Here is a 72,089-nt window from a genome sequence, read left to right as displayed (position 1 = left end):
ATCCATCCACAGATCTCTTTTCATCCTGCAAAAGTGAAACTCTGTACCCATTAAACAATAATTCCCCTAATCCCTTTCTCCTCAGTCCCTGGAAACCACCATTCTACTTTCTGTCCCTATAATTAGACTATTCTAGGAACCTCATATAAGTGGAATCATACAGTATTTGTTCTTTAGTGACTGGCTTATTTCACTTAGCATAACGTCCTCAGAGTTCCACACATGTTGCATCATGTGTCAGAATTCCCTTCCTTTTTTAAGGCAGAATAATATTCCACTGTTTGTATATGCCACATTTTATTTATTCTTTCATCCATTCATTGTACACATGGGTTGCTTCCACCTCTTGGCTATTGTGAATAATGCTGCTATGAACATGGACTTACAAATATCTCCTTGAGTCCCTGATTTCAGTTCTTTTGGGTATATATTTATAAGAGGGATTGCTGGATCATATAGCAATTGTATGTTTGATTTTTCGAGGAGCTGCCACACTGTTTTTCACAGCAGCTGTACCACTTTCCATTCCCATCAACAGTGCACAAAAGTTCTAATTTCTTCACATCTTTACCAACACTTGTTCTTTTCTTTCTTTTTTTTTTTTATAGTAGCCATCTTAATGGATGTGAGGTGGCACATTTTTTTCCTTTCTGAAACATTTTCCAATGTTTCTTTAGACATAGAACCAGTTCTATTCCCTTGGTTACAAAAAAAGTAAATTTGCCATCCCAGCAGAAGCCAAGATTTCGAGTGAGTGAGGCGACTGTGTGCTGAGAATTTGAAGACCTACTGCAAATGTCCCACTGCAAATGTCCCTCAGCACTTCTCTCTCAGGAAGTCCAAACTAGAACTCAGTGTTTTACTCAGAAAGCTGCTCCTGTCCCCCGTGTTCTCCAGACTGATGAACTTCATTGCCATTCACGCAGTTGCTCCAGCCAGAAACCTGGAGAGTTCTCTTACCTCTTCCTCAGCCCCAAATACACATTCTTCATCAAATCCTGCCTCTTTCACTTCTTAAATATTTTCTTCCAAGACCTTGTTCTAGGCAGCAGCTTCCTTAGTTCAGTATACTTGCATCTTTAGCTAAAGTGGCTTCAATAACCATCTATTTGCCCCCTAGCCCCAACTCTCTACCCCCATCTTCTCCAGTCTCCACACTATAGCCAGGTGATCTTTGTAAAATAAAAACATTTGATCTTGTCACATCCCACCCCAGTAAAAACCCATCAATGCCATTTCCTTGCCCTCAGAATGAAACTGAACATCCATAAGAAGGCCTTTTATCATCTGGTCTCCACCTATGTGTCTTATTTATCTTCATGTATCTCCTCCTGCCCAGGAAGAAAGTGGGTGGAAAAGGAATTTTCGATTTACTGAATGACAGAGACAGCATTTTTTCCCTATTCATTATACAAATGCTCAGCACTTCCTGGCCTAGGTCTGACCCTGAGAGAGTCAGAATTGAAGACCTGTACCAGGATGCTGCTACATGATGGATGAAGGATGTGAAGTGCTGCCCTAATCCAGAAAAGCACCAGCATACCTGATGTACAAATTGGCTAATTCATTAGTGTCTCTAAGATTTTCCGAAGACACTAAAATTTGGATATTCAGCTTTTAATGCTCGTGGGAAGCATATAAATAACAGCCCCTTTACAGATATAAGAGATGTGCTCTTTGCAGGTGTAGTAACTGTGGTAGGTTATCATACAGCAAAGTCAGGTTCAGTTAGACAGCAGTTCTCAGTCCAAGTTGTACATTGGAATCAGTTAGGAATCTTGTCAACGTGAGACCTCCATCCTAGAACAAGAGCTCTGTGAATGGGGCTGGGAGTCAGGATTTTGAAAAAAAAGCTTCTCAGGTGATTATAATACACAGCCAAGGCTAAAACCCACTGACTTAGCTCAATAGAGAAATGAATTCATCAGATATCCTTTTATGGAGAAAACTGATCTGACAGCTAACTGGACAGTGGATTTCTTTAAACTGGATGTGGAGCACATCTGGAATTAGAGATTTTTAGCTAAATAACAGGTAACTTGAATTTGGGATAGCTTATTTCATTTTTGTCTATGACCTGGGAAGGGAAAAACATGAAAAATTATCTTATCCCATGTCTAGACACTGGTTACAATCATTGCCTAGAGTATCCAAATTTTGAGGAAGCCAGATTAGCATACAATGCTTAACTGAGATGCCACATGTCTATTGAGAGAACTTCCAAGTATGCAGCCCCTCAGGGAATTTCATCCCAGGCAGACACTGGGGAAGGCTGTCTTGGGATGTGAGGACAAGGAGGAAAAGTTGGATTCAGGCTTCAGAAAGCAGCCAGGGGTTAGCCTCCAAAACTCCCACCTCTTCTGAATCAAAAGGAGAAATAGTGGATGGGAGGCAATGACCTTGGCTGCTGGATGTGCGCACCTTGTTGTGTTCTGACTCAGTGGTGAACTCTTTTGATGGACATTGTCAGTGAAAACCTCCGTGGGACATCAGTAGACCTGACTTGGTGCCGTGGACTGCCATCGAGGAGGTGGTACTTCAGGGCTTTGCTGTGGGATGAGGTGACTCACTGCCCTGTAACTGGATACAAAAGGGGAACCATAGGCAAAAGCTGATCAAAACAGCACAAAGAAGGTCTTTACTTGCTAAAGAGGGAACTCAAATTTTCCTAGCCATTCAGACACCATAGATTTTAAAAAATACCTGTTGGATCTGAGAATTCTTATTGGTTTTTTTGTCCCTGGTTTCAGACTTAACATGATTATTATTGGGTATGTTGGGAACTGGACTTGTTTCATTATTTTAAGGAATCAACTGACCTATAACAAAGGGACATGGCCAAGGAAGTGTTGTTCAATAAAGGAAAGGGTCATATTTCTGTTAAAACCTGAGCCTGTGTTTCTGTGATCTTGTATATATGGCTGGGGTTCTGCCTTTCCCAGGCCTACCTGAATGGGTTAGTTCAAACTCCTTGTTGAACTGATAAGCCTGTTGAGACTTGGTAGGAGTTTCCAAAGAGCTATCAAATAATGCTGAAATTGAGCCTTTTCCCTGGAGGCTTCTTTGCAGGGAAGACAAATGAAGGCAGAAGCTTGCTGCTAAGGAGTACCTCCCTGAGGATGTATGATGGTGGCTGTCTGCAGGATGACAGCGGAAGGGTTGTCACTGTCCTTTCTCCCTCCCACGGTTCCTGAGATCTCAGCTCTGTAGCCAGATCCTCCATGCTACTGCCTCCTGCCCTTCATGCTGTGTCTCTCTGTGCAGGTGGATGAGGTGACAGAAGGCAGATGCATGGAGCATGCAAGAGGTCATGAAGGTGGGGACCAGAAAGTATCCAGAATGATGTCTACTAGTGGCTTAATGGCCTGTGTGTATTTGGATGGAAGCCAGAGAGCCGTCCAAAGTGCTCTCCAAGGGGGAAGACTTTCTGGGCTCAAATCTCTGTTCTGCCACTATGTAATCTTGACTTTTAGTTTACCCATCTGTATAATGGGGTGATGATAAGAATGCTCGACCTCATAGGGTTATTTTGAGAATGAAACACAGTATTATTTAAAAGTACTTAGAGTAGTTTCAGCCATATAATTAGTGCTCAATATAAGCTATATTTGGGCTTTTGGAAGATTAATAGGGAAATTCAACACTTAAGACTTCCTAAGATGGATGGCCATTCATTCATTTATTCATTCATTCAACAAATATTTGTGAGTATTACTGTATGTGGAACTCTCATGCCAGGTACTCAGAAATGAATTACAGATGGTTTCTCTTTCAGGGAGCTGAGAGGGCTGCTCTGTTGTTTATGTCCCAAGAACAGACAATCAAAAAGAAAAAATAGAACTGCTACTAGTCCAAGTACACATGGAGACTTCTCATATTTAGGAAGAATCAAGCCATGGGGGCCAGAGCTTCTCTGGGATCTGGTATCATCATGGTCACATGACTAGGATGCAGCCCACGTTGGGTGGGGAGGATGGAAGAACAAGACTCAAGGCTTTTCTTTTTCCTTCAGTTTAGATGTGAGGCTATAAAGTCATTTCCAAAAAAAGAAAACCCCAAAACCAAAAGAACAAACAAAAAAAACCCCAATCCATTGAACTCAAGTTCCCCATCTCAGTCTCAGATAAGTGGGAAATAGGGGTCAGTTGCCTCCTTTCACAGACCTTCAGGGCAAGAAATTGCCCAACTCTCATGCAACAAGCAACCAGCTTCTTCAGGCCCCATAGAAGCTTCAACTGTTGAGTGATGCTGGTCTTGAATGGAAGGTCTCCTGGGGCTTGGGCCAAGGGCTCTGAACAGCAATTACCTTCCTGGGGGCAGGACTGCTGTTTTCTCAGTCTGCTTTAGATTATAATTAATTATAGAATCTCTGCTCAGCAGAAGTGGGCTGAATCTTGGAGAAAATGTAATTCAATCCTATCATTTTGCAAAGAAAATCCCTTAAAACCAAAGAGGACCCAGTTCTCCTTACTCTCTATCTGGTTCTGTTCCTCTCTCAGCAAAAATCTCTTCTCTCTACTAATAGCCCATAGATCCTCTCCACTAATAGCCCATAGGGGTTCTGCCTGATCCATTTACAGATGATTCATGCCCTAAGAACTTTGTACCAAATGTAAAGTGCAACCTATTTGAACTATATTAGAAGATTTCAACAATAGTTGCCAGGCTATCACATGAGGCATACTAAAATGTTTTTTTTTTTCAAATTATGTAAATTTGTAAATTTGTAAAACAAGTTTACATATTACTTTATTATTTATGTAAAGTTGGAGTCCCTTGTAGCAGTCATGATCATGATCGAGATCGTCATCATCATTGCAATGGACAACACTTTACTAGACCAGTGGTTCTCAAAGTGAGGTCCCAGACCAACAACATCAGCATCACCTGGGAACTTGTTAGAAGTGCAGACTCTCAGAGCCCATCTTAAACTTAATAAACCAGAAACTCTGGGGGTCAGACCCAGAAATGTGTGTTTTAAGAAGCCCTACGGGTGATTCTGATGTAGGTCAAAGCTTAAGAACCACTGTGTTAGACTGTGCCAAGGGCTTTTAATGCATTATCTCATTTATTCTTCATAGTAACCTTCAGTGAAAAATGGCATTGTTAACTTCACTTTGAGAAGACTGAGACAGAGCAAGGTTAAGTAACTTGCCCAAGGTCACACAGCTTGTCAGGGGTATAGCTAGATCCCAGTCCTCATTTATTTGGTGGCATCAGATCACATTTTCAATGAAGTCAGTATCTGGGTCTCTGCTTATCCTAACAAATCCTCTGAACTACAACAGAAAAGCATAGTAACTTCTTTAACAACCACCTCCCACCTACGTCATGGAATTGCCATGGATTTTTACTCAGCTTCATCTCCTTTAGTCCAGAACTAGCCTGTGGGGCTTGAGGTGGTGGCATGACTTCAAATCCTGCCTCATCTTCCCTTGAAGTGAAGCCAGAGATGACTTCCTGGGCTGGGTCTGTGGCCAGTGAGGTCTGTGGTTGAGAAAGGAGTGGGTTGAGGAGGATAAGGCTGGGACCAGCTGCAAAATACTTGCTGAGTAGGGGAAAGGGGGATGGAGAAGAAAGGCCAAAAGAGAAAAGTAAGTAAGTAAGCAGGGACTGCTACTCTATCAAATAAATACAGTGATGTCTATTTTACTAATGAGCAAACAAAAACCTAAGGAGGTCACGTGACATGCGTGATACCACTAATAGGGCAATAGAGGTCCTGGGTGTGAATTTGGTGGTTTTGACTCTAAGTCCAGTGTTTATTCCATTATAATGCCATTGGAGCAACTGCCTATGGAAGCCAGCAATATCAGGCTATGAGGAAACACCATGTCTTAGGGTTCGTATTGACATTCAGGGGATTGATGGACCCACTGAAACACCAGGTTATGGTGTTGTGGTGTGTGTGTATGTGTTTATGAGATATATATATATATATGCACTCATGCATATACATGTGTATGTATATGTGTGTATATACATATCTGTAAACACATATACATGTGTATGTATGTGATGTTTGTGTGTGTGTGTGTATATATATATATATATATATATAAATATATAAATCTGTATTAGTTGGGGTTCTCCAGAGACATAAAACCAATAGGAGATTTCTTTGTCTCTCTCTCTCTCTCTTTATTACAAGGAATTGTCTCATATGATTATGGAGGCTGAGAAGACCCATGATCTGTCATCCACAAGCTGGGGACCCAGGAGAGCTGGTGGTATGAGTTCCAGTCTGTGTGCATTAGAAGACTGATGTCCCAACTTGAAGACAGTCAGGCAGACAAAGTGAATTTTCCCTTATCCTGCCTTTTGTTCCATTTAGTCCTCCAATAGATTAGCTGGGGCCCACCCACATTGGGGAGGGCAAATCTACAAATTCAAATGTTTATCTAATCCAGAAAGACTCATAGATGCAACCAGAATAATAAAATAATAATATTTAACCAAATCAAATATCTGGGCACTTGGTGACCCAGTCAAGTTAACACATAAAATTAACTGTATACGCCCAAACTCATGTCTAAACAATAACACACTTGGCTATAAAGAAGTTTCACAGGTTTACAGCAAAAAAAAAAAAAAAGTGAAAAAGTAAGAGTATAATTGGCTAGGCTTTCTTTCTTAAGGGTAAATCTCTTAAGTTTTTAGAAGTGGACCTCTCTGCCGTTTTTTTTTTTTTTTCTTAAAATTTATATCCTTCCTCCTTTTTGGTCCTTTTTAAATGGAATAATGAGAGTAGGTTATTTTGTTGTTTCTGCTGCTGTTGTTTTTTGTGTTGTTAAATTCCTTACTAGGCAAAATAAAAAGTTGGTTACTGAATGCTAGTCTCTAATTCTTTAAGAAAAAAATTCTGTTACTTGAAATAAAAGTCTGGGAACCACTGACCCACATAACAAAATCCAAGCCACTTAGCATGGCATTAAACACTGGATGCTGTATTGGATGAATCCTATTCTAATTGTATGATAATTGGACCCACCCCCAATGTGATTCAACACTGTGTCTCTGAGGTAAGTTATGAACTTCTGAAAAAATTAGAAGCTTGGTAGAGCATTATTTCTTTGGGAAAACGTGTTTTAAGACACAAGCTATTGACTTAGGTTAAATTTTAAAACACAACCAAGTTGAAGTGAGACATTGCTAGTTCACAAATAATTAATACAAAACATTTATCCACTTAGATATACATGGGGCACATGTTCAGCTTCCACGTGGAGTCAGTCATTCTCACAGTCACAGGAATGTCACACCCCCCACCAAAGGGCAGATGCATACACCCACGGACACACAGACACACACGGCGGCTGAAACCATGTAGAACTCAAACAAGTGATCCAGCAAGGCCGCTAAGCTGAGCTGTGCTTCCCAGCTGTGCGATGTTCCATCAATCTCTGCATATCTGCTTCCAGGAGCTCTTTTCCCCAAAGTCCTTGGAATAAATTCATGGCCTGATATTTGAGAAAGGACCAATATGGGCCCTGCTCACATAACTCATCCATCCTCTTGACATCTTCCCCTTAGATTTGTCCATGAACAGCTGCCCATCCCCAGGACCAGGGTGGGAATCAGGACCTCTGGTGGAGGAAGACTTTGCCTTTTCTCCTGGATGTGAGGCCACCTGGATTTGCTTCCATTAATCAGTTGCCTGCCACCTAGCCCGGGATAATAGTTCATTTTGGGTTTGTTGACCCCTGTCTCTTCCATTTGCCTGGTGTTTGGTGATTCAAAGAATGATAAATAAACATAGGATGCATAATCACAGCACGCATGATTAGGAGGACTTTCTGAACATTTCATTTCAATTTGCATTTAGGTCTGGTTAACCTGAGGGGCAGGCATGTTAATCTTCACACAATACAGATTGATTACTGACTTCTCTAATTATTCTTCCTTCAGATGACAAGCGCCGGCAGCCTGGAATTTGTCAATTTAGGATAGGACTGAAGGAGTACAACTCACCAACTTTGGGGAAAAAAAATAACTTGGAATAAATACATTACATCTGCACAGAGCAGGAACATAAAATTATACCACAAGGAAAGACTAGCCTATAACCTACTGCACTCCTGAGATATCTTGGTGCTGCTATTAAATTTATAAATGAGGGTTGGAAGGTCTTAGCAGCAATGCTGGTCCATAACTTCCACCCAGCCCTATTGTTTAATAGGATCAGTGGACACTCACCAGCACAGATGATTAATTAGAGAGAGGCTTTATCGGTGTAAGGGCTGGGACTGGGGAAGCAGGTGGAGATGTTTTCCCTTGACCTCATAATCCTTCATCTGTCTTCTTTGCAGTGAGGTTTTATTACTCAAAGTACACAAGGATCTGATGCTTACCCTTGGAAATGTCTAGGAATCCAGGGACATCTCTGTGATCTCCGTGGAAGACCTTAGGAATTCCATCCAGGTGTGCAGATTTCTCTGCACTGGCCCATGCTTAACAGTGAAACTACAAAAGGCAAATCTTAGAGGTGTTTGCTGTTAAGTTACTTGTATTTTTCAAGGGCAGAACTCAAGCCTTATGTCTCTCCAATATCTTATTAACTGGCATGTGCTATGATGTATAACATGCTTAGGAAATGCTTATTAAATGAATGGGCTTTTGGACTGTTTGCTGAGTTTCCGTGCCATTGGTTGAGTAAAAGTGGTAGAGGATATTTTATGGCAGAAAGAGTAACCTGGGTAGCCTCTGTAATATTTATTTCCTCACTGCTCTTCCCCATCTCATCATACTCAACATCTTTCATCTACTCTGTAAGACCAGACTCTTGACTACTCTCCCCACGCACTGGAGCTCATTTCCCTCCTCAACTTCTTGATTTTTACAAAATGATGTTAACAGTCTCCTGAGTGTGAATATCTATGGCACTTGGGGCCATCCTCAAAGGTCAACAAAGGATAACTTTGTCACAAGCATTTACTAATGAGTATGATCTAGTGATCACAGCCCTCAGTCTCTTTCACGGTCTCTGGAGAGAAGTAATATTCAAAAAGGATTGCTTGCTTGGAGGGTCTACAATCCACCTCTTTTCCCAAATATTTTTAAATGTTTTCTTGGGATAAACTAGGCCAAGAGAAAGCTGGGCCCCTGGATGTTCTACTGGTTCCCTGTACATCTGCTGCCACTGAATGTTCTTTGAGAGTCTATATTGAGGTTCTGATAAGAAAACAGATCTGTAAAGCTTATAGTTATATCCATTTTAATGATGCTGTAGAATGGTGTTTATTATATCATACGTTGTCTTCTTTATGAAGACCCCTGGGAGAAATTTTCATCTGGTCCCAGAACTGTGAAGGGTTGGATGATTAGCAAACAGTAGAGCCTTTACCTTTATGAGCTACATAAACTTTCATCTGTGTTCAGTTGGGGTGTGTGTGTTTGTGTGAGTGCGTGTGTGCTTCTTTCAGTAAATTCCTCAAGCAATGCAAAGACAAGAATCTCGTGGGAAAGGAACTCCTATTTATCCTTTAAGACCTATGTTAAACAAATGTCCATTGAGGAGTTAGAAACTCCTGCCTCTGGTGCCCCAGATCACTTCATTCGTTCTTCAGATTCATTGATTGTGTGGTTTTGGGATTTGTGTGTCCATGACTGTCATCCCCACTTACCTGAGAACTTACAACAAGGCCTTATTTGTAGCTTCCAGAACTTAGCACATACCTAAGGACATTGTTACTCAGAAGTTTTACCTAAGCCTCTTGGTTTGAGTCGACTGGCACACTCTCAAGTGTGCTTCATCTATGTGCAATTTTATAGTAGAGTGTTTGAAGAGGGATGGGTCTTTTGGGACAGAGATGGGTCCATCTCTTATTAAAGACCTTGTCATTCTATTTCCTTTTCTTGCCACCCAGAATTCAGAAATGTCTTCTCTAGTGTTGTGCGTGTGTGTTTGTGTGTGTGTGTGAGACAGAGAGTTTGATAGATTAATTGAGACCTACCTCAGTAAATGAATGGGAAGAGGACCAAGTGTCTTTTGACTCCTGACTTAGATCTGACCCACAAAATCACAATGCTTCTGCTCTGTAGCACAAGGTACTCTTTTCTATACTTTTTAAAATAAATCTATGACCGGGTCATTCAGATTTTTGGATTTTGGAACAGGTCTATTGAAGATAAAAACCATGCTTCTGAGGTTTGCTTTATAAAACACAGCTGTTTCAGATTTTTTTTTCCTTTTTGCTGATTTGTGTTGAATTCCATCCTTTCTTCAACCACTTCCTTTTTCCTTTCTAAGAGCAATACAAAGTTCAGATGTGTTCTGAGTTTGAGTGACTTTAGCAGAAAGTCAGCAGAAAGCTTACATTTCCCTCCCTTCAGGCTGGTGATAGAGGGTGATGACGCCCATGGTTTCCAGTCCTCCCTCTGGACCTGTGATACACCACCATAGAGTGGGTCCTCAGCATCCTGGGAATGTGGGTGCTCATCCAGCTTTCAATATCATCACTGAGTGGCAATAAAAAGAAAGGGACATCATGGACTGACCTCATGCCAAGGGGCTCCCCATTCAGTTGTGCTCTGCTTTGGACAGCTTGAGCTTCTGGGGTTTAAAAAATTGGAAAAGAGGAAAGTAAATAGCCCCAAGAGGCAAATACTGGATTTCTTACCAACTTATTAAGGGGAGAACAAGACTTGAATTTGAGTTAAAAAATTTTATAAAAGGTGTGCCTTTTGAGCTTCTAAAAATGGAACAAATCATTCTGGTTACTCATTTTTTTTTTGACCTGGGTAATTGCTACAAACTGAATGTTTTGTCCTCCTCCTGTCCCTGGTGCCCAATTCATATACTGAACTCTTAACCTCACTGTGGCTGTATTTGGAGATGAGGACTTCACAAAACTAATTAAGGTTAAATGAGGTCATAAGGGTTGAGCCCTGGTCCCATGTGATTAGTGTCCTTTTTTTTTTTTTTAACATCTTTATTGAAGTATAATTGCTTTACAATGGTGTGCTAGCTTCTGCTTTACAACAAAGTGAATCAGTTACACATATACATATGTTGCCATATCTCTTCCCTCTTGCATCTCCCTCCCTCCCACCCTCCCTATCCCACCCCTCTAGGTGGTCACAAAGCACCGAGCTGATCTCCCTGTGCTATGCGGCTGCTTCCCACTAGTTATCTATTTTACATTTGGTAGTGTATATATGTCTATGACACTCTCTCACCCTGTCACATCTCACCCCTCCCCCTCCCCATATCCTCAAGTCCATTCTCTAGTAGGTCTGTGTCTTTATTCCCATCTTGCCACTAGGTTCTTCATGACCTCTTTTTTTTTTTTTTTTTTTTTCCCTTAGATTCCATATATATGTGTTAGCATACTGTATTTGTTTTTCTCTTTCTGACTTACTTCACTCTGTATGACAGACTCTAACTCCATCCACCTCATTACAAACACCTCCATTTCATTTCTTTTTATGGCTGAGTAATATTCCATTGTATATATGTGCCACATCTTCTTTATCCATTCATCCGATGATGGACACCTAGGTTGCTTCCATGTCCTGGCTATTGTAAACAGAGCTGCAATGAATATTTTGGTACATGACTCTTTCTGAATTATGGTTTTCTCAGGGTATATGCCCAGTAGTGGGATTGCTGGGTCATATGGTAGTTCTATTTTTAGTTTTTTAAGGAACCTCCATACTGTTCTCCATAGTGGCTGTATCAATTTACATTCCCACCAACAGTGCAAGAGTGTTCCCTTTTCTCCACACCCTCTCCAGCATTTATTGTTTCTAGATTTTTTGATGATGGCCATTCTGACCGGTGTGAGATGATACCTCATTGTAGTTTTGATTTGCATTTCTCTAATGATTAATGATGTTGAGCATTCTTTCATGTGTCTGTTGGCAATCTGTATATCTTCTTTGGAGAAATGTCTATTTAGGTCTTCTGCCCATTTTTGGATTGGGTTGTTTGTTTTTTTGTTATTGAGCTGCATGAGCTGCTTGTAAATCTTGGAGATTAATCCTTTGTCCGTTGCTTCATTTGCAAATATTTTCTCCCATTCTGAGGGTTGTCTTTTGGTCTTGTTTATGGTTTCCTTTGCTGTGCAAAAGCTTTTAAGTTTCATTAGGTCCCATTTGTTTATTTGTGTTTTTATTTCCATTTCTCTAGGACCTGGGTCAAAAAGGATCTTGCTGTGACTTATGTCATACAGTGTTCTGCCTATGTTTTCCTCTAAGAGTTTGATAGTGTCTGGCCTTACACTTAGGTCTTTAATCCATTTTGAGTTTATTTTTGTGTATGGTGTTAGGGAGTGTTCTAATTTCATACTTTTACATGTACCTGTCCAATTTTCCCAGCACCACTTATTGAAGAGGCTGTCTTTTCTCCACTGTATATGCTTGCCTCCTTTATCAAAGATAAGGTGACCATATGTGCGTGGGCTTATCTCTGGGCTTTCTATCCTGTTCCATTGATCTATATTTCTGTTTTTGTGCCAGTACCAAACTGTCTTGATTACTGTAGCTTTGTAATATAGTCTGAAGTCAGGGAGCCTGATTCCTCCAGCTCCATTTTTCGTTCTCAAGATTGCTTTGGCTATTCGGGGTCTTTTGTGTTTCCATACAAATTGTGAAATTTTTTGTTCTAGTTCTGTGAAAAATGCCAGTGGTAGTTTGATAGGGATTGCATTGAATCTGTAGATTGCTTTGGGTAGCAGAGTCATTTTCACAATGTTTATTCTTCCAATCCAAGAACATGGTATATCTCTCCATCTATTTATATCATCTTTAATTTCTTTCATCAGTGTCCTATAATTTTCTGCATACAGGTCTTTTGTCTCCTTAGGTAGGTTTATTCCTAGGTATTTTATTCTTTTTGTTGCAATGGTAAACGGGAGTGTTTTCTTAATTTCACTTTCAGATTTTTCATCATTAGTATACAGGAATGCAAGAGATTTCTGTGCATTAATTTTGTATCCTGCTACTTTACCAAATTCATTGATTAGCTCTAGTAGTTTTCTGGTAGCATCTTTTGGATTCTCTATGTATAGTATCATGTCATCTGCAAACAGTGACAGCTTTACTTCTTCTTTTCCGATTTGGATTCCTTTTATTTCTTTTTCGTCTCTGATTGCTGTGGCTAACACTTCCAAAACTATGTTGAATAATAGTGGTGAGAGTGGGCAACCTTGTCTTGTTCCTGATCTTAGTGGAAATGGTTTCAGTTTTTCACCATTGAGGACAATGTTGGCTGTGGGTTTGTCATATACGGCCTTTATTATGTTGAGGAAAGTTCCCTCTATGCCTACTTTCTGCAGGACTTTTATCATAAATGGGTGTTGAATTTTGTCGAAAGCTTTCTCTGCATCTATTGAGATGATCATATGGTTTTTCTCCTTCAATTTGTTAATATGATGTATCACGTTGATTGATTTGCGTATATTGAAGAATCTTTGCATTCCTGGAATAAACCCCACTTGATCATGGTGTATGATCCTTTTAATGTGCTGTTGGATTCTGTTTGCTAGTATTTTGTTGAGGATTTTTGCATCTATGTTCATCAGTGATATTGGCCTGTAGTTTTCTTTCTTTGTGACATCTTTGCCTGGTTTTGGTATCAGGGTGATGGTGGCCTCGTAGAATGAGTTGGGGAGTGTTCCTCCCTCTGCAATATTTTGGAAGAGTTTGAGAAGGATAGGTGTTAGCTCTTCTCTAAATGTTTGATAGAATTCGCCTGTGAAGCCATCTGGTCCTGGGCTTTTGTGTGTTGGAAGATTTTTAATCACAGTTTCAATTTCAGTGCTTGTGATTGGTCTGTTCATATTTTCTATTTCTTCCTGGTTCAGTCTCTGCAGGTTGTGCATTTCTAAGAATCTGTCCATTTCTTCCAGGTTGTCCATTTTATTAGCATAGAGTTGCTTGTAGTAATCTCTTATGATCGTTTGTATTTCTGCAGTGTCAGTGGTTACTTCTCCTTTTTCATTTCTAATTCTATTAATTTGAGTCTTCTCCTTTTTTCTCTTGATGAGTCTGGCTAACGGTTTATCAATTTTGTTTATCTTCTCAAAGAACCAGCTTTTAGTTTCATTGATTTTTGCTATTGTTTCCTTCATTTCTTTTTCATTTATTTCTGATCTGATCTTTATGATTTCTTTCCTTCTGCTAGCTTTGGGTTTTTTTTGTTCTTCTTTCTCTAATTGCTTTAGGTGCAAGGTTAGGTTGTTTATTCGAGATGTTTCCTGTTTCTTGATGTAGGCTTGTATTGCTATAAACTTCCCTCTTAGAACTGCTTTTGCTGCATCCCATAGGTTTTGGATCGTCGTGTCTCCATTGTCATTTGTTTCTAGGTATTTTTTGATTTCCCCTTTGATTTCTTCAGTGATCACTTCGTTATTAAGTAGTGTATTGTGTAGCCTCCATGTGTTTGTATTTTTTACAGATCTTTTCCTGTAATTGATATCTAGTCTCATAGCGTTGTGGTCGGAAAAGATACTTGATACGATTTCAATTTTTTAAAATTTACCAAGGCTTGATTTGTGACCCAAGATATGATCTATCCTGGAGAATGTTCCATGAGCACTTGAGAAAAATGTGTATTCTGTTGTTTTTGGGTGGAATGTCCTATAAATATCAATTAAGTCCATCTTGTTTAATGTATCATTTAAAGCTTGTGTTTCCTTATTTATTTTCATTTTGGATGATCTGTCCATTGGTGAAAGTGGGGTGTTAAAGTCCCCTACTATGATTGTGTTACTGTCGATTTCCCCTTTTATGGCTGTTAGTATTTGCCTTATGTATTGAGGTGCTCCTATGTTGGGTGCATAAATATTTACAATTGTTATACCTTCCTCTTGGATCGATCCCTTGATCATTATATAGTGTCCATCTTTGTCTCTTGTAATTGTCTTTATTTTAAAGTCTATTTTGTCTGATATGAGAATTGCTACTCCAGCTTTCTTTTGATTTCCATTTGCATGGAATATCTTTTTCCATCCCCTCACTTTCAGTCTGTATGTGTCTCTAGGTCTGAAGTGGGTCTCTTGTAGACAGCATATATATGGGTCTTGTTTTTGTATCCATTCAGCCAGTCTGTGTCTTTTGGTGGGAGCATTTAATCCATTTACATTTAAGGTAATTATCGATATGTATGTTCCTATTCCCATTTTCTTAAATGTTTTGGGTTTGTTATTGTAGGTGTTTTCCTTCTCTTGTGTTTCTTGCCTAGAGAAGTTCCTTTAGCATTTGTTGTAAAGCTGGTTTGGTGGTGCTGAACTCTCTCAGCTTTTGCTTGTCTGTAAAGGTTTTAATTTCTCCATCAAATCTGAATGAGATCCTTGCTGGGTAGAGTAATCTTGGTTGTAGGTTTTTCTCCTTCATCACTTTAAGTATATCCTGCCACTCCCTTCTGGCTTGCAGCGTTTCTGCTGAAAGATCAGCTGTTAACCTTATGGGGATGCCCTTGTGTGTTATCTGTTGTTTTTCCCTTGCTGCTTTTAATATGTTTTCTTTATATTTAATTTTTGATAGTTTGATTAATATGTGTCTTGGTGTGTTTCTCCTTGGATTTATCCTGTATGGGACTCTCTGTGCTTCCAGGACTTGATTAACTATTTCCTTTCCCATATTAGGGAAGTTTTCAACTATAATCTCTTCAAATATTTTCTCAGTCCCTTTCTTTTTCTCTTCTTCTTCTGGGACCCCTATAATTCGAATGTTGGTGCGTTTAATGTTGTCCCAGAGGTCTCTGAGACTGTCCTCAGTTCTTTTCATTCTTTTTTCTTTATTCTGGTCTGCAGTAGTTATTTCCACCATTTTATCTTCCAGGTCACTTATCCGTTCTTCTGCCTCAGTTATTCTGCTATTGATCCCATCTAGAGTATTTTTAATTTCATTTATTGTGCTTGTCATCGTTTCTTGGTTCCTCTTTAGTTCTTCTACGTCCTTGTTAAATGTTTCTTGCATTTTGTCTATTCTATTTCCAAGACTTTGGATCATCCTTACTATCATTATTCTGAATTCTTTTTCAGGTAGACTACCTATTTCCTCTTCATTTGTTAGGTCTGGTGTGTTTTGACCCTGCTCCTTCATCTGCTGTGTGTTTTTCTGTCTTCTCATTTTGCTTATCTTACTGTGTTTGGGGTCTCCTTTTCACAGGCTGCAGGTTCGTAGTTCCCGTTGTTTTTGGTATCTGTCCCCAGTGGCTAAGGTTGGTTCAGTGGGTTGTGTAGGTTTCCTGGTGGAGGGAACTAGTGCCTGTGTTCTGGTGGATGAGGCTGGATGTTGTCTTTCTGGTGGGTTCGTCCACGTCTGGTGGTGTGTTTTGGGGTGTCTGTGGCCTTATTATGATTTTAGGCAGCCTCTCTGTTAATGGATGGGGCTGTGTTCCTCTCTTGCTAGTTGTTTGGCATAGGGTGTCCAGCACTGTAGCTTGCTGGTCGTTGAGTGAAGCTGGGTCTTGATGTTGAGATGGAGATCTGTGAGAGATTTTCGCCGTTTGGTATTACGTGGAGCTGGGAGGTCTCTTGTGGACCAGTGTCCTGAAGTTGGCTCTCCCACCTCAGAGGCACAGCCCTGATGCCTGGCTGGAGCACCAAGAGCCTTTCATCCACACGGCTCAGAATAAAAGGGAGAAAAAATGGAAAGAAAGAAAAAAAGAGGATAAAATAAAATAAAATAAAGCAATTATAATAAAAAATAAGAAAAAAAAATTATTAAGAGTAAATTTATTAAGAAAAAAAATTTTTTTTAATTTTTAAAAATAGATTTATTAATTTTTTATACTAAAAATAAGAAAAAAATTATTTAGAAAAAATTTATTAAGAAAAAAAATTTTTTAATTTTTTAAAATAAAAAATATGAAAAAACTTATTAAAAAATTTTTTAAAAATAGAAAATAAGGAAAAAATTATTAAGAAAACATTTATTAGGGAAAAAAAAAATTTTTAAGCCAAAAAAAAAAAAAAAAAAAAAAAAAAAAAAACGGATGGACCTAACCCTAGGACTAACGGTGAGAGCAAAGCTATACAGACAAAATCTCACCCAGAAGCATACACATCTACACTCACAAAAAAAAGGAAAAGGGGAAAAGTTAATATATCCTGCTCCCAAAGTCCATCTCCTAAATTTGGGATGATTCGTTGTCTATTCAGGTATTCAACAGATGCAGGCACATCAAGTTGTTTGTGGAGCTTTAATCCGCTGCTTCTGAGGCTGCTGGGAGAGATTTCCCTTTCTCTTCTTTGTTCGTACAGCTCCCGGGGTTCAGCTTTGGATTTGGACCCGCCTCTGCATGTAGGTCCCCTGAGGGCGTCTGTTCCCCGCCCAGACAGAACGGGGTTAAAGGAGCAGCTGATTCGGGGGCTCTGGCTCACTCAGGCCGGGGGGAGGGAGCGGTACGGAGGAGGCGGGGCGAGCCTGCGGCGGCAGAAGCCGGCGTGACGTTGCAGCAGCCTGAGGCGCGCCGTGCGCTCTCCCGGGGATGTTGTCCCCGGATTACGGGAGCCTGGCCGTGGCGGGCTGCACAGGCTCCCGGGAGGGGCGGTGTGGAGAATGACCTGTGCTCGCCCACAGGCTGTTTGGTGGCGGCAGCAGCAGCCTTAGCGTCTCATGCCCGTCTCTGGGGTCCGCGCTGATAGCCGCGGCTCGCGCCCGTCTCTGGAGTTCGTTTAAGTGGCGCTCTGAATCCCCTCTCCTTGCACGCCGCGAAACAAAGAGGCAAGAAAAAGTCTCCTGCCTCTTCGGCAGCTGCAGACTTTTTCTCGTGCATCCTCCCGGCTAGTTGTGGTGCGCTAGACCCTTCAGGCTGTGTTCACGCAGCCAACCCCAGTCCTCTCCCTGGGATCCGACCGAAGCCCGCGCCTCAGCTCCCAGCCCCCGCCCGCCCCGGCGGGTGAGCAGACAAGCCTCTCGGGCTGGTGGGTGCTGCTCGGCGCCGAGCCTCTGTGCGGGAATCTCTCCGTTTTTCCCTCTGCGTCCCTGTTGCTGTGGGATCCGCGCTGATAGCCGCGGCTCGCGCCCGTCTCTGGAGCTCGTTTAGGCGGCGCTCTGAATCCCCTCTCCTTGCGCGCCGCGAAACAAAGAGGCAAGAAAAATTCTCTTGCCTCTTTGGCAGCTGCAGTCTTTTTCCCGGACTCCCTCCCGGCTAGCACCGAAGCCCGAGCCCCAGCTCCCAGCCCCCGCCTGCCCCGGCGGCTGAGCAGACAAGCCTCTCGGGCTGGTGAGTGCTGCTCGGCGCCGAGCCTCTGTGCGGGAATCTCTCCATTTTTCCCTCTGCGTCCCTGTTGCTGTGGGATCCGCGCTGATAGCCGCGGCTCGCGCCCGTCTCTGGAGCTCGTTTAGGCGGCGCTCTGAATCCCCTCTCCTTGCGCGCCGCGAAACAAAGAGGCAAGAAAAATTCTCTTGCCTCTTTGGCAGCTGCAGTCTTTTTCCCGGACTCCCTCCCGGCTAGCACCGAAGCCCGAGCCCCAGCTCCCAGGCCCCGCCCGCCCCGGCGGCTGAGCAGACAAGCCTCTCGGGCTGGTGAGTGCTGGTCGGCACCGCTCCTCTGTGCGGGAATCTCCGCTTTGCCCTCCGCACCAATGTGGCTGCGCTCTCCTCCGTGGCTCCGAAGCTTCCCCCCTCAGCTACCCGCAGTCTCTGCCCACGAAGGGGCTTCCTAGTGTGTGGAAACCTTTCCTCCTTCACAGCTCCCTCCCACTGGTGCAGGTCCCGTCCCTATTCTTTTGTCTCTGTTATTTCTTTTTTCTTTTGCCCTACCCAAGTACGTGGGGATTTTCTTGCCTTTTGGGAGGTCTGACGTCTTCTGCCAGTGTTCAGTGGGTGTTCTGTAGGAGCAGTTCCACGTGTAGATGTATTTCTCATGTATCTGTGGGGAGGAAGGTGATCTCCGCGTCTTACTCTTCCGCCATCTTGCCCCTCCCTCTCGTGTCCTTTTAAGAAGAGACAGGAGAGAGCTTGCTTTTCCTGCATACAAAGAGGTCACGTGACTACATAGTGAGATGGTGGTCACCTGCAAGCCAAGAAAAGAGGCCTCAGAATGAAACCTATCTTGCTGGCACCTTGATCTTGGACTTTCCCACCTCCAGAACTATGAGAAATAACTTTCTGTGCTTTAATCTGTGGTGTTTTGTTATGGCAGCCCACGCAGATGAATACAGTAATCTTAGTGAATCTGCTGTTTACAGGGAAGTAAAAGTTGTACAGGTTTGGTAGTCAGAAGGACCAGGGTGTGAGTCCTGTCTCCACCATTTGTTTGCTGTGAATTTCAGGTAAGTTTCCTTGCCTCTAAACTTGTATTCTGTGATATGCAAAATGGAGATTATAATGTTATCCTAAGTGTAAAGATTATATGAGATAATAGATAAAAATGCAAACCTAAGTGTGGGACTAGCATAATGGATTGTCTAACAGATATTTATTTATCAAATTTCTGCTTGACAACAGTAGGGCCACCCAATTTATTTTGATGTGATCACCTCCCCAACCCTCAGCTCCACCCCAGAATTGGTGGCAGGAGGATTGGGGGTGGGAAGCCTGCCTCTTATTCCCTTCTGTCTACACTGGAACCAAAAAGGATTTAAGAAAATTTCCCCTAAAAAAAAAAAAAAGAAAAGAAAATTTCCCCTAAGTGGTTATCCTACTACCATAGGGCAACAAGTTTTATGGTCCAGCTGGATTAGTGCAGAAGAGATAGTTTATTTTTTAAGGTCCCTGAATGAAAGAGATGACCTTCAAAAAGGTAAGAGAAGTTTGGGGAGAGTTTAAAAAAGGGACTAGATCCAGAGGTATGGATTTAAGGAAATAACAAGGCATAGCGCAGCATCCTGGGGCTAGCAACAGTGGGGAGCTGGTACCACCACTGGGTCTAAAGGGGCAAGTGGAGGGACCAGTCACTGGAAGTAGATAGGTTAACTGTCTAGAGAGGGAGGTCTGGCAGAAGATATGTCTGGTGATGTAGGAACACAGTGAACTCAGGATGCCTTGGCAGCGAGGAAGCTAAGGGAACAAACATCTAGCCTCACTCTCCCGTCTTCTGCTCTCCTGCTGTCCTCCAATTGGCTGAACCCAACTAGAAGTCAAGGACAAGGGGATTGGTTGATGGATCCCATGTGAGTTAGTCTCCTGGGGCACAGAGCAGAGTGGGGAAGGTGGGAAGTGAATTTGGGAGGGTAAATGGAAATTATCCAGGACCAGAATCTCCTCAACACTTCTTAACTTCTCAATAGAGAGAAAAACTCTACCTTTGATTCCTCTAGGTTTGGTTCTTGATGTGTTAAAATAATATAGGACATCCTGTCTCTTTCCTCAATTTAAATTTCAAGTTTAACATCTGCCCCGGAGTGATCAAGTTCTTCCTTAGAGCAGAAGACTGCAAGGACATATGATTTAAGAGAAGAATGAAAACAAATAGGCTTAATGTTTGAAAAATACATTCTCTGTCATACTGTTAGTTCATCCATGGCTGTGGGCCCTTTAATCACTGTGTTCTGGGGCCATCCACATGTCCATATCTCTTAGTCACTGGAAATAAAATCTATTTCTTTGGGCATCTCCTTTCCTCCTTTTTATTTAAACTTTTAAGTTTGAGATAATTGTATATCCACATGCAGTTACAAGAAAGAATACAGAGAGAACCCACATACTCTTCACTCAGTTTCCTCAGTGATATGTTGATACATATCAACATATCAATATGTTGCAAACCCATAGTGTAATATCACAACTAGGATTTTGACATAGATACAATCCACTGATCTTATTCAGATTTCCTCAGTTATACTTGTACTCCTGTGTGTGTGTGTATTTACCTCTATACAATTTTATCACATGTGTAGGTTTGTGTATCTACCACACAGAAAAGGTATAGAACAGGTCAATCAGCACAAGGCTCTTGTTGCTTTTATAATCACATATATTTCCTTCCTGTCCCAACCCACTTTGTATTCCATCCTTAACCCCTGGTGACCACCAATCTGTCCTTTTCCCTATAATTTCATTAGTTCAAGAATGTTATATGAATGGAATCATACAGTTTGTAACCGTTATAATTTTTTTTTTTCACTTAGCATGATTCTCTGGAAATTCATCCAAATTGTTGTGTGTCTCAATAGTTCATTCCTTTTTATTGCTGAGTAGTATTCCATGGTATGGATACACCACTGTTTGTTTAACCAGTTACCCACTGAAGGTTATCTGGTTTCTTTCCAGTTTTTCGCTATCATGAAAAAAGCTGTTATAAATAGTCATGTACAGGTCTTTACGTGAACATGAATTTTCATTTCTCTGGGATAAATGCTCAAGAGTTCAACTGCTGAGATATAAAATAATTTCATGTTTCATTTAAAACTAACTGCCAAACTATTTTTTAGAGTGGCTGTACCATTTTACACTTCTACCAGCCAAGTATGAGTGATCCAGTTTCTCTGCATCCTTGCCAGCATTTAATCTTGTAATGTAAAAAAACAAAACAAAACAAAAAAAAAAACTTTTACTCATTCTGATAGGCGTGTGGGTAATATCACATTGTGGTTTTAGTTTGCATTTCCATAATGGTTAATGAAGCTGAACATCTTTTAATATGCTTATTTGTCATTTGACATATCCGTTCATGTCTATTTTCTATTTGATTGTTGTTTTTTACTCTTTTGAGGGTACTTTATATATTCTAGATGTTAATCCTTTGACATACATGTGGTTTTCAAGTATTTTCTCTCAGTCTGTAACTTGTCTTTTCATCCTCTTGACAGGATATTTCACAGAGCAAAATTTTTAATTTTGATGAGGCCCAATTTGTGATTTTTTTCTTTTTTATTGATCATAATTTTTGGTGTTGAAACTATAGCTCTGAACCTTCCACTTGTTTTTGAAAATGAAGCTATATGGGAACACAGCCATGCCGCTTTATTTGCATGTTATGTGTGACTGCTTTTACGCAGAGTTGAGTATCTGGTACAGAGACCACATGGCCCGCAAAACCTAGAACATTTACCAAGTGGTTCTTTAAGAAAAGTTTGCCAACATCTGATTTAGCACGTATTAATTATTTCACAATTATAAAAACTATTTTGTAGACAACAGCCAATTAGAACATACTTAGGTTATAATTTTAATGGAAAAATAATATCAATTTATACCTCTATTTTATAGTTAAAAATACATTAACCTACAATGACTTAAGAGAAGAACTTGAAAAGGAAGAGAAAGTAAAACTAATTTGTGAGATCTGGGGAATTCTAAAAGTCTTTTCTTCCCCAAATTTCTTGTATTTAAGAAACATAATGATTTGCGCAATAAAAATTATCATGTAAAAATGGTGTCACTTGTTAAAAAGAGTTCAGGAATTCAGGTCCTCTCTGGGTGTGGTCCTGTCTCCAGGGAAAATCCCACAGGTGGTTAGGAAGTCTCCTGCCTGTGCCCTTGTTCTCGAGATGGAGATGTGTGCGCTGATTGAAGAGTGTAATGAAGTCCTTTCTTTCCTCCCCTTCCAGCCATTTCAGGCAGAGCCAAAGTGTTTCTGGATGCAGGGCTCAGGCTTATTAGCAATGCAAAATGAATATCTAATAGTAGGCTTTTTAATAGAGCCGTTCTTAGCTGTCAAAAGTGGATTTATATCGTACATTAATTCCTTGCTGAAGACACGCAGAGCTTGTATCTCTGATGAGACTGGGGCTATATGACTATGGTTAATAGTTTTATTACTGTCATATTGTATATACCTTCAGTTTTCTGTGTGCCTACACACACACACACACACACACACACTATGGGGACCAAACAAAATTTCTGTGGGCTGAATATATCCCTCAGGCTGGAAGTTTTAAACCTTTTGTCCTAGAAAATAGTTTGGAAAGATACGTTCAGTAGGCCTATCTAGCAGACAGATTACATCTTTGAACCAGATGCAGTATTTTTTTTGCCACTAAATCTGTTGAACAGCCTACAAGCCATGATTGGGCCATGACACTGAGTCCATGCTGTTTAGGACTTTGTGTTTGTACATGTGTGATGTGTAGATACACGATGGTAACTACCTATTGTGAGTTCACATGATTTTGAAATTCGAAGGCACCTGAACAGCCATACTCAGAGCTCCACACTGGGTGTGACCTTTCTCCATGATGTCTCAGATAAATGGAAGCCCAGGGATGAAGAATGAACATCTAATACAGAGGAACTCAGTACCATGTAGGGTGGTTCAGTTCATTACAAAGCACTTCACTTATCTGAGAGGTTTTCATTATATTAAACAAATCCAATTTCCCTGTTAAGTATTCTTATTGACCTTTTGGAATTCTATAACAGTATCTAATTCCTCTCCTGCTTGATGGTGCTAATTATTTCAATAAAGCTACCAAAATATCCTAAGTCTTATGAACTCCCTGCAAAACAGCCAACAGTTCCTTCATGGTTTCCAGATGTTTCATCTACCCCAAACTAATTCTGGGTGTTAGCAACAGCTATTCTGAAATGTGAATAGAATGCTCCAGAGGCCTATGGCCAGCACAGAATAGTAATAACACAAGAGTAAACAGCCACCCAGCTGCAGACTCTGTACATGAAACCCAAGTTTCATTTGGGCTCAGTTTCGTCATCATGTGATCATGTGATGGCCTCACAGTGAGCAAGTTGCCATCAGTTTGAGTTCCTTAGCTGTGTCACCCGCGTTTTTCTTAGCCGTGTTTTCTTGTCCTGTCCTTTCACAACCGACAGACCTAGGTGCAGTAATTGACATTTCTATCATCTGGTTTTAATGTATTAGATCTGATCCATTCTTCCAACTCATTTAAGTATTCTTTTAACTTATTTGTTTATTTATTCATTCAACAAAGATATACCAAGCACCTATTCTTTTGCCAAGAACTGAAAATACAGTGGTGGAGGTACTTGGAGATTAATTCTAATTATTCACCATTTTCACTGTCACTTCAAGCTTTGTATCATCTGTGACTGTGATCTGTATAAATTAATGTGATGAAACGACCAAGTGAGATTACATCACAGCAGAGAAGTACGTTTAATTTGAGTCTCTTAATCTAATTTACCACATTAACACATTATAAAGGAGGAAATTATATTTTAACACAAATAAATGTAGAAATAAAATTTGATAAAGTTATTCACATTTTCTTTTGTGTTCAGATAAAAAGTATCTTCTTAGTAAATCAAGAAAGTAATTCCTTGACCGGAAAAAGAATATCTTCTGAGAAGTGACAGCAAGAATCATTATCAATGTAACTTAACATAAACGTATTTTCTTTAAGGTTATGAGGAAGATATGGATGCCTATTCTCATCACGCTGCCCAATACTATCTTGGAAGCTTCAACCAGCACAATAAAACAATGTTAAGAAATAAAAGTATAAGGATTAAAAAGGAAGACAAAAAGTCATTATTTTTTAAAAATTTTTATATATTTTTATATTTATTTATTTAATTTTATTTTTGGCTGTGTTGGGTCTTCGTTTCTGTGCGAGAGCTTTCTCTAGTTGCAGCAAGCGGGGCCACTCTTCATCGCGGTGCGCGGGCCTCTCACTATCGCGGCCTCTCTTGTTGCGGAGCACAGGCTCCAGACGCGCAAGCTCAGTAGTTGTGGCTCACTGGCCCAGTTGCTCCGCGGCATGTGGGATCTTCCCAGACCAGGGCTCGAACCCGTGTCCCCTGCATTGGCAGGCAGATTCTCAACCACTGCGCCACCAGGGAAGCCCCAGAGTCATTATTTTTAAACAATACGATTGTTCACATAGAAATTCTGAGATAATCTCCTTATAATTATTACTACTAATAAGAGAGATCACTAATGTTGCTGTATATAAAAGCAATGTATAAAAATTTAAAAAATGTTCACATGTCATAAACAATTAGAAAATATAACATAAAATACATATTTTTATCAGCAAACAAAAACTACAAATGGCTTAGGAATTCAATGTGTTATACGTTAAGAAAAGATTATAACACTTTACTGAAGGCCATTAAAGAAAATCTAAAAGAGAACTTTATTATGTTCATGGATAGTAAGATCCATAGTGTAAAGATGCCATTTCCAAAGAATTCCAACCTGTGGGGAAAACACAGCATTGGAAGCATAAGCATTGGATAATGGTTTAGAGCAGCTAAACACTGCATCGAGGTCCCAAGAAATCAGCAGTCAAGACCTCAGGTAATAATAAGAGCTGGAGTGAGAAGGTGGTCAAATTTTGGTGGATGAAGGGAATAGAGTTAGTGTATACAATTCTAATTTCTAGTAGGAAAATAAAGGAACTAAAAATAATCTCACTTATATGGACTGTGTAAATATAAGTGAAAAACAGCAGGCTACTGCTCTATGGTCGCACTGTATATAGTCAGGGTCCTAATAGGAAACAGATGACATACTCGGATGGGATGGTTGGGTAGAGCTTAGAGAACTATTTATTGGAATGTGAGCCAGGTAAAATAAGACCAAAAATGATGGAGAAGTAGCTAGGGAATAGCAGTAGAAGAAGGCATTGTTACCCTAGGCTGAAGAAGCAAGGGGACTGGGCTGTTAATGGAAATTAGAGAGAGATCTATAGGTATAAGAGGGTCAACATACTGAAGTGATGGCTTTTGGTCAAGAAATACAGCCACGGCTAGATGATGTTCCAGCAGAGAGGGATCTGGGAGAATAAATATCACAATCTCACTTTCTTCACACTCTCCAGTCACCTGCTGGTGACTTCATTGACCAACTCCCACTGGAATCCAGAGCATAAGAGATCCCAGGGGTATAGTCCATTGAGGTCAGTGTCCCAGAGAACAGGGAAGGATGGAGAGGGCAAAGAATGGGTTTGGAGAGGCAAAGGGAGAATGACCAGCTCACAATAGCAGCTCTCCACCAAGATTTTATGGTAGCAAGTCTATTTTCAGACTCCATTCAATGGTGAGAATCAAAGTTGAAGAATAGATTATTTTTGTACTTTAGCCTGATTGGAACTGGACCAGAACAGAGCCTTCTGGAAAAGGGCCTCAGTGTCTTTTGCAGAACTGGCTTGGAGAAAGCAGGATCTAATCTAAGTCCAGAATAGATGTGAGGACCTGAGTATTTGCTTTGTTAGTATAGTTGTGTACTCTGAGCAATCACGTCTGATCTTTAGGAATCTCATTTTACAACATACCAACATAGCCAGGTAACTGCAATTAGTTGGAGTTACCAAATTGGACACATGCCTTACTCTCATTCCATTCTCCTTCCTACTGCCGCACCAACCACTGGGTGAAATAGAGCTTTCTGCCTGAATTGTCTTCATTTGGTTCTCAGCCCCATCATTAAACAAATATGTATTGAGTGCCTGCTGTGTGCAAGACACGATGCGGGCACAGTGGGAATTCAGCAACGAATACGACAGTCCTCGCCCTCGAGACCCTCCAGCTCAGAAGAAAAAGAAAACAAGTTCATGAGAAGCTACAATGCAAGGCTGAATTTATCTTCTCCTTCGTTCATCTTTTTTCTAAGCTGCTTCTCTCTAGGGACAATACGATTGTCTTGATTCTCTTGACAAACCTTACATTAGAGGGGCTATGATTTTATGTTTCAGGGAACCGGAGGCAGGAGAGAGTTTAAATAACAGCATATTGCTGTTTAGCAGGAGACCTCTTCCTTAACTACATCATGCTTTTGCCGAGGGTAGGGTGGGAATCAGAATGTGGGCTTACTTCCTAGTGTCATACTGAGTAGCTTCATGCCGAGAGAAGTGCCATTAGCACAACCAGAGAGCTGTGCAGATTTATAAAGTGTGATCCGTGTAATTCTCTGCACATTAGCTTGAAGACACATGGCTTATGGCATTGAACGCTTACCGTTCTAGACTCATGCAGTGACCTTAGTGGTTGCAATTTTGCCTTTAGCTATACCTTCATAGCAACGGAATCCACCCATTCAGAAAGAAAGGAAGTATGAAGGGGAAGAATGAGTTTTTTGGGGAAGGGGTGCCGTTGTAGTGAGCTCTGCTCTGCCTTAGTCTTTCTGAGAGGCTAATCATTAGTAGTCCCAGGTGCAATGGATATGGGTGTAGATTCTCTGGTCTCAGAATCCAATGGCTGCCGCATGGTACCCTTGACTACTTCTGTCTGCCCCAGAATTTTCTGACTCTTCAGCTGAGGTCATCAGTCAAATACTCCAGCAGAGAAAGTCCCAACTGGCTACAGACTCACCTCAACCTGAGTAAGAGGTGCCTAGGAGTTCCAACGCATAGCATCTTGGGTCTGACATTAGTTGTTGTGTTACCATAAACCTAAGTACGATACTAGTGTATCTGGGTTGAGACTATGCCCCTTATGAAGCCCCTGAATCTCCACCTGCCCATAACCTGCCCTCTTGGTCCAGTCCAGGATCCCCAAAAAGTGGTTCTCAGAACAGCCTTAAATGAAATTTGCAAGGAAAAAAAAGGGATTTCATGGTCCCAACATTTCCAGAGACACTGCACATCCTCTCCCCTTCTGAGGATGCTAACCTGTGTAAGTCTTGTAACACCAAGAAGAAAGAAAGAAAAAAAAGCACTTAGATTAAACTCACATTTTCCCAGTTTATTTGCTCATATACTCTCCCTCCTTTTAGGGAAAATTGTAATTTGCTGGGTTGTAAGGCACACGGGAAACACTCAATAGATATTGGTTGCTACTGGCTGTTGAAGATCTGCTGTGAGCCCTAAAGCGTTCAGGAATAGGAGTTCTGAAAGCTATCCTCAATGACTCTGCCCATCACAGCTGGTCCCCACATCTATGAGTGTCTGTGGACACCTGCCCAGCAGCAGCTCTTCAAGGAACACCCTTAAGTGCCAGCACTGGGTGGGGTGTTGCAGCCAGACATAGCAGGCATGAAGCAAGCTTGAGGCAATACCTTAAAAGGGGTAGTTTCCATGAACATCACTCAGACCCCAGATCCCAGACGCCCACACAGGCATCTGCATCTATTTTTCCACTCTGCTTTCTCCTTCAGGCCCAAACTGGGGTCTGGGGATTCCCATCTGGGTTCTGCTGCTAATGGGTTGTGTGACCTTAGGGCAGTTACTTAACCTTGGGGTCCTGTTTCCTCAGCTGTAAAATGAGGGGGTTGCATTGGCTGGTCCCAATGGGCCTGCCAGCTCTGCCAGTCTGTGAATTTTGCAAGCTCAAAATTGTGTGTTCCCTCTCCACGCCTCAATGCCCTCATCTTGCAAACAATAGGAGCATGAACCTCCAAAAAATGGGGTGGTCCGTAGCATGGATGGATGCAGGACAGCTTAAGCTGGAGTTCCATTTCTTGTCTGCACTTGCACCTTGCTTCAATCCAAAGCCGAAGTCTGCTTATTGTCAAACATCTGGAAGAAGCACACATGAACAAAATCAAAGATCCAAGTGAGAAGCTGGCCACAGGGAAGCTGACGCCTTAAGCAGCTGGTATAAAGTGAAGAATCAAGAGGCCGCCAAGAAAAGTGAAGGAGCGAGGTCTGGTTTGAATCCTGGCACCAGCCACTTAACCTCACTTGATCTCCATTTCTTCATCATTAACTCCTAGCTCACTGGGTTATCCTGAGGATTTAAAGAGAAGCAAAGCAGTGGAGGCAGACGATCTAGGTTAGAGCCCTGCTCGGCTATTCACTCACTGTGACCTTGAGTAAATTCTTCAACCAGCCTGGGCCTGTGTTTCCCCTTTTAGGGTTTTGTGAGGATCAAAGAGATAATACAAAGACCCTTCCGTGTTTTAAGCATCCAGTAAATATTATGATAGCGATTACTGGCAATATTACTGCAGTCATCTATTTGCTACTATTGATATTGTTGGTTGTAGTAAACGATCAGTAAATATTGGTTCACCCCACCCAGCTTTATTCCGTTCTATACTTTCCCAACTTCCTACAGAGTTGGACATCAATGTCCAGTGTTTTGTTTATAAGAGAAGTTTGGCCAGATGCAAAAGGCAAGTCTTGACGTTAACAAAACAAAATAAGAACATAACCTGATTTCTGGAGTCATTTAAAAGTTTCTTTTCTAAACAAACTCATTTCTGGAATCATCTTTCGTCCCATGTAACTTGGTATTTATTTGCCTGTGTGTTTTAGTCTCAGCAGGAAAACCATGGAGGTGGAGGTAAAGTCAAGGAACTTCCTCTCTGTGTCTGTCTAAGCCCACGGCACAGAGGGCTGGGCCTCCTGGGTGCGCAGGCAGAGGGGCCCCAACTCCAGGGTGGAGAGGAGGTGGGAGGCTACATCCTCTTCTGCCCCAGCGAGCAGGTGTGCCCCGCCCATGTCTCTCAGCAAAGCCCTGCCAAGTGACAATTGACACATTGTGTGGAAATAAGAGCAGTGGCAGTAGCTGCTGTTTCTAATGGCAGCGTGGGTAGGGGGGGCGGGCCAGGCCCGGCAGAGTGACAGCTGTGGTACCCAACATTGTCAGCGCAGAGCTCCCGGTGCCGGCCCACATTTGTGCACCCTGTCACCGCAGGGTGACAAGCCCAAACACAGAGGGCCTCCCTTTCTTATGCTAATGCTCCGTGATGACAGCTTCACCAGGGGTGACAGCCACCACTGGCGGACTCCACCTCCACTACTGGGTTTCCCACTCCAGACCCCAGTCCTGGATTCAGGATGGAGTCAGCTCGGGACAGACCCCTTCCGCCAGCCATGAAGGTCTCAGGCTCACAAGTAGCTGACCCTCTGCAGCCTGGATCTTGATTTGTCTCCACCCACAAGGCCATCTTGTCACTCTCCTCTCTGTCTTCATCTCCTGCCTCCTTGCTGTCTAACCACCCTAACCTCAACAATCTTCCTTTTGTTCTTAAACACACCAAAACCTTCCTTGTTTCTGGCCTTCTCCTGGCCGTTCCTTCTGCCTGGAGACCTGGGACCCTTGCTCCTTCCATAGTTGATTCATCCTTGTCCTTCAGGACTCTGGTTAATGTCACCTCCTTCCCTGACCTCCTTAGCCCGTATCAATAGCCCTTCATTCTCTCCTTCACATCACTCTGCTTATTTCCTGCATAATATTCATTTCAGTCTTCAGTTTTCTTGTCTGTTAATGCATTCACTTGCTGATCTGCCTCTTCCACTAGAATATCATCTCCTTAAACACAGGGGTCTGTCTGGTTTGTTCACAGTTCCATGCCAGAGTCGAGTCCCAATGCCTGGGACAGAGTAGCTACTCAATGAGCACAAGTTGAATGAATCAATGAATGAAGATCTGCACAGATGAAATTGCTCCTATCCATAACTGAGGATCACCAAGTAACGCTTTTCAAATGGGGAGCCATGACCTCAAGGGTACACACACACCATCTTAGAAAAGTCCCCCAAGTAATTCTACTGAGCTTCTGCAAGAGCAGATAAACTTTTCTGCCAGTGGCTGTTCTTGCACCGGCCCCTTTTGCTTTCCTAAATCTTCTCTGTCTGATCCTTTAGTCCTATTCTCTGCCAACTCAGGAGACAGCTGGTTAAATGTTTAATATTTACTCCCCCAACCTGCTCAAGCCTGAGGGCTATGAGTAAAAATCGTTTAAAAATCTTGTTTTCTTTCGGAAAACTTGCAAGGATCCCTCTTTATCTTTGAAGTTTGGGAATTTCACAAGGCACTTCAAGTGTATGTCTTTTTTCTTTAGTTCTGCCTGAGGCTTAGTGAACTCTTTCCATCTGAAGACTAGACCAGCATATGCTCCAATTCACAGTTTTCGTCTATTATTTGATTATCATTTTTCTCCCATCCATTTTCTGTTGTCCTTTTGGCTCTCCTGCTAATTACTTATGAAGACCCCTGGATCCATTCTCTAAGGCTCTTACCATTTCATCCTTGAATCTCCTTTTAAAATTCTCTTATGCATTTTTGTATTTGTTTTTGCACTTGTTTGTAAGATGTTTCTTCTAAGTAGTCTTTCCAAACAGTAATTCAGATGTCAGGAGTGACTCTCCACTTTTTCAAATCTTCCATTGAATTTTTAAATTTTGAAACAATTTTCCCCTACAAAGTCTTTCTCTCTCTTCAGTGGCATCTCTTTGAGAGAGAATGTTCCTTGCCTACTCAAGTTTTGGTTTTTCCCCCTGCTTATTCCAATTCTTCTGCCTCATAAGAGCCACCTCTTCCAATTCTTCTCTCAAATTTCTGTCTTTGAGACTCTCTGTTTTAACTTTAATTTTTTTCTCAATTAAAATTTTAATATAATATACATAGGTATAACCCACATAAGTATTTAAGTCTTCAATGCTGTTTAAGAATGTAAATAATCTTAAACCAAAAAGTTTAATTGATTTTGATATACTCATTTACTCAAGAAATATTCCTGAGTACCTGTTGTGTGCCAGGCCCTGATTATTATGGATTATGGAGAACAGCAGAGACTGAGACAAAGCCATTGCTTTTCAAGACATTCCAGCTGGGGAGGCAGATAATAAAAAGTTAACAACTTAAAATAGAAAATAATTTCAGGTGGTGAAAAAGGCAATGAAGAAAACAAAGCTAGGAAGGGAAAGCTAATGCCAGGGGTTGAAATTTTAGACGTGGGAGTTGGGAGGCCTCCTTGGGGAGGGCATATGGAATCAGAAGCCTGAATTGACCTAATTCTTTGTGCCATTTCTTCCAGGAAGGCCAGAGACTCAATGTGCACATAGACTCATGGTGGCCCGTTAAGACATGACATAGGTTCCCAGTAGGTGTCAAAAATAGCAAGACCCTTGTCATGCATGAAAGACATTACCCCTTTAAATAGATTCATCCTAAGTTCAGTTCAAAATGCTTATTGCAGTTATAATAATAACCCTTTATTGAATATTGAATATCTAATCTTAACCATGTTCCAAGGACTGTGTATATTACATAGCATACTTTTCTCGTTGAACCCTTGCGATAACACAATGACCTGACGACTTTACATATGAGGAATCTGAAGCCTAGAAATGCACATCTCATTGTCAACGTGGTTAGTTAGTAGTACAACCAAGGTTCAAATCCTGGTTTTCCTTTTTCCAAAATTCATGCTCTTGACTATGAGGTAAATATGCTAGGCCTGGGTATATAAAAATAAATGCACAGAGAATTTCCTGGTGGTCCTCTTTCACTACAGTGGGCCCCAGGTTCAATCCCTTGTTGGGGAACTAAGATCCCGCAAGCCTCTCTGCATGGCCAAATTAAAGAAATAAAAAATAAATTAATACATTTTCCCTGCTTTGAGGAAGCTCATTGTATTATGTAATGATAGACAGATAGATAGAAAATGGTTACACCATGTGGTGAATGCTGGTATTCAGAAAAGCATAGAACATAATGGGAGACCAGATGAGGGTCATATAACCTAACCGACAGGAGGGTACACAAAGAAAGCTTTTAGAAAAGAGGGGATTCTTGAACTTGAACCTAAAAGATGTGGAGGTAACCAAGGGAAAAAAAGAAAGAAGGGTATTCCTGGTAAAGAATCGAGCATAAACAAAGATGCTGAGGTATGAATATTATGGAGTATCCAGAGAACTCTGAGAAGTTCAGAATTGCTGGAGCATGAAAAGTGAGGCAAACCTAAGCAAGAGGTAGTATAATTTGAAGATGTGTGATCATGGAGTGTTGCATCCCATGTTAAGAAGCTTGGAATTTGTTCTGTAGAAAATAAACAGCTGAATGCTTTCAAACAAACATCTAGGTAAAACTTATTTTAGGTAAAATGCTCTGATGACCATTTTGAGGGTGAGTTTGATGCAGGAGGATAGGACTGGGGTCAGGAAGAACAGTTACAAAAGCACTGTAGTGGTCCAGGGAAGAGATGATGATGGGCTCCTCTAAGGTAATGGTGATAAGGATGGAGAAGAGGAGGAAGATTGAAGAGATGCTGAGGAAACATCGTCAGCATGTGGTGCCTGATTGGAAGTTGAAATGGAATGAAAGGGAAAATCAGTATGATCCTCAGATTTTGGCTGAAGTGACCAGTAAATATTGGTTTCATCAGCTGATGTGGAGAACCAAAGAGGAGGAGTAGCACGAGAGGGGAGGTTGGGCAGAGTGTGATGCAATGGTGCATTTGTGGTGCATTTGGGACACCAGCTGGCATGTGTTGGCTGTCTGCAGCTCACCACAGAAATCTGCACTGGAGATAGGGATATGGGACTTTCAGCAACTCACTGGATGTTAAAACAATAAGAATGGATGAGACCATCCAGGGAGCAGCTAGTAGAACAGTGGTGGGAAAACAAAATAGAATAGAGAGGGCATAATATTTAAGAATATTCAAGCAATACAACTTATGTTTTATAAAACAAGTTACAGAAACTGTGGCTAACAAGATCTCCTTCGCTGGTGGGACTAGAGAGAAAATGGTATGAGAAAGATGGTTATGAAAGAAAGGAAGCAAGTGGATAAGTAACAACAGTGAGAACCGGTGGGTGGAAGGAGAAAAGTCATGGGTCCAGGAAGGATCTATGGAGAAGAGATGACCAGAAAGTGGACAGGGGTTGGTTGCTGGACCTTCCAAGGGTGTTTCCATTTTAAAGATGAGTATTGTCTCCATTCAAATCACATCAGTTCAAGTATCCGATAAAGACAAGATTGGGATCACTGAAGTGACACGACAGGGGCTTTGTTACTGCTCTTACCTGAAGGTCAGCTTTGCCTATCCCTGGGCTGTAATCCAGTAACCAAAGTCACAGGGTCATAGAGCTCCTGGGAAATCTAGATCAAAAGACAAGGAACAAAGTTAACTTTGTAACTCAAATTTGTCCTGTTGCTTTCCGGTTCCTTAGGAAGCTACATGGACAAAGGCATGGATACGTCTGAATTTAGTTGTCTTTTTCCTTCCATTGGAAATTTCATCTAGGCATCTGAAAGCTGTGGAATGCACAGTATTCCACGGAGATGGTATATGTTTGGTGTTACGATTGGAATCCAGTACTTCTTTTTGACTTGGTAAACTTTTAGTGGCAAAAATAACATTAATATGACAGGTTAGATGGGAGTTTTACTGAAAGATCAGTGATGAGGACTGGGTCCGGAAAGAGAAATAATCTTCATTCCACATGGCAACCTAATGACAGGTGAGGACAGAGGGTGACAATCTTCAGCCTGGAATTCTGCTTGAATCAATCAACCAATCAGCAACTATTTACTGATCTCCTATTTTGGCTAAGAACACAGACCTTGGAGTCAGATGCCTGAGTTCAAAACCCAGTTTTTCTGTGTACTAGTGACTTATCTTTGGGAGAATTCCAAAACCTCTCTGAGCCTCAATGTCTTCCTTTAATGAATGAGGAAAATGATTGTATTTGACCCAATGGGTTGTTGTGGGGACTGGTTGAGATGTAGAGACTCAGTAAGTGTTAGCTACGACTGTTGTCATTGTTTTTGTTGTGGTTGTTATTGTTGCTACGATCATTATCACCTCTGGGTTATCGTATAGGCTTTCTTTCTTTCCAGGCTGATTTTATGGTGTTTCCCAGAAATGCGTAAGGTGAGTTTCAAAGAAATGTCCAAAGTGGTGCCCTGGGCCTGTTAAGTCTATCCTAGGTACTCATTGTTTATAGTTTTATGACCTCTCAGGGGAGCCCGTGGGGAGAAAAGGAAAGAAAACAATGATGGGCAGGGAAGTGAGGTGAGGAGACCTGAAGGATGAGGCAGGGAAGCGGGGAGCTTATTGTGGGAAAAGGAGATACCGTCGTCTTGCAGCAATTTTTGCAAGATTCATTCATTCACTTAACAAATATTTATAGAATACCTACTATGTGCCAGACGTTCTTCTAGGTGCTGGGGATACCATAATTACTAAGAAATACAAAGTCACAACCTTCATGAATCTTGTATTCTATGGGGGAAGGAGAGGGAAAGATAATAATATATCGTCCAATACCTAGTTTCAGTTAATGGTAAATGCTATGAAGAAGACAATACTGGTTGAGTTGCTAGAGACTGGCTTAGGTAGTGTGAGAGGACTTCCTTTGGGTCATGTGGTCAGGAAGGGCATTTTTGATTGCTAAAGAGAGGCCTGACTTGTTCGGGGGATAGTTCTTACCCAACATTGAAGTTTCATTCCATGTGGTGGATCTCCTACTAGCCTATTCCCTCACCTACCTCTTCATCAGCTCCTCTCCTCCCCGTAGGAGGTGGACAACCTTTTCTGCAGGGAAATTTGGGAGCAAGACTTGGGTGTGCATAGCTCAGCTAATTTCCTCACCTCTTTAGGGCAGAATGAAGTGCCTGCAAAGAACATATATTCCACTCTGCTTCTTTGTGCTTTAAGTTTTACGAGGGCAGAACCCCCATATTCTCTTTCCAATCCCAGGGTTCAGTAGTAGGAAGCCCTCATGCCTTCGTATACCAGCTCTCATGCTCAGAGGCAGTGATTCTGAAGGTGCGGCCCATGGACCAGCGGCATCAACCTCACCTGGGCACTCATTAGAAATGCAAATTCTCAGGCTCCAGCCCAGATGACCTGAATCAGAAGCTCTGGGGGTGGGGCCCAGCCATCTGTGTTTGAACAATTGCTCTGGGTGATCCTGATGAGAGTTCAAATTTGGAACCACTCCTCAAGAGCAGTTTGACTTTCTGTAACACGTGGTGCTCTGGTGTTGAGAAGGTTTGCAATTCAAATCGGCAGGTCAGCAACCAAGAGCCTAGATCAGCAGCCAAGATCCTGAACTTGAATGTCAAAAGTGCCCCTGTTCTTTTGTCTATCTCAGCATTTCCCAGCCTCAGCACTAACGACATTTGGGGCTGGTTAATTCTTTGTTTCGGTGGCTGGTTTTGTGCATTGTAGGATGTTAAACAACATCTCTTGCTTTTACTTCCTGGATGAAAATAGCGCCTCTATCTACCCCCAGTTGTGACAATCATACTGTCTCTAGACAGCACCAAATATCCCCTTGGATGCAAAATCATCCCTGGTGGAGGACCACTGGTCTATCTACATTAGTTAAAGAGTATAGCTTATTGACTATTCTTAATGATCACTAAGTAAATGGTCTTCCTTAAAGAAAGAACAACAGCCACCTCTAAATTTGTTGGGTGGATTCAATGTAAACATCGGAAAATCTTTAGAACCATATGTGTCTTATCAAAGTTGTCGTGTGAGTTTGGTATTATTATTATTATTTCAGTTATTATTGTAATTGAATAATACACAGACCATGAAAGGTCTATTACAAGTAAGTTTTTGTTAACATTATCATTTACTCGAATTATTAGTCTCTTTATCTCATGAAATGTCTATACAGAAGTCAGTTGTTGTTAATTTATTGTCACTCTCTTCATCTCGTGAAAGACCTGAAGTTGCCTTTATTTTACACGTGGCACTCCTAGATCTTCTCCCTATGAGGGGAAAGGATCATAAAGACCTTATCAGTTTTGCTTTAACTCATATTCCTTCCACTTAGAAAGATGTAGCAAACATGTTATTAAACTCCCTGTCTATTTTACTCACTCTCCTTAAGGGAGGCTCAGGCACATCTGGATAGCCTCTTTTCTCTACCCTCCAAATCTTAGCAACTTACTCCACACTACCTGCTTTCATAAAGAAAAGCAGGTTCTTTCCTTCCCCCTACCCCATCCCATGAACATTGTGATCCACATATGAATAGAGAGACTCTTTTCAAATAAACTCCTCAGAGTGTGCCAGGGTCGACAGCTGCTACCCACGTCCTTAACTCTGTAACTGCAAACATCTGAATCAAGAGGAAAAAAGTCAGTAAACCATCCGGATGTTTCGTTGATGTTTTGCCACGCATTAGAAGTTGTGCAACATCTGGATGACAACCTAGGATTTTGGCTTTCTATTGGGCTGCTTGGGTATTGTGTAGACACAGGCTTTATCTTAACCTGGCCATAATTTACGGGTTCAGAATTTCAAATTCAACCCAAATCCTTTAGAGCCTGAATCCACTCACCCCTGGCAAAATGTGAGTATGTGTTTTTAAAGCAATAAGACTTGGAAAGTTTATTAAAAAGTCTTAAAAGGCATTTGGACATCAAATAACTCTCAAAACCCAATGTTTTTGTGATTTAAATGAATCAGAAACATATGGATTAAATTCTCTTTAAATAGCTCACAAGAATAAAAATCAAGGGAAAAAAGTGCTCAGGGCCAAATGTGTTTTGGGTTTTCCAGGACCAAGTATGGTTGAAACTGAGCTAGAGTCATGAATAGCACCCACACTGCTGCTGGGGTACCCCCTCCTCAAATTGGTTTAAGGACTAGCGTTTTATTCACAGAGCATTTGCTCTCACTCGGCCAAGCAACCGCACAGACCACCAAAAACAACCATAATAGCAAACATCAACAATTAATATGTCTGCTAATTTGCAGTTAGCCAAAAACAAACAGCACACTTCAAAGTCAAACTAAAGATGTCTCTTTCTAAAGTTCCCCTGCAGAATCTGAAAGTGATTAAAAGAGAAATTACATCTGAGAAAGGAGCTGCTTCAAGCATTATTTAAAAGTGGGCAGAGATGGGGCTTCTAACAGCCAAGCCATCTCAGGCAGCAACCCAGCTCTGGGCTTGTCATCCTTGGGCTCAGATATCAACCTAAATTCAGCTCCGAGGGGTCTAAACTAAGCCAGAGAAGACCAACCTGGCAGACGTGGTGCGGATGAGCTTGGGAGCTTAGTTCTCCACTGGAGGCGGGGGTGGGTTCTTTATTTGGTTTCTGCTACACCTACAGCTCTCTACTCTTGCCGACCAAAGAGCAAAATCATTTTAATCTTTTTGATGACCAAAAGATATCTTAAAACATAAAACATATGTTTTAATCTGACTGCCTCTTTCATATCAGTTTTTGTAGGAGGGTCAAATTATTTGACCTTCCATTTCTGCTTCTTCAGATTAAAACAACAGATCCCTTTTCCTAAATTCACCGTCTTGACTGGACCAGGGGCTGGTCCCTGGAGGCAAAGAGATCTTTGAAGGAAGGAAGGATCACAAAGTCTGTCTGACCTTGCCTTCTTTTCCTAATTGGCTCTCCTGCAGAAAATTTCCACCCTACCTCCCCATCTACCTCCTGTTGCCTCCCTTCCCCAGTTATAATTTTGTAGCTTATATTTAGAAATTTTATTACAGCTAGGGGTGTAATTATTATCTCCCTTTATCAAGTTTCCCATCAGATCTCTGAAACTCTTGTATGTTTCAGAAAGCCACTTATTTATTCAACAAATATTTGCTCAGCTCATACTATGTGCCAGGTACATACTTCTTTTTGTAAATCGAAGGTTTTATTTATTTATTTATTTGCCACACCACACGGTATGTGGGATCTTAATTCCCCAACCAAGGATTGAACCTGTGCCCCCTGCATTGGAAGCACAGAGTCTCAACCACTGGACTGCCAGGGAAGTTCCGCCAGGTACATATTTATTGAAGATACATCTGTAAATAGGACAATTAACAGTAGATGAGTAAACAAATGGATGTTCTAGAAGAAGGGTCAGCATGAAGGACTAGATGGAGAGCTAGTCCTTATTTTGGTGTTAAAGGTGGTGAGTGAACTGAATGAGGCTGATTCAAGGCAGTTAAAAGGCAGTCCATTGATTGACATATTTTACATCAAGGTGTGAATGACTGATAGCACAACTTAATAACATAAATGTCCTTCTCCTCTTCCTAACCCTAAGGAAAATATCTTTCCTTCAAACAAACCTCCAATGCGTGATCTTCAACCAGCACTGCGGACCCATTTTGGTAAGAAAACGTCACTGTTTCTTATCTTGTGCTCTCCAAGTAGCAAAGCTGCCCCTGCCTCCTCTGCACTATTCTACTATAATTTATAGATGGTAATTCCATTTCGTCTTAGCCTTCTGCTTCGTGGAGGGCCTTCATTAAGAGCCATTTTAGCTAATCTTCTTTAGGTCTTCCTCTGTCTTGTTTTTTCCAGACTTGTTCAAATTTTTGTATATAGGTACAGCAGGTTATAGTATCAAAGAGGAACTTATTCTCAATTTGTTTCTGATTCCTTATGACTGAGGGCTGTGATATGTAAATTATCATGCTTGTGAAGGCCACTCAAGGTGACATGCATTGATTATGGACCACAGGGAGACATCAGCCCTAAGGATTTAACAGAAAAAAGAATGATGAGCAACGAATGAAAGTCACTGGTCTCGAGGAACACATAACCCTCACTATATTATTTACTATAAATTTTCCTTTCCATTAAAAAATTATTAAGATAACATTTATATACAGTGAAATATACAGATGTTAAGTGTACAATCCACTAAATATCAATTGCTATGTGATATATTAATATATATGTATATATGAATATACCCATTTTGATCAAGATCATTTCCATTACCCCAGAAAAAATTCTTTCATGCCCCTTTTCAGTCAGTCTCTACACCTCCCCCCCAAATAGGCAACCACTGTTTTGATTACTATCGTTATAGACCAGTTGGCCTGTTCTTGAACTTCATGCAAATGGAATTGTATGGTAGGTATTTTTTATGTCTGGCTTCTTTTGTTAAAAATACTATTTTTGAGATTCTTCTACCCTCCCTGTATTTTGTGTTTGTTCAACACCTAACAACATGATAAAGAAGAATGTGAAAAGTAAATCAAGAATAAAATCTAAGCTCATTGGGAGCCTCGAAGACAAAGCATGGTACCAATTTGGTAAACATCCAGATGAAGATTTAGAAAAACTTGGTCAAGGGGGTGATGCTTCTCATTTTTATCTCCATGAATCAGAACTTGTAGAAGTAGCTGTAGTATTAATGTGCCATCACAATATCTATAATGCTGTGACCTTGGGTGTATTTTAAAAACTCCAAAGATACTTCTAAATAATATAACCCAGGTTGAGAACCACTGCCCTATAAGGAGTGTGAAAGAGGCAATATGAATTTACTGTTCTTTCAGTGAATTGCAATTTCTGCCTGTTTCTTTATTCTTTATGAATATCTCACTGTAATTTTAGTATTTATAATTCATATGTTTATACACTATATCCTTTAAAAGTAAGCCAACAATTCTATTTTCTGAAAAAGCAGTGATCAGTTTCAATGATGAAGGAAAAACGGGCTGTGTTGGCCACTCCATTGAGGACAATTCCTAAAGGCATGTTGAAAGTAATTTTGACTTTATATGGTTTTTCACTGCATTAGTCAGAAGGCTATGCTGTGATAATAAATTAATTTTAGAATGATAAAGATGTACTTCTTATTCAGATTACAAGTCCAATAGAGATCTCTACACATTGCTCAGATTCTCAGGCTGACAGCTTCCAGTATCTGGATTGGCTGGTCTCTGAGGTCACCAAAGAAGGGTATGATAAAACAGAATGCTTTTAAGGTCCAGACCTGGGAGTGGCTTACATCAGCTCTCAAACTTTGCTGCACCTTAGAATCATCAGGGAAACTTTAAATTTTTTTTGATATTCAGGCTGTGCCCAATCCCAATTAAATCAGAATTTCAGGGGGTTGAGATTCATGTATCAGTATGTTTTAAACTTCCCCAGATGATTCCAATGTGTAGCTGAATGTAAGACTCAGTGGCTTATATCACTTCCGCTCACACTCCATTGGCCAGTCTGAGTCATATGGTCCTGACCTAACACTAAGAGGAGCTGGGAAATGTAGTCTTCCTGTGTAGCCAGGAAGAGGGGATTGAAAGAGGAGTGGCAAACATACATCATTGTGTCTGACACGTTGATTTTTCATGTTAACTTCAGAACATGCCTTCCCACTCCTCCCCATACACATGTGATTTCACTCTAATAATATTATATTGATAAAAGCCTGGTCTGAGGCAGTAGCAGTGGGATGGGGAGGAAAAGTGGATTATACTGACATTTCAGATGTACTTTTCATTCTGGTCCCATTCACATTTGAAACAGGACCCCCTGTGAAACTTTCTAATCTTTATTCTAAGAATATTGGGCATCAAATAAAGAGTTTTAACCAAGGGACCAATGAATTATTTTAATTTGGATCAGTTATGATGTGGGGCAAGTGGGATGGGACCAGGCCAGTTAGAAGGTCTCTGAGGTCATCTGGGACAAGATGGTGGTGGCCTGGATTGAGGTGACACAGTGTAGATGAGTTTGAGAGAAATTTAGGAGATTGAAGCAATGGGATTATGAATTGCACAGTGGGGATGAGATAAGTTTATCAGGATTCATGTGTTTCTCACATAATCAACCAAATACTGAATGGGGGAGTGGTGAGTGCAGGTATCAGATGCAAGTATGAATGACAGTGAAGAAATGGAGCAATGCACAAAGGTACCACTTTCAAGAAGTATGTCTCAGAATGATGGGATGGAGGGAGAATGAGGGCGTTGACTTGTCTAGCTCTTAATAGCACAATATTTGCTTCACACTTGACTATTGCCCTTTGTGTCTATAGCTCCTTGGGCTACCATTCAGATAGGGGAAGGTGAATGTTAATTTAGAGCACCAATGCCTCCCTTTATACTTAACTTGAGACTCCTGGCTTATCCAACTGTCTGCATACCTGCTTGGCTTAAAATCCATATCATGTAAAGGAGAGTAAAAAGTTCAGCATACTCAATATAAGAAATATAAAGAGCCAAAACACCCTCTTGACTGTGTTGGCTTGGTCCTGGCTAAAAGGTAGTGGCTCAGAAAAATTCCCTTATAGACCTTTGCTTTCCATTCTGTTCCAAGAAAACGTTGCCTTATGCAACTCAATTTTGAATGGAAATTTGGAAATATTGACCCAGGGAGTGGACTTCTTATTTATTTGAAATCTACTCCCATCTCCTGGCCCCACCATTAGATCAAAAGGCATTGAAACTTTCTTCTCAATGCTTACTAAATAATCTGGTATACAGTAGATGTTCAATTATTATTGGCTTGTGACCTGCATCAGAAATTACCTTTAAGTTCTTTCTTCCCTGTTATGGCTGTTCCCCAGGGGTTCTCTGAGTGGCCTGTGGACAGGCCAATGCAGGAATGTCCTCACACTTGTTCAACCTACTCCCAATCTCCCAAGTGGAAAATTTTCTCTACTCTAATAGTTTATTAAATTGAGATATAACTCACATACCATAAAATTCAACCTTTAAACATGCAATTCCATGATGACACTATATTCAAAAGGTTATTCAACTATCTAATTCCACTATCTAACTCCAGAACATTTTCATCACCCCAAAAAGGACCCTAAATCCATTAGCAATCCCTCCTGAGTCCCACCTCCTACCTCCTACAGGGTAGCAACCACTAATCTACTTTCTATCTCTATGGATTTGCTTCTTCCAAACAGTTCATGTAAATGGAATTGTACTATCTGTAGCCTTTCATGTCTGGCTTCTTTCACTTAATATAGTGTTTTCAAGGTTCACCCATGTTGTGTGATATATTAGTACTTCATTCCTTTTTAAGGCTGAATACTATTCTCTTGTATGGATATACCACATTTTGTTTATCCATCATCAGTTGATGGGCCTTTAGGTTGTTTCCACATTTTGGCTATTATGAAAAATGCTTCACTGTTCTAGTAGGTTTAAGAGTAATTAGAGTTAACAATCAACCTTCAGTTTGCAGAAGGCTCACAGGACAGATGGGTTAACCAAACAGTGAGTCTTGCTTCCTTTTGATTTCCTCTGCAAAACTACAGATGTGTTGCTTCTAGGTAGAAAAGCCTATCATTGCAGCAGAATCTTGATTAAAATATAGTGAACTTTCCTCTTTAATCAATTCATAGTGAAAGGAAAACTAGAACAAATCCAATCAGAGTGCAGCTCATTTTGTGTACAGCTGCAATAAACATCTCTGGATTTCTGGGTTTCCCTCAGTAGGAACAGGTGGTCAGAAATAGTCCCAACTTTAGTGGGAGGATTTGTTTTATTTTTTAAAGTAGGAAACAGGAAGAGGGGAGAGAAAATCTGTTGATTGCACCAGTGACTTAAATGACATTTTAATTCCCCCAGTCAATCCAGTTTCTAGTACTTTCAGACTCTTGAACGCAAGTCCTTCTGGTAATGCAAAATATTCCCCATTCTGAGCTGATACATTTTTGGATGGCTCTCTCTTGGACCCAAATGATTAATGTTTAGGTCTTCCCAACCCTGACCACACATTTCCCTATGCCAACCCAAGTTAGTGTCTCATCTCTGTTCCTTCACTCCTGGGCCAAAATATGGAAAGGTTTGTTTTTTCAGCTATGTAGCATCCCTTGGGGTTTGATCTCAGTCATGGTATCTTATCTTTCCCTGAGGTTGCAGCCTCCAAACTGCAGCAGGAGGCAGGCCCTCATGAACAAGTATAGAGACTGGTAGGTGGACATCAGGTTGGATGCTTGGAGCCCAAAGAGCATGCGCCACTTTTGCACATTCCAGTGTTTGAAGGTGCAAAATTGTACACGCAAACGGAGCTGCCCACAACTGGCTAATTGCAGAGGCAATCATCGCCCTGGCTCCTTCCAAATGAGCAGAGAGCAGCTAATTGTGCTCACAATTGGCTGATTGAGCTCACAGTCAAGTAAATTGCTGCTGTAACTGTTTGTGCATACAATTTTGCACCTGGGAGTAATTGCGGGCGATAGGGTCTAACACACTTTGAAAGAACATTAAACAGTACAACAACCAAGAAATCCAACACCGTCCAGCCTGCTTGGGGAATTTGAGGAGACACACTTCTTAAACTGGAGTTGGGGTATCTCAGACCCCGAAGCTACACCCCAGGGTACGCATTACAACTTGGAGCTCTGCTCTTACCACATCATCTGTCTCTGACTTCACACTCAGAGCTCACTGCTCAGCCAGCAAAACATTTCAGTCACGGGAAGGGTCAGAGAGGGTAGTGCTTAGAACGGGAGCTCTGAACTCAGGGTACCTTGGTTCAAATTTGAGCTTTTCCACTTTGCTGGAGAACCCTGGCAAGCTTCTTTTTTTTTTCTGTAAAATGGCAGTAATGATAAAAGTACTCAAGTCACAGGGTTACTGTGCAGAGTACATAAAATAATGCCTGAAAATTGTGACTCCACAGATTTACTCAATGAATGTTTTATTATTTTTTAACTCACAGTATCAGTCAAAATTTGGACATCACTTGATACCCCATGGAGTCCCTCGCACTCTGATTTTTATGACAATTGCTGATACATTGGTGTTAGTGTTAAAGAGATTTATGTTTTTCTCCTTGCCAGCTGCAGGACCGTGGCCAAGTTGCTTAATTTCTCTAAATCACAGTTTACCTATCTGCCAAATGGGGATAAAAATGTCATCTACCTCACAGGTAGATAGGTAGCCCTATCTCATGGGACTGTTGTGAGGGTTAAATAAGGCCATGTAAGTGAAGGAGTTGCTTTGTAAACCCTCTGTAAGTGCTAGCTCTTGCTGTTATAATTACTATTATTGTTCTCATAAAGCTCTGTGAGAGCAGAATGGCACCAGGGCTGGCACTTTGGGGACTTAGAGCCAATACTATTACGTAACTCATGCCTGCAGTTTGTCAAGCTCCTACCCACTGCCCTGACGGAATGGATCCTTTTAGAGAGAAAGGAGGTATGTGAGCTCGATGGCAAACTGTCATGCTTGGGCCCTTCCCAAATCTATGTGAGGAGACAAGTAAGTTTTGAACCCAGAGAAACGCAAGGCCCTGATCCTTGTGTTTGCCTTGCCCTGGCTCATTTCTTGGTCCCTGATAGAGATGATTTTATAGGGTTCTTACTCTCAGCAAGAAAAAGATAAGGACGAGCTTTGGCAGGATCCGGAAATTAATCCAGGGGAGGCAGACATTGTGTCTCTAAATGTAATTGAATCTCCCTGGTGTCTGGTGGGGGCGGGGATGGAGCACAGACCTTCTGACTTTAATGTCTGCGGGGGTGGGGTGTGGGACAGGGGAGGGAATGTATGGGGAGGGTGCTGCACGGCTCCAGGCTAAGCCAGCTCCCTAAGTACTTCTTTCCACGCAGCCTCCTTCCCTTTCCTCTTTAGGACTGCCGTCATCCTGTCCCTTTGGATGTTTCTGACCCTTGATACAGCTACAATTTGGGGAACACAATCCCCCTCCCTTGCTGTCCAAGGATACAGGCACAAAGGACTCTTTATGGTAAAATGGACTTTACTGTCGATCCACAGGGATGCAGGCAAGGATGAAGGGCCAAGAGCTTAGAATCCCAGAGGATTCTCTAGCATTGCTTTTTGTTTCCAACTCATACGTGGTGTATTAGTTTGTTAAGGCCACCACAACAAAGTACCACAGACTGAGTGCCTTAAACAATTATTTCTCACCGTTCTGAAGTCTAGAAGTCTAAGATCAAGGTATCTGCAGGTTTGTCTTCTCCTGAGGCTTCTCTCCCTAGTTTGCAGATGGTGTCTTCTGGCTGTATCCTCACGTAGTCTCTTTCTCTGGGCAAGTGCATCCCTTGTGTCTCTTTGTGTGTACAAATTTCCTTTCTTATAAGGACACCCGTCAGATTGGATTAAGGCCCACCCTAAAGACTTCATTTTAACTTAATCACCCCCTTTAACACTTATCTCCAAACATGGTTAAAGTCGCAGGTACTGGGGACAAGGGCTTCATCATATGAATTTGAGGGAAACACAGTTCAGCCCAGAACACATGGGATTCTCAGAATTCCCAAGAAATATTCTCTCCTTAGAGATGAAACCAACTGGACCCAACTCAGATCCCAACTCAGCCAACAATAGCTGTGTGACCTTCTTAGACAAGGCACATAATTAAGCTTCATAACTTGGGTGACCACATGTCTCAATTTGCCTGGGACTTTTTCATGTGTGTCTGTTGTCCCAATGTAATTATAAGAGTATCCTCTTTCATTCTTAAATGTATCCTCGTTTGGATGATAAATTATGTGGTCACCATTCATTACTTTCAGACCTGAATCATAAGATGCTCCGGGTTTTCAGGGAATGCTGGAGAAGTAACCATCAAACCACCTGATACTTAGCAAGTGTGCCTGTCCCTTTTGCTTGTACCTTCATATTCCCCAATCCCAATTCCCTTGGTCAAGAATGCTCCTTTTGCTTGTGGAACCCTTTGCTCAGGATGTAGCCTGGAGAAGATGCCAGGATAGACCAGTAAGTCTGGACCATTGTTCATCCAGGCTCATATGTGCCACATGTAACTGACATTTTAAGGGCCTCCAGACTGGGTGAGAGCCAAGTTAAAGCCTGCCACCCTAGAAAATTGTTCATCTCTGCCATCAGCATCTGGCAGTACACTTGATTGGATTAAGACTCCTTGACTACAAGCAACAGAAACGGCATCTTGATTAAGTGGAAGGAAGTGGGGAAAGAGCCTAATTATACAAGTAGTTTGCAGACTCAAAGGAAAAATTAAGCCACCAAACCTCAGACAGAAAAGGGCCCAGAGTGGTTCCTGTGATTGTTGGTTCAGGGATGAATGGGCAGTCATTTATTGTTTTTGATAAAATAAAAATGTGTATTTATATAATATCTATATATATTATATACATACACAGAAATAATAAATCAAACATTAATCTTCCCCCATCCAGTTTTAACAATAGCTATTCATTTGCTATATTTTCTATTTGCTTTTGGTGGAGTTTTTATTATTATCATTATTTTGCTCTTGTTTTATTTGGTTGACTAAATGAAACAAAACCAACTTAACTTCCCAGGCTCCAGTCCCGTTTTCCTTTCTACTGTTCAGAGGTAAACAACAGTATGAGTTTGTGCATCCTTCCAGGGTTCCTGATTTATGTGCATTTCCATAACCAATATGGCAGACAAGTCTCTCTCTTGGCCCTGCTGTCAGTATAACTCATCTCCTGAGAGTCAGGTTCTTGGGAGAGTTTCTGATGGGCATGACCTGTGTCACATACCTACTCTCAGGACCCCCTTCTAACCTTCATGGACCTGGGGCAGTTATGCCTTCATGGGTCCCATTCTCCACAAGAAAAAAATTGAAAATTATATCTTACTATTGTGTTGGTATAAAGACACATATAATACAGGCTGGTTTATATTCATTTCTTTTCTCCTGATTTTCATGTAAATCATAACATTTTCCTGGGCTCCCAAAGATACTGTGGGCAGTAGGCCCAGTACCTATTGTGACTAATGGAAGTGTTGGCCATGCCCATTCTTGAGGTCATTCAGGGAAAAGGCAAGGCCTGTGATTGGCATTCCCAGTAGAATCTCATGAAGTGCTGCTTCCCTAACATGAAGTGCTGCTTCAGTGACACTGAACAGATAAAATCAGGAGACTCCACTGTAAACCCTTTAGGTTTCCTCAGGGGCTGGAGTCCAAGGTCTAGGTGCAGACACAGCCCCGGTTTGCCACAGGCTCAAACCTTTCCTTAGAAATTCCTCCACGTCCTTCCCTTGAGGGGACTCCAGTCAGGTCAAGCTCCTGGTGGGATGCACCTTCCCACCTGTGACTCTCAAACATCCTTGGTTACATGTGGTGGCTCTAAGGATTGCTTCCTAGAGCTTCCGCTGGAAAAGCACCTCCTCTCTGTCTACCTTTGTAAGTTTCTTCACTTGCTCATTTCAGGAACCAGGACTGCTGCTCCGTGCTATTTCCCAGACACTGTTTTGTCTCTTGGAGCTCAGAGACCGATGAAGTCACACCTGTGCCCTGAAAGATATCACAGTCTCAAGTGGAAACAGACCACTTATTGTAGTACATGTGGCACAATGTAGTGAGGACGGGGGATAGTTAGAGGCCATCCCTGGCTCTCTCTGTTACAGAGAAGTTCTATACCCACCTGCTCCTTCTGGCTCAACCCATCTTTGGGGGGCCATATTGGCTAGGACCCAGCCTCTCTCCATTGACTTCTTATTCATCAAGTAATAAACTATATCTTACCAATTCTATGCTGCACATATTTTAAAAGCCATTGACCATATCTGAAAATGGGTTATGATTGATTGCCTCTTATAAACACTGTTGGCCAGGTGACAGTTGAGACGTAGTTGTCATTGCCTTCACATTCATGAACTTGGTCTGAAAACTCTTTGTTGATACTTTCTGATAAGATCATGAGAGTGTCTGCAAGTACCTTGCGGAGTGGGGGTGGTCAGTAACCTGGAAGAAGACCCCAGAGACTGTAGCTCTTAACCAGTAGTATTGCCTATAATTATTTTATGTATGCCAAGAACCATAAAAATAAATCTAAAAGAGCTTTTTAATAATTAGAAAATAAAATTTCTAAGGCATCAGGAGGTACTGTGCCATGATTTAGTTGGTGGCATTTTTTTCTTTCTTAATAGTGCATAAAATAATGATGTCTTTAATCAATGGTGACTTAGATTTGATAAAATAAGTCATAGCTACAAACCTCACAGGGGCTCCATAGGGATCACTGTGTTTTTAACACATAGCATAGTGTCTGGCCCATAGTGGATGTTCTCTCTCTCTCCCTCTCTCTCCCTCCCTCTCTCTCTCTCTCTCGCGCTCTCTCTCTCTCTCTCTCTCTCTATATATATATATATATACTCTCTGACATTATTATTTAAAATAATATGCACAAAAGAATGAAGGGAGGGAAAGCAATACACCAGTATGCACCAGTAATAGACCTAGACTATTTTTCTATTTCTTATGACTTTAACTGCAAATATCACAGTGTCTTTTCTTGAAAGCAGGGATTGGCCAGCTTTTCCTGTAAAGGGCCAGATAGTAAATATTTTAGGTTTTGTGGGTCATACAGTTTTTGTTACAACTGCTCAACTCTGCTGTTTTAGCATGAAAGCAGCCATAGGCAATATGCAAACAAATGGGTGTGACTGTGTGCCAATAAAACTTTATTTACAAAAACGGACAGCTGGCAGGATTTGACTCCTGGGCCACAGTTTGCCGCCTGCTCTAAAGCAGTGGTTTTCAACCTTGAGAGTGTACAATAATGTTAAATTTCAGATTCCTGAGTCCTCCTCCAGATGGCTCTAATAAAGATAATGATCCTCTTTTTGAGAAATGTTTCTAAAATATCTTGATGAATTAGTTACTCTTGGAAGGTACCTGCAACTCTTCTAGAAACTGTTCCTGGAGTATAGGGTAACAGCCTGAACAAGCAGAGGTCAGAATTTCTTGATGTCCTATTTACCCTGTCATGAATATTTCCCCTTTATTTGGATGGTGTCTGAAACAGTCTTATATTACTAGAAGTTAAATTGAATGGGAGGGTTAGACAATCTTTTTAAGAGCACAGATGTCTCATCTCCCACCCAGGGTAAAGGATAAATGGTCCAAAAATGAAGTTATCCCCTTTAGTTCTTTGGTCAAGAGGAGATTCCTCATTCTAACGGGCAACAAAAGTCCCAGTGGCCATGACTGGGCACAGGTTAGGTTTGTGGCCAGAGGAGAAACCACTGCAGACCAAGCCTTGTCCACCGATGCCAGAGTCTGATGTGGGTGTCACATGTGCATAACTGTTCAGACCCACATCAGGCAAACAGTGGATCCAAAGGAACTAGTCAGGCATCTGTTCAATGAGCCTGTTAGAATGGTGACTTATTTTTCAGAGAATAAAGCCCTCTTAAATTTGTTAGTTTATTTGTTTAAGAGACAAGTAAATGGTTTTGAAATAACTGTGTGAGATTTTAATCTGGTTAATTTTCTTTAAATACCTCTTGCCTGGGGATATAAACCTCTTCACTCCTGGAGATAGTCAGGAAAATGCAGGGAATGAGAAATCATTTGATAATATAATAATGATAATATTTATCTGCTGGGCACAAGCTAAGACCTTCCATGCATTGATTCATTCAGATCTTAAAGCAACCCTCGACGTAGGTTCTACAATTATCCCCATTTTTTGCAGAAGAGGACCAGAGGCTCTGAGAATTTAGGTAGCTATGCAGGGTCACTAGTTAGTAAGCATCAGAGCCATGATTTAAGCCCAGACATTCTTCCTTTTGACTCTGAACTCTTTATATCTACTTGACAAAACGTCTTATTGGATAGCAAGGGAGTGGACACATCATAAGTGGCCAAAAGGAGAAAACAGGATTCAGTCACTGACTGGGGTTGGGAGCATACCCGGCTTACCCTGAAGGACATGACCACCAGGATGTGGGTGAACAAAATCTGGGTTCTGTTAGCGAGGGAGAAGGAAAATGGCTGGTGGATAGATAACCAACAGTGTTGCTAAAGGTGGGAAACTGTGTGGCATCCATTTATTCAAAGTAAAATCTCAGGCATTGCGCCTATTAGACTGGAAAACAAAGAAACTGGATGCCAAGGGCTGTGAGGATGTGGAGCAATTGGACCTCTGGTATATTGCTGGTAGGAATGTGAAATTGGTCCAGCCGCTCTGGGAAATAATGTGGCGATTTCTTAGAAAGTTACACACTCACCATGACACTCAGGAATCCCATTCCTATGTGTTTACCCAAGAGTAAATAATAGATGTTAACACAAAAACCTGTGTGTGAATGGTTATAGCAACTTTATCATTGCCAGATTGTAAACAACCCAAATGTCCTTCAGCTGGTGCATGGATAAACAAGCTGTGGTACATCCATACAATAAAATACTGTTCAGTAATTAAGAGGAATGAACAGCTGATATAGGTAACAACATAGGTGAATCTCAAATACATTCCGATAAGTGAAAGAAGCCAGACTCACAAAGTGAGGCATTGCATGATTCCAACCACATGACAGGCTGGAAAAGGCAAAACCATAGGAAGAGAAAACCTATCAGTGGTGGCCCGGGGGCTAGGTGTAGTGTTGTCTGCAAAGGGACGGGAGGGAATTTTGGGGGGTGGTAATAGAGTCATTCTATATCTTGGTGGTGGTGGTTGCACAACTGTGCATTTGTCAGATTTCATAGAATTGTACACAAAAAGGTAAATTTAACTTTATATTAAAAAATGTATCTTAATAAACTTTACTAAAGTGAAGTCTTAGGTATCTCGCATCTTGGGATACAAGATGAAGGACCATGTCCTGGGCTGTCATCTGATGTCCAGTCAAGAAGATAATGGACCACTCAAGAGAGCAGACAAGGAGGGCTCCATGATAAGCCCGCCAATCAGGCCTCATGCCTCCATCATGGAGTCCCGGTCTATTGGTACTAAGATAAAGTCTGCACCCTACATGTAGTTGGTCAAGTCCTCATCAAGACTGGTTCAGGAATTGGAAAAGGGCTGAATCTGCAGATGGGTGATGTAAAAAAGTCCAGCCGAAGCAGTTTGGGGAAGACAAAACCTGAGAGCAGAAGTTCCAACAGAGGACCTCTGTATCCCAGTTTCCCCAGTATGAGATACAGGCAATGCTGTAAGATAAGAAACAGATTTGTGTCAGCGACTCATGCAAAGGAGTGATGTTTGCAGGCACTCTCTCTGCTGGGGCAATATTTCTACAAGCAAGTGTGACCATTTCTAACCAGGAAAATGCCTTCGGATAATGAACCATCTTCTATGCACACCTTTCAATGGGCTTGCTTCATCTTTGTCAGTTAAATACTCCCAATTTCCCTTCCACGGTAACTGACAAGGATCTATTCTCTTTTTATTCCATATATAAGGAGAGGGATTTTGGAGGTTGAGAGTGGTAGTAGTGAGATGTGATGTCACCATCCTCATGATTCAGGTTCCCCATTTCTGTCCCCATCACTGCAGGGCCTTGGGCAAAACCTCTAACCTCGGTTTTCCCCAAATGCATAATAAGGAGAAGGGTCTTTACTTATTTATGATGAACTCTGTTACTTGTATGAGAGATGTTCCAATGTAAGTGTTATTACAAGGTCCAATTTACTGTTCAGAAAGAAGCAATCCTGATAGAAATCTTTCATTTAATTAAAATTGATTTTAAAATTGCCTGATCAATAGTGAGTTAAAAATTCATCCTGGCTCAGTGAGGGGTGGGGGAGAGGTCTCTGAGAGGTCCTGAGTGGAGAGGTTTGGCTCAAGAATCGGGCTGGGCTTTGCTGGCCCTGCTTAACTGGCCAAAGTCTGATGGCTTCCCCTGTGGTCCAGATGGCAAAACCCTCTCTGAAAGAGGGAGGGCACACAGAAGAATCAACTCATTTCTTTCTTTTTGAGCAGGAAAGCCTTAAAAATGCAACTGGCCATCCTAGTTAAGCTTGAGCCATTTCGTTTAATAGGAACCAATGAAAACATCTGCTTAACTCACTTTTGGACACATTCCTTTGAAAGCTGCCTCCTACAGGTACTGAGGGCCCTTTCTCTGTGTCCAGTCATTCCAGCCAGGGAACCTGGCACCATGTCCCGCCCTCCCAAACCCCTCCGCCCCCATGTGCCATCATCTGCTGAATCCTGACACTTCAATCTCTGCCTTTTCTGTTCTTTTCCATCCCCATGGCTCCTGCCCTGGGTCAAGCCCCCTTCACCTCTCACCTGGAACATTTTAATAGGAGTCGCGTTGTTCTCCCTGGCTCTGGTTGCCCACCTGTCTAATCCATTCTCTGTGCTCTGACTTGAGAGATCTCCTTAAAACAAGGTCATCTAGGGTCACCACTGCTTAAAAGTCTGACTCCCATTTTAATACAGAATTAAGTCAAATGCCCCAGTGGATGTTCTAAGACATCTATAATCAGACCCATTTCCAGCAAGTAATGTCCACTACGGGTCTCTTAGCAGAATGCCACTCTCTCCTCTCCTTCCAGACTTCCATACTCAGCACTCTGAGAATCCACTGCACTCTCCCAGCCTCCAAGGCTATGCTCACACTAGTTCCCCTGTTTCCAACCAGCGTTCATTCACTTGACAAACACTCATTTGGACAACGCTATGCGCCCGGCCCTGTGTGAGTTGGGGGGAGGTGGTGTGTCTGATAGACGAGGTCCCTGCTCTCCTGGAGCTGATGTTCCGATGGGGAGGTAAGTTATTTAAAAAGTCAACAGACAAAGAAATGAAGAAATACAGAATCTGGTACATGTTATGAATTAAATCAGTGTAGGCTGGGGGTGAGGGCTCCAACTATGAAGTCAGGGATGACCTTTCAGAGTGAGGGCCTTTTAAACTGAGTTGTGAAGGGTGAGGAAGGGACGGATGTAAGATGTGTGAACAGAGTGGGCAGAGGGGACAGTGGTTCTAAAAAGCCAAAGTGGGAGAGACATCGGTACACGCTAGGAAAACCAAGGCATTTAGAATATAGGGAGGTGTTTGTTTTTTTTAATGTCAGGAGATGAAGGTGAAAGTCAGCTGCCAGGTCATGTGTGGCTATGTGCCATGGAAGGGGTTTGAAGCATATTCCAAGTGTGTTAGTTTCCTCGGGCTGCCATAACTAAGTATGACAGCCTGGGCGGCTTAAAACAATAGCAATCTGTTGCCTCACAGTTCTGGAGGCTGGCAGCCTGAAATCAAGGTGTTGGCAGGGCCATACTCCCTCCAGAGTTCTAGGGCAGGATTCTTCCTTGCCTCTTCTAGCTTCTAGTAGCCCGGGCATTTCTTGGTTTATTGCAGCATAACTCCAATCTCCTCCCTGTCTTCACATAGCTGTCTTTCCTCCGTGTCTGTGTCTGTTTCCAAATATCTCTTTTCTTATAAAGACACCAGTCGTATTGGACTAAGGCCCACCCTAATGACCTCATCTCCACTTGATTAAATCTGCAAAGAACCTATCTTCAAATAAAGTGATGTCACCTTCACAGGTACTAAGAGTGAGGACTTCAACATATCTTTTTTTCAACCCATAACACAAAGTGATATGGGAAGTTTTTAAAAGATTTAAGGAGTGGGCAACATTGCCTATTTTATGTCAAGAATAATTCCTTTGGTTTCTGGTGGAAAATGAAGCAGAGGGGGCAGGTGAAAGCCAGGGATCAGTCTTCCAGGTGTGAGATGATGGTGGCAGCTGACTTGGAGATAAGTGGGTGTATCCCGATGTGTTTGGCACAGAACAGATGGGGCCAGAATGTAAATGTAATTTACATTCTGCACCCTCTGTGATGCCTTGCAAATCATTTCTTTTCTTTGTGCTCCCATAGCCCTTGGTGCATACCTTTATTTGGCCTGTATTTAGTTTTACCCTGTTTTAGAATTATGTATGAGGGAGGACTGTCAAGGGTGGAAGCCCATGATATACAGAAGGGCTTTTGGCTAAATGAGAAAGAGGGAAGAGCTTGCACACACAGCTGTCTTGAAGAGGGATGGAAGAAAAGAGTTGAGAGACTTTCTGGGCCAGCTCCAAGGACGCATATCTGAGGATCATGGAGAGGGGCTGTAGGCAAGAGCCAGAGGACGTGGAGCTCCATAGAAACCAAGGCGTGAGTGACTGAGGGCTCAGGGGACACAGTGCTGCCCAAGGGAAGAAGAAAGAAGGCTTATATCCCCTTTGGCTTGTACTATAGTCTGCCTGTGAGATATCTCGGACTGCACAGATGCGTTGGTATCACAAGTATTTGCAACTTTGGGGTCATCAGGAGAAGGCGAATGTCTCATAGATTCCAGCACTTTCAGAGCAGACAGTGGCCATGGTGGTTGTGGTAAGACATTACCCTCAAGCATAATCATGGAATCCTGGTGAGTAATCAGCACAGAAGAACCAGAAAGATCTGCCTGTGTGATCATGCAAGAACCTTGTGGATGACAGAGAAGATCTGGGAGAGGCTAGCGGACATTGATAATTTTCCATGTCCAGGATGTTAACCCCCTCCAAAGTTGGGGATTCCCCACTGTATGAGACTTGGGGAAAGGCCCAGCCTTCCTCTGCCTAGAGAGCCACAAAGGACAGATGCCACCACCCCTGCTTCCTTTAAGGCTAGGGCCTGGGTGCGTGGTCTCTGCTCAGCCAGACATACTGTTTCAAGACTTTGCACTGTGAGCTGGGGAAGCAAAGGCACAGTGACAGTGGAGAAACTATTTTGGGGTGGGTGGTGATGGCAACAGCAGCAGGAGAAACATCCAATTCTAAGAGCAGTGGTGGCAGCATTGCTGTACTCAGTGTCTGCTGGAGGTGGTAGTGGGGTTACACTGAATATGGCTGTAGGATAGACTGAAAAATGCCCCACCCCTCCAAAGCCACATCAAATTCCTAGAACCTGTGGATGTTGCCTTATAAGGTAAAATAGGATATTAATATAAGGATCTTGAGACGAGGTGTTTATCCTATATTATTCACCTGAGCCCTAAATGCCGTCAGATGTATCCTTGTAAGAGAGAGGCAGGGGGTGTTTTGAGAGAGACACACAGAGGAGAAGGCAATGTGTCCAGGAAGCAGACACTAGAAGGACATAGCCATAAACCAAGAAGTGCCTGGAGCTGCCAGAAGTTGGAAGAGGCAAGGATTCTCCCCCCAAATCTTTAGAAAGTGTGTGAGCTTGCACCACACATTGATTTTTGACTTTTGGCATCTAGAACTATCAGAGAAAAATTTCCTATTGTTTTAAGCCACCAAATATGTGATACTTTGTTAAAGCAGCCACAGGAAATAAATATAGGCTGTATAGCCAACCTTCCTCCTATTTGATTTCTGTGCTTGGTGGTTAATTGCCTGATGTGCTCTTGGTTCTGTCTTCCCTGGTTTGAACAATGAAGGCAATGAAAGAGGCAATGAAAGCTTTGGCTGTTCCTGTGCCTTTGGCTAAAAGGCACAGGAGAATGGAGAGCTCACTGTCAGCCCCTCCAGCTGGCAGCCTACTGCATGTCTTCTGGACTGAGTGTGGTATCACACACTGAGCGGTGCGTGTGGCTTGAGCATGTGAGAGGGAAGGATTGTGTGCACTGGGGCAAGCAAGAGGAGAGCGTCGTGATGGTTAGAACTGGACTGTGCAACCAGTTCGCATGTCATATGTCGGTGCAAGATCTTGCTCCAGCACTCACCAGCTGTGTGACATTGGGTATGTCACTTAAGATTTCTGAGCTTCTCCATCTGTGGGAGATAGGTTAAAGGGCTTGTCTCAGTTTACGCAGACAGTAAGTGTGGCAGTCCGACTTGGGTCTGCCTGACTGATTATTCATTCGTAGGAAAATATTTATTGAGCAAGTATTATGAGCAAGTCATTGTGCCAAATATGGGGGCGCGGTAAACTATGTCAAGTTGTGGCATATAATAGAGTCACTTAAAATGCTTTATTATTATGTTTATAATGTTACGGGAAAATGTATAGTTAATGTGTAAAAAAAGTACAGGTCATGAAGTTGTTTTTACAGTATAATCTCATGTATATTTGGGAGGATGGAAAGGGAAGATCTTAGGTCTTTTCTTTTTTTTTTAAATTAATTTTTATTAGAGGATAGTTGCTTTACAATGTTGTGTTAGTTTCTGTTGTACAGCAAAGTGAATCAGCTATCCGTATACATATATCCTCACTTTTTTGGATTTCCTTCCCATTTAGGTCACCACAGAGCCCTGAGTAGAGTTCTCTATGCTATACAGTAGGTTATCATTAGTTGTCTATAAGCACTCAGGTCATTTCTGAGTGGTTGTGGGAGTTATGGGTAATTTTAAAATTTTTTCTTTATTTTCACACATTTTCTAAATTCTCTAGCAAACCAAAGCAAAAATAATAAATGAAACCCCATGAAGTATTCATATATTTGTTGGGTATTTGTTCTCACGTCATGACAATTTACGTGGCACTAAAGGATACAGCAGGGAATCAAGAGGCATGTTTTGGACTTACCTGGAAAGAGCTGCTGTCTTCTTGAAACACCAAAATAAGTACATGCTGCTATAGAAAATAGGGTAGTGCTAACGGATGATAAAGCAGGCAATTCATTAAAATTGAATGATAGCAACTTGCCTTAAATGAGCACTTACGACATTCCAGGTACTGTTGTAAGTACTTTACATACGTCATCACCTTGTATGTTGGGGACTAATGTTACCCCACTTTACAGATGTGACGATTGAGGCTGAGAGAATTGAGTATCTTAGCAAAGGTCACACAACCAACTAAGTGGTGGAGTGGGATTACAACCAATGTTTGTTTGATGTCAAAGCTTGTGTTCTTCATGACACTGCAATGCCTATGAGCAACTTTCTAGAGATGACAAAAGTTGAAGTTGGCTTTAACAGATGGTAGAATATATAGAGACACATAGGAACTACTGCAGGGGATGAAACAAGGGGTCCATGAGTAGGTTTCTTCTGGGCATTTATTGTCTTCTACTCTGAACAGTGTGCAAAGAGAGATGTGTGGCGTCATCCCGACTCACTGGGTACCTTCATTCAGTGAATGTTTACTGAGTTCCTGCCACATGACACACACTGTGTGGGAGGAGAATCATGCTCCTTGCTCTCACGGAACTTACAGACTAGTGGGCAATATTGACACTAAATATTAGAAAATCTATGAAGGAAAGGAACGTTCTAGTTGCGGGAAGTGAAGTGACCATAAGAATGTCAATAGTGTACACATGTATCAAATGATGAACAGCAGAAAGAGGCTGGGAACTGGCTCTGGGGCCCATGTTAAAGGCTGACTTTCAACTTGACTGAGCACATTTGAGTTCCATTCACAGGCAACCCTCAGAACAGACCAAAATATTGTTACTAGGAACTGGAGCTTAAAATTTATCCCACCAGGCTGTTTGCTTAGCTTCATCTGAGTCTCTACTTCCTAGTCTTTAAAATGGGGGTAATAGTATCTATGTTATGGGTTTTTTGTATGAATGAAAGGGGGTACAGCACATGAAGAGTTTAGCATAATAATCATAATGTGATTTATAACAATAAATATATATTTAGTCTTCCATCATGTTCCTGGCACAGGGCTCCTAAATCCTTGGAATTTCCTGTGATAGAGCTATAAAGGTGTCTTTAGGTAACCTAAGGCTGGGGGCTGGTTGCCAGGGGAACCAACCAAGTGATGAGAGGGTTGAAACTTTCAGTACCTACCTCTAACCCCCTCCTGGGAGGGTAGAGGAGCTGGAGGTTGAATCAATCACCAATGGCCAATGATTTAATTATTTATGACTATGTAAAGAAGCCTTCATAAAACCCCCAAAGGGCAGAGTTTGGAGAGCTTCCAGGTTGGTGAACATGTGGAGATGTGTGAATGGTGTACCTGGAGAGGACATGGGAGCTCCACGCCCCTTTCCACATAACTTGCCCTATTCATCTCTTCCATCTGGCTGTTCCTGAGTTATATCCTTTTATAACAAACTGATAATCTAGTAAGTAAAAAGTTTCTTTGAGTTCTGTGAGTTGCTCTAGGAAATTAATTGAACCCAAGCAGTAGGGGGGGGGCCTTAGGAACCTCTGATTTATAGCCAGTTGCCCAGAAGTACAGGCAAAAAACTGGGCTTGTGACTGGTATCTGAAGGGGATGACCAGTCTTGTAGGACTGAACCCTTAACCTGTGGAATTTGATGATGTCCCTGGGTAGATAGTGTCAGAATTGAGTTGACTTGTAGGATACCTGGTTGGTATCCCAAGGATTGCCTGTCGGTGTGCGGACCACCCCCTCATTGGAATTGGTACCAGAACCTATTTAGCCTGGCATATAGAAAATGCTCAACAATGTTGGCTATTATTATTGCTGTAGAAAGATGAGCTAGAGGCATGGGAGGCATTGCAACTTAGAAATCTATCTTTGCTTTCCTTTTTGCTGATATGAATATGAACTCCTTCCTGTTGGTCTTTGGTCCCTCCTGGAATGATAAGTGGTGGATCCATTCCCTCACGCCCAATGCTACAAGGAGTTGGTATCTATTGAGAAGAATTTGCGCCGGTCATTATGTTTTATTATTTTGATGATGATGATGATGTTATTGGTTGTGTTTGTAAACATTCATATTTTCTCTGCCCTTCTCATCTTCCAAAATTGGTTTTGCAAATAAAAGCACGCAGATAACCACCAATTCATAAAAACTGCTGTAACCAGAGTGTCATTCTTTGTCCTGACCTGACCTGGGTAGGGAGACCAAGGGGACTTCAGACCTCGGGGCAGTGTTTGGCTTTCAGGGGGCACCAGGATCCTGATTCAGCTTGGACCACCATAAAGCCTGACACAGCAGGCATTCAACAAACATTGTCTATATGGTTTGATCATAACTGCATAAAACAAATAAACCAAAATAGCACGCATAGAAAAAAGACTGGAAGGAAATGTAGCAAAGTTATTCTCTGTAGTTCATTGTGATGAAGAATTGCTTTACAACACCCTTATAATTTTTGTTTTTTTCAAAACTTTCTAATAGAATGAGCCTGTATTATATTTATTTACAATATGGGACAATCTCTTTATGCATAAAACAACCATCATTAATTGAAAGAAAGTATAATTGTCTTCCACTGCCCAGAGGCAAATGCGAAAGCTCCCTGGAAGAGGCAGGCTAGGTAGAGAGAAGTACTGATGATTTTTTGCTCTCAGAGATTGACTTGTTGGTTTCACTTTTTGAGAATGTTATGCCAACCTCTCTGACTTACTTCCTGATGCCCTGTTCACCTCTCACCAGCAGAGGGACTTCAGGGACAAATGACAGGATGCTAACACAGGTTAGTAAAATCCTCAGTGTGAAAATGATTTGAACTACAAATCCCAGGAGGGTATTTGGGATTGTGGGATTTCTTCCCATGTCCTCTTTTCTGCTCTCCCTAAAGAAGGTGGGCTGCTCACTGGCATTAATCTCTTGCTCTTGTGCATTCTTTTGGGTTCTCTACTAGGAAGCAGGAAGCATCTTTAACAGAGGAGGCAGCGGGAGCAATGTTGGCTTGGGACGTTGCCAGGGGTCGGAGCAAAGCAGCTGAGCTGACTCGGCCTCTGATACCACATCTCCTATCAGCCCATTTACTTATCCTACAGACTGACTCCAGGACTCTCATAAAACCCAGGGGCAGACTCACTCAGTGCCTCCAAATCTCAGCCCGATTCTCTCCTCCCCCATCCCCACCACGTAATTTCTCATGGTGGAAAAGCAGGTTGTGTTTATTTAGATAAAGATATATCACTATAATAGAATTACTAATTACGTCCAACAACTTTTTCCTTAAACAAAACATTCCATGGTTGGGCTGGAAAGCATTAGTGAGAGGAGGAGGAGAAGGAGGAGGAGGAGGGGGAGGAGGGGGAGGAGGGGGAGGAGGGCGAGGCGAGGGAAGTCATGTTTTTCTTTCCCCCTGATTGATGATGGCGTGATAATCTTGGCCAGTTCACAAGTTGCTATTTCCCGTGGATAACTGGATCCTGCTTTGCCAGCTCTAATTTGAAGCAAATTTTGCTCTAACCAGTCTCCTCCTCCGCATTAATGTTTATTAAAAGTCAGTCACAGCACATACAGAGGCCTCCAACACCCCGGCCCCCGCCTCCAGGGCCAACTCCAGGTTACTGTGAGAGAGAGGGCGGCTCCCACCTCTGCTTTGCTTTTCCAAAGCCTGCATGAAATAGGAGGATGGGAAGGGAATCTGTGGCTCCCTAATGAAGTCTGCAGACAATACTGATTTGGGAGCTGTTGGGAATGCAGATGGCACATAAGGACACAGTGATACCAAGAGTCTTATAGTCTGAAATTCTTTGGGGGAATGTGAGGATAAGAGACTGATTACATGGGAAGCAGGAAGCATTGCAAACCATCGTTGGCTTTCCCCCTTATCTCCTGCCTAAGTCTTCCCTTAACTCTTTTCACTGGGACGGTGATCCATGCCATGGTTCCCTACTCATTTAGCTAACTGTCTTAGGTTGGGTTTCCCCAGAAGCAAACCCTGAGATAAGAATGTTGAGTGCAAGTAGTTGATTTGGGAAAGGGTCCCAGGAAGCACTGTGGAAGTTAGGGGGGAGGTGAAAATGGAAAAGTAGAAATTCAATACCTAATTTGACAAGTACTGAAGTCTTATTTTATTTTATTTTTTTAAAGAAATTGTATTTATTTATTTATTTAATTTTTTGGCCATGCCATGTGGCTTGCGGGATCTTAGTTCCCTGACCAGGGATTGAATCCGTGCCGTCGGCAGTGAAAGCACTTAGTCCTAACCACTGGACAGCCAGGGGATTCCCTGAAGTCTTATTTTAATTTGTGTTTCTTTGCTACTAAGACTGGATATTTTTCTGCCTCATCTGTTAACCATTGCATGTATCCATAGTTTATTCCTTTTTATTGCTGACCAATATTCTATAGCACCAATGTATTACATGTTTATGCACTGTTAAAGGGCATTTCGACTGATTCCAGCTTTTGACTATTATGAATAAAGCTGCTATGGACATTCATGTACAGTTTTTTTGTGTGTGAATACGTGTTTTCAGAGAAGAGGAAGTGAGAAGTGGCACAAGAGAGGATGTGTCAATAAATTGCTTGACCGTAGATCAAACTATACCTGAAGCCATCCCTACCCCCTTAAACATCTTGGTTACTAAGGGGGTTTACATCACTTGTTTTACATTCTTAAATACAGTGACCTTTGAACAACATGAGTTTGAGCTGCGTGGGTCCACTTACATGTAGATTCTTTTTCAATAAATACATACTACAATACTACACCATCTGCAGTTGATTGAATCTGCAGATGCGGAACCGCAGATATCGAGGGCCGACTATAAATTTATATGCGGAGTTTTGACTGCGCAGAGAGGGTCGGTTTAGTGAAATAAGTCAGACACAAAAGGACAAGTACTGTGTGATTCCACTTATATGAGGTACGTCAAGTAGTTAAATTCATAGAGACAGAAAGTAGAATGGTGGTTGCCAGGGGATGGAGGGAGGAAGAAACGGGGAGTTACATTTTAATGGGCACAGAGTGTCAGTTTGGGAAGACAAAAAAGTTCTGTGGATTAATAGTAATGAGGTTTCGCAACAATATGCATGTACTTAATGTCACCAAACTATGCGCTCAAAGTGGCTAAAATTTAAATGTTATGTTATTTTACTACCTGGGGAGTGAACCAGTAAACAAATGGATTAGCAAAAAGCAAGCTGACATTTCCTGAAAGATCCAGTCTTTATAAGATAAATCAGGATACATCGAAAATCAAATAGCTGCCATCATGACATCTTTCAAAATCCATCAGAAGAATGAACAGGTTCAGGCCGCTCTAAAATATGTTTGAAAAAAAATTCCAGCCTTCGGGGAAGTGTAAAGCTTCTTTCACTAGAAGCTGAAGGAATGAAAGCGAGAGTGAGTAAACTTATTGTACAGAAGAGAAGAATATCAGAAAATTCTAAGGAGAGTCAGGCCAAGTCTCTGGGTGGACCTGGAATACGAGAGTATGAGAGATTGTGCAGCAGCCCCTAGAGGAGACGGCATGAATGGTGGGAGCTTAGGATTCATCAAAACACAGAGACCGCATAGAATCTGAGTCAAAAACTGAGTTTTGAAATCAGTGATTGATGTGGCTGAGTTAAATATTAAAAACTCTTGAAAAATAAGGAAATGAAACGTACGCTAAACTCACTGACAAAGGTTAAATAAACGATGCACTTAAAATTATATGCAAAGTCTCTAAACGGATAACGCTTTATGCAGTCAGAAAAAACAACAACGGCAACACAAAAGGCAGGTAGAAAGGCAGAGATAACAGCTTCTGTGGGAACTTCAAGTTCTCTTAGAACTGCATCAAAGGGAAAAAACAAGAATTCTCACCAAATATTTGATTTAGAGAGAATTTACCCTGTAGAGTAGAAAAGAATCCTTCTAACGCAGGTGACAAGCTCAGCAATGCACGCAATGAGCTGGACACCTATAAAATACGAGCCTAAATTCTTTCAGAAAAATTTGAAAGAATCTCTGGCTGTTATAGAAGCCAGCTTATTTCCCATGAGAGAAAACTCATGATAAAGAAAGCTCTGTTCACTGAAAGACACCTTCATAACTTAAGAGTATGCATCCCAGAGACAAAAAATATATATGTATTGAGGGATATTTAAAGATTTTGAAAATTATTCTTATATCTTTGACGTTGCAAATGGGGCATTTGGCAGAGGTCCACTAGGACTGCCAGGGACCCCTCTGGATGACCAGATCCCAGAGGAAGGAGGAGCATCAGGCTATGATGAGGTTTCAAGGGGATTCAACCTTCTGCCTGATGTGGGATAAATGCTACCTTCTCAGATGAGGGCCCCAGGAGAAAGAGCCCTCTATTGGGTCAGCTCTATCCTGAGACAGAAGCTCCTCCTTGAGAGAACAAGGGAGGTGTCCTGGTGCTTTCGATTTATCCCTCCCACTAGAACAGAGTGTTGGTGGCCCAGGCTCTGGTCTCCTACCTTGTCCCCTTGTCAGACATTAAATGTTCCAAAGGGACCCCAGGGAGCAGCTCCTGAGAATAGAACTCTGTGTCCTCCCCCGCACTTCTAGATCAGAAAGAAACTGCCTCGCGGTCTTTCCCACCGAGGGACTCCCCTGGTCCACACATCCTCCACTGGCCACAGGAAAGGCCTCTGCATCAAACGCTGTTCACACACCCTGAAAGCAGAAGTGAATCATCTCTGAGTTAATCCCACTCTCCAATGAGCTGAACTGAAGATCCAGAACCACAGCAAGATGATTTTCTTTTTCAACTAAAATAATTTTGGTTTTTGACTTTTAGTCTTATTGCTATTAAATAATTAATTTAATACTAGTCCCCCTTATCTGCAGGAGATACATTCAAGATCCCCAGTGGGTGCCTGAAACTTCAGAAGTACGGAACCCTACATATACCATGTTTGTTTTTTTTTTTCTATACATACATACCTATGATGAAGTCGAATTTATACATTAGGCACAGTAAGAGATTAACAACAATAACTACTAATAAAATAGAAAAATATTAACAACATACTGTAATAAAAGTCATGTGACTGTGGTCTTTCTCTCTCTCCCTCTCTCAAAATACCTTACTGTACACGTTTAATGCCTTTTCCACCTTATCTAAGCACTTATCACGTATTGTGGCTGTAACTTTTGCAGTTTGAGGTGCCACAGCAAAATAGCACAAGTTTCCTTCTCCTGCTTCACAATTTCATGGATAGAAGATTCATTCTTACCATAGATCTTAGCAACCTCAGCGTACGATTTTTTTGTTCTTTCCTTGTTAAGAGAACTTTCAACCTTTGCGATTAAAGGAAGCACTTCACAGCTTCTTTTCGGCATATCCGAATTGCCAGCATCACCCCTCTTAGGCTTTGGGACCATTATTAAGTAAAATAAGAGTCACCTGATGACAAGCACTGTGATACCATGACAGTCAATCTGACAGTCTAATTGGGTACTAAGGGACTATTGGGTGGGATACTCTGGACAAAGGGATGAAGCATGTCCATGTCGTGGGTGGGACAGAGTGAGACGGTGTGAGATTTCATGACTCTCCCTAGAACAGCACGCAACTTAAAACTTATGAATTGTTTATTTCTGGAATTTTCCACTTAATATTTTTAGACTTTGGCAAGCAAAATTGCAGTTAAGGAGGGACTACTGTATCCAGTGGCTCAAATGGAAACCTGGTAGAACTATACTTCTAAAATAATGCCCTCTAACTGTGGGTTACTTAAATATGACTCAGAAATTAGTTGCTTTCATTTTATGCTATTTATAGGTAGTTTTATTACAGTAGCTTTGTTGTTGATAAGTTCACTAAAATCATTCAGAAACACAGCAAAAATTTTGTCTTTCTTCTATTATATTTTTTTTCTCTTTTGGTTTTATTGCTATTATTTATGTGATTATACAATGTTTCAAATGGAGACCTGATGGGATTATGACTTTTGAGATAGTGTTTTATAAATGTACATTATATTCGTGTGAATTTTGAAACTGAAAGGAACTAAGGGGGGAGGGCAAGCTACTAAGACTTGCCCCTCCCCGTGGTGTCACCTCCATCCTCAGCCATTTCCCAGCCATGTCCAAGTGACAGCTGGAGTTGATGACAATGAGCAAGTTAGAACTTTTTCTTCTTTCAGGGCAAAGGCATATGGCCCAGGAGGTACAGGCCCCCACCAAGGTCCAGCCAGTCACAGGTTGACCTTGGGAACCCGACCTCTCTTGGGCTCAGTTTCCCCTGGCAGAGCTGCTGTGAGACATCAACAAGGGCCTGGGCATCCAGCTGTCCTTCAGTCCAGAAGCAGGAAGCAGAGCCAGATCTGGGGGAATCCAAGAGTCATCAGGCTCTCCTCTGCTTCCTCTCGTGTGACCATCCTCTTCCTCCTCACCCTCACCATAGTTTCCTTCCTCATCCCCACTTCTCTCTGGCTGCACCTACTTCCTTCTTTCCTCGTGTTTAACACAAACCCTGAACAAAAGGCAGTCCCATCCCCTGGGTGTTGCTGGATGTCTGTCCTGCCTCCTCCTGGGCCAGGTCTACTGTGATTTTCTCAGGCCACATCTGTAGGCCTGGAAGTGAGACAGGCTGGGACCTGGGACCCTTTGCTGCAGTGCTGGCACCTGGACACACCTCTCCTCGAGCAACAGAATACAAAGAAACTATAAGGGAATAAAAATAACTGCGTGCATGTGCAGTTGGGGCCAATTATGGACAACAAGGTACAAAAACACCAAAAAACCCCCCAACTGCCACTTCTGAAGAGCCAGGAGCAAAAGTAGGGCATTGGGAACAATAGCAGGGTACTGCGCATGCCCCCTGCACACAAACCCCCTAAGCCACCCCTCTGGGCCGACCCCTGGACCTGCCCCCTACCCTCACCCCATATAAGGAACCAGCTTGCCTGCCCTCAGGGAGCCAGCAAGGGAACCTGTTACTTGTTCTCTCTCCCCCCTGCTGCATCAGGGGCCCCAGTAAAGTCTTGCCTGAATTTCTTGTCTGGCCTCTGATCAATTTCTATTGATTAAGGAGATAAAGAACCCTGGTCAGTAACAGAATCTGGATCCCAGACCCCAACAGGGCCTGGTGCCAACTTTCTACCCCAAACCAACTGCTTCTAGGTACCTTTGTCCAGACTGCCACCATCCCTCCTGAAAGCCTACCCTAGCTTCCTGCCCCGTATCCCTGCCTGCCTCACTTTTCTAACAGTCAAGTCAGAGTAAACTTTCTGAACACATAAAGAAAATGGTGAGACCCTGCTATGCAAAGCCCTCCATGCCTCCAATCACACTAAGACTCAAAGACACACTCCTGATAAGGTCCTCGGGGACGTGCCCACCTGGTCTCTGCTTGTCTCTGCCTGTGCACGTCCAATCTCCATACTCACCTTCCTTCTGTTCCAGTCACATGTCAAGCTTACGCCTGCCTTGGAGGCTTTGTGCTGCCTATTTCCTCTGCCTAGAATGCGTCCCACCAGCTGTGTGTGTGTGGCTGCCTCTTTCTTAGTGTTTCACTATCAGCTCAGGTCCTGTCTCTCTAAGTGGCCTTTCCGGACCACCCAGCTACCCGACTACCCTCCCTGCCTTCCTCCCTATTCCCTGGTCCTACTTATGGCTCCAATTATTCTAGTTTGTATCATTTAACCCTCCTTATAGTAAACTTCTAGAACAAGGATTGTTTATTTTAGAAGAAAGACAGAACCCCTACTGTGTTTCTGGATCATCTTAGTGGATGTATTAACAACAGAAACACTGTATTGTCTGCTCTGGCCTCTGACATGCAGGGGACAGAGGGTTTACCTGATTTACCACTGACCTTTCCCTCCCACCCAGCACATAACAGCTACTCATGAAGAATTGGGAGAATGGAGGAATAAAACCAGGTGAATCCAGTGGGAAGACCTTCTGAGATCTCATCCTGTGAATAGGGCTGCCTTGTGCCTCCCAATGAGGGTTCCACACACCTGTGGGTAACTCCTGGGAGCCCCACCTAGCATCCTGGTCCCGAGTGGCTGGCCCCCTGGCTTTGTCCTAGAGACTTCTTCATCCTGTGCATATGTGGGTTTCAGGCTGTCTGGCCACTCCATGCCCGTGTGTCCTAAGTCTCCACATTAATATGAATTACTCAGACAGCTGGGGAAGCCCAAGGTTGTGGAAAAAGCAGAAAGAGATGCTGAGGATGGAGACATGGGAGGGTGGCCACTGGCTTCCTCTGCCACAGTGTTGAGCCGCAAAGGGACGGGTGCTTTTGTGTTAAAGGGAGAGCCACTGGATCTCAGGGATCCACATCATGTCATCGGCTTGAAGAGGCCTTAGAGAGGAGTCAGGACGTGTAAGCACTGACCATCAGCTCTTACATGGGTGTCGTAACTAACACTCATGGGACACTCAACTCGCAAAGCACAGAGTGCTGTACAAACTCCACGCCATCTTCTAGCTTATCCTATTTAACCCCTTTATGGCCGCTCTCTAAGACAGGCATTGCACTCAGAGATGAGGAAACTGAGGTGCTAACGAGCTCTGAATCACACACTGTAGGGGGCGTGGCTGACAGCTCTGGCTCCGACCCAGAGTGTCTGAGAACTGATCTCACCTCTGACACTTCCCAGATGGGTAACTTTGGACATGTGACTTAATGCTTCGGTGCCTGCACATTCTCATCTGTGAAATAGATGAAGGATGCTGTGCGCTGGGCACAGAGTACGCCCTCCATGTAATCTGCTGTTTTTATTATCACACCCAAAGTAAACGGCATGCCTGACACTGAACCTGAGACCTCTACCTCCAAATCCATTTACTTTCCACGCTTTGAAAACTGTTTTGTCTGTGTTTAATCTGTGTTTGGTTTACCAATTGCTTCTAAATTTGCCCTTGACGTTTTGTTTTAGGATCTTCTTCTGGAGGGGCCCAAACTAAGGTACTGTCCATCTTCTCTGAGCTTACAATGAAAAAGCAAGGTATCCTAAAGGACTAGGTATGAGGGTGGTGAGACAGTTTCAAAACTTCTGATAAGCTCTGGTTAATGGCAGTAACAACATTTAAGTCCCTGTTTCCAGTGAGGCAGACACTTCCCAGGGAAATTTGATTCAACTCCACAAACACTTCTCCTACTCATTAAGGCACCTACCACTAAAACATCTGGTCAATTAAATTCAAAACATTAGTCAAACCAGTTGTTGGCATTATATGGTCAAACATCTGGACAAATGGCATTTTAATTGAACGTTTTGATGTCATGTGGTCTTCATTTCAAAGCCAGTCCCCAAATAGAAGTCACATACCTTGACTTTCTAGGCTGAATTGTGTGGGCTGGGTTTGCTCTATCAATTCACTTTCAGAATATTTACTAAATTCTAATGCTATAGATATAGTGATGGTGTATCTTGGATTTTCCACAATAGACCTGATTTTTAAAAAAAATTATTTTATTGAAGTATAGTTGATTTATAATGTGTTAATTTCTGCTGTACAGCAAAGTGATTCGGTTATACATATGCATATTCTTTTCCATTCTGGTTTATCTCAAGATATTGGATATAGTTCCCTGTGCTATATAGAGTAGGACCTTGTTGTTTATCCATTCTCTATATAATAGTTTGCTTCTGCTAACCCCAAATTCCCAATCCATCTCTTCCTCACCCCCCCACCCTTGGCAACCACAAGTCTGTTCTCTACATCTGTGAGTCTGTTTCTGTTCCGTAGATAAGTTCATTTGTGTCATATTTTAGATTCCACATAGAAGTGATATCATATAGTATTTGTCTTTCTCTTTCTGACTTACTTCATTTAGTTTGATATCTCTAGGTCCATCCATGTTGCTGCAGATGGCACTATTTCATTCTCTTTTATGGCTGAGTAATATTCCACTGTACATATGTACCACATCTTCTTTATCCATTCATCTGTTGATGGATATTTAGGTTGCTTGCATGTCTTGGCTATTGTAAATAGTGCTGCACAACAGCCCTGATTTTTTAAAAAAATCCATTCTTTTGCTGGCCAATTGACATGCCCCAATTTTTTGTCAGACAACGTGGTCCATATTTACACAGAATCCCAAAGAGGATGAGGAAGCCTACGTTGAAATTTTGGATCTGGTTCCATTTACTCTAAAATATCCAATGACATGTTTAATAACACTTTTCATCAGGTTTCCCATTAATAAAATGGAGGAGTCACTTTGTCAGTTTCTGCTGCCAGGGGAAGGCATTCTGGGTAAATCTGCCGTGTTTTAGAGATGTGTGAACACAGACATTCACAAACACACTGTGTACGCGTGTTCACGTGTACACTATTTCAACGAATCCTTGCCAATCCCTGATGTAGATGCATGACATTAGCGCCTTGGACTGGGGTTCTAGCAGTGGACATAGAGGGGCAGGTTCTGGTAGTTCCATTGCTACTAAGTGCAGTGCTGGAAGACACCTCTTGGTCGACCTCTAGAATTCCAAGACAGCAATCCAGCTTCTTTCCATGTCTCTCTGTTTTTCACCACGGGAGCGCACACAAGCACTGTTTAAATCCCTCTTGACTTGTCTTGCTTCCCTGATGCATCCAAACCCATTATCTTGGCACAAGAAGTCTCTCTGGCACAGGGTGATGCAACGCTTCAAAAAAAAAAAAAAAAACCTCCAAACACAAAAACAAAAAAACAAGAAGAAATCCCTCTCTGGACATCTGTTCTGATGCGGAGCCAGGAGCAGGGTCTGCGTGGTGCCAGCACGGCCGCGTGGCTGCAGACCGTAGTCAGAGAGTGTGCGGTGCCAGCGCTAATGATCCGGGCTTCCTGCTGAGGGATGCGCTGCCAGACTCCTAATTAGGATCCGCTCCGAGCGGCCTGGGCTGGGGCGGTCAGTCCTTTTCTGTTGCCTGTCTCTCCCTCCGTGGTCTTTCTCCTGCGCAGCGATGTCCCATTGTGAGCATTTTTCATCGTGGCCCATTTAAAACAAAGGCGAAAGAACAGCAGGCTCCTTGGGAGGTGCCGGACAAAGGGAAGAGACTCCAAAGCCGATGGCGCCGCCTATGGAGGAAGTCCCGGCCACACCCCCTCGGAAGGATGCAGGCCTCGTTTAACATCTTACTGGTCAGGAGCCCGCGGAAGACCCTGCCCTGAGTGGGGCCCAGAGATCCAGCCACTGTTATGGGAGGCCTGGCCTGGGGTCTTTGTCAGTTCCTTGCCCCAGAGGGTCATCAACGGGAGGTGACCAACAGGTCTGGCCCTTGCGTTTCAGCTGGATGTGGACCACAGCCACTGATGGAATGGGAGGAGACTCTGGCTGGGGCCCATCTGTGGCGCGGATGTTCCTCTGACAGCCGAAACCCCTCATGGAGGAAGTTTGGAAAGTCGTGCATTTTCCATGAGTGCTTTGGCTTTGATTTGTGCCCTTGAGGGCTGGGGGGGTTGGGCACACAGGTTTTCCAAAAAAGAGTATGGCTCGGTGAACAGAGCCTGGGGGCTGACTTAAGGCGGGCATCGTGTATGCCTTGCTTACTGTGGTGGTACTGGTGCTCAGCACAGAACCCAGAACACTGTAGGCGCTCAGTAAATGAGTTCATCCGCGAAATGGGCATCATCGTAGTGGCCACCTTTGAGCAATGTGGGTGTCGAGCGCTCAGCCCTGAGCCTGCACACGTCGCTACAACTACTGACACTGAAGTTAAGCGTTAGAGCAGGGGGCTGCAGATATTTTTCGTAAAGGCCCAGAGAGTAAGTATTTTAGGCTTTGCAGGCCCTGCAGTCTCTATCACAAATTACCGAACTCTACTGTTCTAGCGTGAAAGCAGCCATTGATAATATGTGAAGACATGGAGGTTGCTGTGTTCTAATGAAACTTTATTTATAACAATAAGCTGTGGATTCGATTTGACCCGTAGACCATGGTTTGTTGACTCCTGTTCTAGAAAATGATAAAGTTAAGGAACCAGCTGTCCACAGAGAAAGTACAGATATAAATATACCTAGATTCAAGGGAAGTTCATAAATATCCATGAAGAGCAGCTCCTTCCCAGGTGAACCTGGTAAATTCAAATACAACTAAAATAGCCGCTCAGCTGGGAGACTGATGGCATGAAGGATGCACAGAGCATCTCCCAGTGTCCTCCCTACAGCTCCTGAGTTGCTGCCAGGAACAGAATCTACAAATATCTAGTCTTGACTAATCCACATGGGCTCTGTAAGCAAACAGCTTATTCACGTATACAGACAGCGCCGGTGGAATCATTAGAAGCCTGCCTTGCCCCCTGGGGTTCCCTGACTTGTGTACTCATATCTCTGGTGGTGTTTAAGGTCCCAGCTCACTCTAGTGAAAACTGGAAGTTGGGAGACTTTGAAAGGAGATTAGACCCATGCGTATCCATTCAACAAACCTTATCTCTTATCTGCTAGATGCCAGGCATCGTGCCACATGGTGGAAATAAGTATATGGCTAAGATCTTATCTCAGACTTGGAAGAGCTCTTGGCCTAGCTGGGGAGACAGGCATGAGCAGGAAATTAATTGCAACACCATGCAACCAATGAGGGGGTAGATGGCACTAGTGTCCACAGGGGAGGGAGTGGTCACCTGGGCTTGTGTTGACTGTTTGCCAGGAGGTGATGTTTGAGCTCCATGAGGAAGGACCATCACACCTGCGCACACACACTGTGTTTAGAATTTATGTTTTTCTTTACAGGAAGGACACACTCTGGGGAAATGTTGGGAGAACAGTTTTCCTTGGTTCTCCCACTGGGACTTTTAGAAAGTAAGTGACACAATGCCAGAGAAATGCCTTTTCTCTCAATCAACATTGTTTGTCTGGCTCTAAGCAGGTCTTGGAATAAAGAGGCAGGGAGGGTGAAACACTGAGTAGAAAGAGACTCTCTCGTGTCTCATGACTTTTATGTTGATTTGTAAGTCAATTCTTCCGTGAGAAGAATGAAATTCAGATGTTGAACAGAACATGCGATAGGATTTATGCTGCAACATTAAAGGTAGATGGGTGCTTGCTTCATGATGAGGCATAAGGATCTTGTGATTGCAGGTTTCTATTTAGAAAATTTACCCTTTTACAACTAAGGATAAGCTAACTATTGTCCATGGTTTTGTCATCTGCTTCCTTTGGCTGTACCCTCAGGTCATCTTTAACCTCATCATCAATGACATCTATTTGAAACCCAAACATGGCCATGTTCCTCCTTGGTTTAAAACCATTAGCAGAAGCCTTTTGTCTGCAGGATAAGTCCCCCGACTCCAAGACTCTTTGTGGTCTGCCCCCCCTGCAGCTCTAGTCATACTAAACTAACAGACACAATGTAACGAATGCCCACCATGAGTCACATTCTCTCAGCCATTTGCTAATGTGAGCTATTTGAGCTCCACTGTAATCCGAGGAAGCTCAATCAGCTCAGTTTTATAGAGGAGGCAGCTTAGGCTCTGGGAGATGGAGTAACTTGCCCAAGGTCCAGTAAGTAGTCATGTCATTTAACCAAAGATCTGCCTGAGTTCAACTTCTACGCCTCTTCTCCAACATCTTCTGCCTAGAACATTCTTCATCCCGTATTTCTCCTGAAAAACGAAGCCCCCTTAGGGTTTAGTTTGAACATTTCCTGGATTCTCTCATACCGTCCTTGCTGAGTTCCAGTACCATGTTCTTTTCTTTTCTTTCCTTTT

Source organism: Eubalaena glacialis, chromosome 13 (genome assembly GCF_028564815.1).
Source record: "Eubalaena glacialis isolate mEubGla1 chromosome 13, mEubGla1.1.hap2.+ XY, whole genome shotgun sequence".
Taxonomy (NCBI): Eukaryota; Metazoa; Chordata; class Mammalia; order Artiodactyla; family Balaenidae; genus Eubalaena; species Eubalaena glacialis.
Note: the sequence above shows the minus strand (reverse complement) of the source record.